Source organism: Pecten maximus, chromosome 13 (genome assembly GCF_902652985.1).
Source record: "Pecten maximus chromosome 13, xPecMax1.1, whole genome shotgun sequence".
Lineage (NCBI taxonomy): Eukaryota > Metazoa > Mollusca > Bivalvia > Pectinida > Pectinidae > Pecten > Pecten maximus.
In genome coordinates this window covers 30,859,226-30,931,314 of record NC_047027.1, presented here as the reverse complement: position 1 = coordinate 30,931,314, position 72,089 = coordinate 30,859,226, and the positions used below count along the sequence as shown (strand labels likewise).

General features: G+C 37.3%; 3 protein-coding genes across 4 annotated transcripts in view; 1 reads left to right on the top strand and 2 right to left on the bottom strand.

Annotated features, from left to right (window-relative positions):
- Positions 1–12,901: 12,901 nt before the first annotated feature.
- Positions 12,902–44,552, bottom strand: LOC117341046 (tetraspanin-8-like). 2 transcript variants are annotated; one of them, XM_033902863.1, is made up of 8 exons: positions 44,372–44,552; positions 31,075–31,232; positions 23,571–23,810; positions 20,552–20,626; positions 20,087–20,203; positions 16,460–16,582; positions 16,140–16,223; positions 12,902–15,423 (listed from the first exon to the last, which is right to left on the bottom strand). In XM_033902863.1, exons 2-8 carry the CDS (start codon positions 31,138–31,140, stop codon positions 15,361–15,363), a joined length of 768 nt encoding a protein of 255 aa, XP_033758754.1. In that variant the 5' UTR covers positions 31,141–31,232; positions 44,372–44,552; the 3' UTR covers positions 12,902–15,360. The 2 variants fall into 2 exon arrangements, with proteins under 2 accessions (XP_033758754.1, XP_033758753.1); XM_033902862.1 differs by lacking the exon at positions 44,372–44,552 and adding an exon at positions 34,370–34,488.
- A 15,382-nt stretch (positions 44,553–59,934) lies between these two features.
- On the top strand, positions 59,935–62,905 carry LOC117340660 (P30 adhesin-like). Its single transcript, XM_033902425.1, has 3 exons — positions 59,935–60,062; positions 60,278–60,334; positions 60,720–62,905. Exons 1-3 carry the CDS (start codon positions 59,935–59,937, stop codon positions 61,210–61,212), a joined length of 678 nt encoding a protein of 225 aa, XP_033758316.1. The 3' UTR covers positions 61,213–62,905.
- A 6,186-nt stretch (positions 62,906–69,091) lies between these two features.
- The window catches only part of LOC117341045, a 10,743-nt gene continuing 7,745 nt past the window's right edge, over positions 69,092–72,089 (bottom strand). Inside the window, exons 4-6 of the mRNA XM_033902861.1 lie at positions 70,830–70,991; positions 70,291–70,347; positions 69,092–70,047 (exon numbers count right to left, since the gene is read on the bottom strand). Of these exons, the coding sequence (XP_033758752.1) occupies positions 69,999–70,047; positions 70,291–70,347; positions 70,830–70,991 (268 nt within the window). The 3' untranslated portion in view covers positions 69,092–69,998. The remainder of the gene's footprint in view (positions 70,048–70,290; positions 70,348–70,829; positions 70,992–72,089) is intronic.

Genomic DNA, 72,089 nt, shown 5'->3' with positions numbered 1-72,089 from the left:
CTCTCACCGATATACAGACTTATTGTTATACCTCTACCACCCACTCTCACCGATATACAGACTTATTGTTATACCTCTACCACCCACTCTCACCGATATACAGACTTATTGTTATATATCTACCACCCACTCTCACCGATATACAGATTTATTGTCCTACCTCTACCACACACTCTCACCGATATACAGACTTATTGTTATACCTCTACCACCCACTCTCACCGATATACAGACTTATTGTTATACCACTACCGCCCACTCTCACCAATATACACTTATTGTTATACCCCTACCACCCACTCTCACCGATATACAGACTTATTGTTATACCTCTACCACCCACTCTGACCGATATACACACTTATTGTTATACCTCTACCACCCACTCTCACCTATATACAGACTTATTGTTATATATCTACCACCCACTCTCACCGATATACAGACTTATTGTTATACCTCTACCGCCCACTCTCACCGATATACAGACTTATTGTTATACCTCTACCACCCACTCTCACCGATATACAGACTTATTGTTATATCTCTACCACCCACTCTCACCGATATACAGACTTATTGCTATATATCTACCACCCACTCTCACCGATATACAGACTTATTGTTATATCTCTACCACACACTCTCACCGATATACAGACTTATTGTTATACCTCTACCACCCACTCTCACCGATATACAGACTTATTGTTATATCTCTACCACCCACTCTCACCGATATACAGACTTATTGTTATACCTCTACCACCCACTCTCACCGATATACAGACTTATTGTTATATATCTACCACCCACTCTCACCGATATACAGACTTATTGTTATACCTCTACCGCCCACTCTCACCGATATACAGACTTATTGTTATATCTCTACCACCCACTCTCACCGATATACAGACTTATTGTTATACCTCTACCACCCACTCTCACCGATATACAGACTTATTGTTATATCTCTACCACCCACTCTCACCGATATTTGTCCTCTTACGGCGGCATTACAGAATCTGTACTTCTTAAGTCCGATTCAGATCTTTATTTGCTTCAGTTGTTTATCTCATCACAATTACATAAGACATAATACAATATTTACATACACGAACACATTAACTTTTCATACAACAGTAAATCTAATTGAAATCATATCTAATCCCGTGGATTATTGTTGATACATAGTACATAATTATGATTTCAATCAGATTTCTCTAATTCACATGCACACCATATAAATTCATACCAACATAATGATGTCTTCTTGAGTCACAGAGATATCTCAATCGTGAGATTGACTTGATATTTACCATGACAATGTCCTATAGATAAAAAAACAGCACATCTGTCACGACCTCAAACAACAACAACAACAACAACAACAACAACAACAACAACAACAACAACAACAACAACAACAACAATTATTCTACTATTGTTAATATCAAAATAATGAATTCACTAAATTACTGAAAAGATATGTTAATTCTGACACGAACATTGTTTTTAATATAAAAACTGCATTTGTCTGTTGAATGGCGGTGCACCAGCGTACATCAATTTCATCGTAGGAACACTTTTACAGAGCTCACACAAATATATGTAAAACTTGAAGATTCTAGAATACATATCTTATCTCACGAATCACTATCATAAACGCGTTCCTTTATACGCTCGTAAATCTTTACTATTCTTAATATGACTGAACATCAGTTTATTGTAGGATTTGCACTATATCGTTTATATTAAGCCCTGCCTATCGGCAGATCCAACCTAATTAAAAACCTATATCTAAATCCCAAGCTCATTTTCTGCTGAAGTCGCGCGGTCCTAACCGCTGTTTACAGCAAATTTATAGCCAATATTGTCTGATTTCCCCCGGCGAGTCAATCTTTTGTTCGGCATGAAAATCTTTGTGTGTGATGTGTAACCATCATTGGAGATGAATTCAAGCCTCGTTTTACCTGCATCTCCATCATTTAACAATAAACCTAAGAAGACAACGGGCCTACCGTCACTTGATACCGACAAACACCTCTCCTGTTTCCGGAGACACAAAATGTTGCAAGGCGCGCGACGGAACTTCTCGATCAAACAAGAGTTTGTCTCTAATTAGCAGTGTGTAAGAGAACGTGTCGACAGCTGCGCTTATTCCATGTGATGCCGATTTAATATGCATTGTTAACTTACCGATCTCGGAATAGTTTTCAATTATGTTAAATTCTAATTATTTGAGCTGTTTGTATATAAACAATTTTGTTAAATATACAAATATGCTATTGATTTTTAAATTATTCTGATATGAAATTAAAGTCAATGCATTAAAAGAATATCAGTATACAAAAAAGTTTGATGTAGAGACAAATGGACCAATTCCAATTAGTAGCCTACAATTTCAATGGCGGCGTCTTCGAGGACGTCAGAGTTTAACATCTTACGGAAAATTGAGAATGTTGAAAAAACCACAGCAGACGCCTGTCACAAATTGGTGTAAAGTTGTGGTTGAGTATCGGAAGGAAAATATTTCACTTCGAATGTGAGTTTGACGGTGTCATCGTCTGAATGATCCCCGTCAATGGCCCGTCAATGGGATGTTTAGATATCAGTCTATTGTCTACGACTAGTTCAATACGTTATAGACTACAACACGTATAATGGGGTAGGATATCACACGACGTCATCAGTAATACACTAATGGTATAGAACCATAGGGCTGTCACACATCTCAACGTAAACACGTAATTAACACGCGAGATGATAAAATGGACCTGATGGAAGTACGGGCAGTTAAAATACATGTATATGTATTTTAATATACCTAGTTCAGTAATACAATTTATAAACAATCTAGATGCAAACTAAATTATAATTAAAAAGACAACACCACGCATATACATTATGAAGATGAAGACCAAATTAAAAAAAAAAAGTATCAAGATGCAGACAAAAAATGTACATGTCAATTGCCATGATGCAGGCAAAATTTCCCAAAGGTTATCAAGATGCAGACAAAATGAAATAAAATATATAAAAATGCAAACAAAATAATAATAATGATAAAAAAAAATATCAAGATGCCGACAAAATTTGATTTTATACTAAACTATCTAGATGAAGTAAAAATTAAAAAGAATCAAGATAAAAAAAAAATTAAGATCTTTTTTAATTACATGTATAAATTATCAGATACGATAACACCTATCAACGATCACTTTGTCATCGAAGATTAAACATTTCAATTACATATCAGTGCAGGTTAAACCACCCGACTGTGTCAGGTAATATCGTAAACTATCCAACTGTCACGGGTAATATCGTAAAACATCCGACTGTCACGGGTAATATCGTAAACTACCCGACTGTCACGGGTGATATCATAAAACATCCGACTGTCACGGTTAATATCGTAAACCATCCGACTGTCACGGGTAATATCGTAAACCATGCAACTGTCACGGGTAATATCGTAAACCACCCGACTGTCACGGGTAATATCGTAAACCATCCAACTGTCACGGGTAATATCGTAAACCATCCGACGGGTAATATCGTAAACCATCCGACTGTCACGGGTACTATCGTAAAACATCCGACTGTCACGGGTAATATCGTAAACCATCCGACTGTCACGGGTAATATCGTAAACCATCCAACTGTCACGGGTAATATCGTAAAACATCCGACTGTCACGGGTAATATCCTAAACCACCCGACTGTCATGGGTAATATCGTAAAACACCCGACTGTCACGGGTAATATCGTAAACCATCCGACTGTCACGGGTACTATCGTAAAACATCCGACTGTCACGGGTAATATCGTAAACCATCCGACTGTCACGGGTAATATCGTAAACCATCCAACTGTCACGGGTAATATCGTAAACCATCCAACTGTCACGAGTAATATCGTAAACCATCCGACTGTCACGGGTACTATCGTAAAACATCCGACTGTCACGGGTAATATCGTAAACCATCCGACTGTCACGGGTAATATCGTAAACCATCCAACTGTCACGGGTAATATCGTAAAACATCCGACTGTCACGGGTACTATCGTAAAACATCCGACTGTCACGGGTAATATCGTAAACCATCCAACTGTCACGGGTAATATCGTAAACTATCCGACTGTCACGGGTATTATCGTAAACCATCCGACTGTCACGGGTATTATCGTAAACCATCCGACTGTCACGGGTAATATCGTAAACCATCCGACTGTCACGGGTAATATCGTAAAACATCCGACAGTCACGGGTAATATCGTAAAACATCCGACTGTCACGGGTAATATCGTAAAACATCCGACTGTCACGGGTAATATCGTAAACCATCCGACTGTCACGGGTAATATCGTAAACCATCCAACTGTCACGGGTAATATCGTAAAACATCCGACTGTCACGGGTACTATCGTAAAACATCCGACTGTCACGGGTAATATCGTAAACCATCCAACTGTCACGGGTAATATCGTAAACTATCCGACTGTCACGGGTAATATCGTAAACCATCCGACTGTCACGGGTAATATTGTAAATCATCCGACTGTCACGGGTACTATCCAAGCAAGCAATCCCCCCCCCCCCCCCCCCCCCCCCAAAAAAAAAACCAACATGATATAATGAAATATTTTCACGGGAACAAAAAATTAACGTTAATACGCGGGGACCAATCTTAATGCACTTTTAATGCCATTTTGTAACTTAACCTATAATACTCTAGGACTAAGACCGTAATTAGATATTTCCAGTTTCAGGTCCTCGAAATTAAGTCCCTAAACAAGAGTTGTCAGAAGACAACATAGCTCGCCGATTGGGTTGAAATTAGGAATTTGTTATTTCAAAAGAAGGTCAAATGCCACGGTCAAGGTCAGCAGTCCTCAAATGTTGTTTATTTTTGTTTAACGTCCTATTAACAGCTAGCGTCATTTAAGGACGTGCCAGGTTTTAATGGTTGGAGGAAAGCTGTGGACACGGAGAAAAACCACCGGCCTACGGTCTGTACCAGGCAACTGCCCCACGTAGTACCAACATAAAGGAAATATAAACGCCCTATCTCAAACGGGTTTACGTTGTATTTTATATTTTAGGGGGAAACAACCCCAAAACACATGCTTGTTGAAATTTGGTATTTTACTACAGATTTGATTTTAATATTATTGGTATATTAATTTTGCTCTGTGTGTGTGTTTTCTTTTGTTTTTGTTTTGGATGAAACTGTAAACATATCTGAAACGCTTGAAATCAGGCTCATTAAAACACTTCTCTCTATCAAACGCTTGAAAATCCAAAAGGGTTTATTATCAACTTTAAGCTAAACTACAGAAACAAGCATATTCTCTCAGCGGAACACCCCCTCCCCACATAAAACAAATTTTACCTGTACCATGAATATAGAAGGAAATGGGCGGAGCCCATATTTGAAAATGTTCAGTATTTAGTTTTAAGTTTGAGCAGCAAAGGTTTTTTGCATGTTTTTACTGAATATCGATCAATGGTTCATTGTTTCATATGTATCCAAAAATTGATACTTATATTTATGATTATATGAGTTAATATACGGCTGAATAATGGAATTTGAAAAAATAGAATTAAGATGAAAACTTTAGTAGAAAATCTGAGTTGGAACATTTTCATTTAGATTTGAGAACTTCCATTTTCTAAATAAGAAAACTTTGACCTTAACTGCCACTAAGGTTACCTAGACATCTCTGTTTATATATACTGTATGTATAAAGTAACGAGGTTATTTAAAAAAAACATCACAATAGATGTAGATGATATATATTGTGTTTTTCCACTGTTAAATTTTATATTTGAAAAGAAAAGAAACAACTTCCTTTTGATCCACAATATCGTATTCATGATAATAGTGATATAGTAAATCAAAGTATTGAAGCATACAGTATATATTTTGTATACCGATATACATCCATACATTTATATAACAGGTTTTAAGTTCGCTATTACGGCTTTGCGCGGCCCTTCAGCTGACGAATAAAATGCAAAGTATAGCGAGGTTTATAAATCCACTCGTGCCCTTTGTAGAGCCTGTTGGTGTGGTCAGGGTAAAGTGACCACAGGCGAGCCAGAACACAGCTAGGCGTGACCTGACCACACCTTGGTCAGCATCTCTTCCAAGCATTGACATTTTCTCCTGGGGTAGCGAGCATTTCTCCAAGTATCCTTTCTGAACAACAGAGTCCAAAATAATATGTAGTTGGGTTTTCTGATCCTTGAATTTCTCATGTGTGGCTTATGCCCATTCCCCAGCCACATTTGTCTGTCTGAAGTAATACATGGGGTACAGAAACAATCTCTACGATCATTTTGGTGGGTGTATCTCCCTCTATTTCAGCATTAAAATTTTCTTCGTTGTCCCAATTTTCATCGCTACTTTGATTCCTTCTTGTGGGAGATTCAGTGACAATGGTTTCTTGGTGGAGATTCAGTGACAATGGTTTCTTGTTGGAGATTCAGTGACAATGGTTTCTTGTTGGAGATTCAGTGACAATGGTTTCTTGTTGGAGATTCAGTGACAATGGTTTCTTGTTGGAGATTCAGTGACAATGGTTTCTTGTTGGAGATTCAGTGACAATGGTTTCTTGTTTGAGATTCAGTGACAATGGTTTCTTGTTGGATATTCAGTGACAATGGTTTCTTGTTTGAGATTCAGTGACAATGGTTTCTTGTTTGAGATTCAGTGACAATGGTTTCTTGTTGGATATTCAGTGACAATGGTTTCTTGTTGGAGATTCAGTGACAATGACTTCTTGTTGGAGATTCAGTGACAATGGTTTCTTGTTGGAGATTCAGTGACAATGGTTTCTTGTTGGATATTCAGTGACAATGGTTTCTTGTTGGATATTCAGTGACAATGGTTTCTTGTTGGAGATTCAGTGACAATGGTTTCTTGTTGGAGATTCAGTGACAATGGTTTCTTGTTGGAGATTCAGTGACAATGGTTTCTTGTTGGAGATTCAGTGACAATGGTTTCTTGTTGGAGATTCAGTGACAATGGTTTCTTGTTGGAGATTCAGTGGCAATGGTTTCTTGTTGGAGATTCAGTGACAATGGTTTCTTGTTGGAGATTCAGTGACAATGACTTTTTGTGGGAGATTCAGTGACAATGATTTTTCGTTGGAGATTCAGTGACAATGACTTCACTTCTTGGTTATGATGCAGTCATACTTAAAATAAGATATATGTGAAAGAAGTTCCTAGAGCAATGCTAATATGGAAAATGACCTTGATACAATGTATATGCTTTGAAAGGTTCAACATTTCATGTGAGCTGTCCCATTTATTGAAAGGGAATGAACGCATTAACATGTGAATATCTTTCATATTAAAAACGATAAATTGTTGGAAGTCAGAAAAAGACATCGCAGACAATAATAATGCACTTATCAAAGAAATGATTAAAAATCCCGTAGCTGGTCCATTTATATACATAAACAGAGGACATGTACCATCCTGACCTCCCTTTGATTTAAAAATAGACCATTCTGTATTTTCTTCTTATTTACATGTACATGTACTAATTTGTTCAAAATATTTTATCACACTAAGCTCCTATCAGTTGAGATGTTTTGAAGACGCTATGGAAAACAAATTGAAACGTACTGAGAAATGACAAGAAAACGCAGGAATCTTTTTGATAATACAGCACTAGTTTACCATGACAAAAGAATTGTGAATTCAAACTCCGATTTTTTTCGTAGGACAAATTTTCATTCCTGTCTAATAATGCCAATGTGTCTTCCTGATAATATTGCATTTAACTGTTATTTAAATAAGTTTTTAGTATCCCCTTCCCCTAAAGCACACTTGTCAATATACTTTGAATTAATCATCACCTGATTTCAGAATTTTCACATTTTCAACTTTGTTATTCCAGACTGTAGTAACATACATTTCCATGATATGGGAAATTGAAATAATTTCAACAAAACATATTATTTTGTCATTTCTTCAAAGTGAAATTAATTTTGATATATTTGTTGAATTCCAGATGGGTTGTGGAATCTGTGAATGGTCGCATGAAGACGTGGAAGTATTTGGATCGAATACTACCCAACTCACAGATCGCCTACATTGGCGATATGGTGAGGATAGTGTGTGCCATTTGCAACAAGTACCGATCAGATCTTAGCACAGGCGATGCACAAAGTGATCAGCGGCTGTTGGGAGCAAAGACGTTGTTTCTGTCAAAACAGAAAAAAATATTCTCCAGAAAAAGATTGAAGAAGACGGGTTCGCATCTAAAAGAAGTATATGGGCCAAAATTGATTATAGTGCTTCCCTCAATTTCCCAGTGTTATCAGAAGAGGACTTGCGCAATATCACGCTTGGTGTGTACCAACTAAAACTGGCTAGAGGATACACAAAGGAGCAGCTGAATGACACAGGCGGGTATGAAGTGTTTGTATGTAAAGTGGAGAGAGTAACATTATTACTGCAAAAATACAGAATAGGCATGTTAGTTCGAAAGTCTACCAACTCTGGATTATGTTTGATGAATGTACAGTTCAAAGATGGTACTGCAAATGCCGCACCGGTGCTAGAACAGTAGGTTCTTGTGCACATGTTGCATCGGTGATCTGGTACTTGGGATTTGCGAGGCATTCAGACATTGAATTTCACTTAGGAAAAGATTGGTCCCGATTCCTACTTGATGCAGCTAGTCCAGAACCAATCAGTGTCGATGGGGGTGACGAGGAAAATTCTGAATAGTGATGAACAATAAAGAGAGTGCCATTTATCTTCAACATTTTCTTCTCTCCTGCGGAATCTGTTTGTGATGTTTCATTACTCGTATGTATACTTATAGTTATTTATTCATCTTTATCTGTTATATCCATGACATCACGTTTTAACGATTTGAATTGGTTGCTATTGTGTACGCTAGCCTAATGGTTTTTGAAAAGGTTAATATAACAGTATAGCACTAGATACTTTCAGATTTGATTCATTCATTAAATGTTTATATGCGATAGGTGAGTAAGCATTTATTACAATAACACCTCATATCTACCTAAGGAACGTTTCAGTCGGTAAAACTTAAACAATCTTTAGAAAATGATCTAGATAAGGACCTAAAAGAATGTACCGAGAAACCATGATAGTTTTGAAGAAAAAAATCAATGACTATTTTAAAATTGTTTACTGATCAGATGCAATGGTTACCATATTGTCACGTACATCGACGATATAAATACATACAGTCAAACCTCGATGATTCGAACTTCGTTGATTCGAATTTCTCGCTGTATCGAACTTTTTGCTTGGTCCCGAATTTCCTCACTATATAACGCTACTAACGAACCTATGTATGATTCGAATTTTTATAAATCGAAGTTTTCGATGTATCGAACTTTTTTCATGGCCCGTTAGCTATGATATTACAGGTAATTGACATCTCATGATTCGAACAAAAAGTTTACCTGTACTGACCACTGGACAGGTGTTTGTCGTGACCCCGCGGCAAGAGTTCACACCCTTCCCAAAAATGTCCTGACTGACAATAGGGATAACGATAGCGTGCGTTGTCACTCCCGATCATGGGGTTAATTAATAATCAGACTAAATTGATAGATAAATGGTATATTTTGAAGCCATGGCATTTAATCACTCCGGTAAACCATACCAGAAGTCGTCTCCGCCGCCATTGAAATCAGCGGTTGGTGAGTAAATTTTACGGAACAGTGAAACAAGCGGATCAATTTGAAACACAAACAATTAGCGATGTCTTCACTCATATTCAAAGTGTCACGTTTCAAACTTATACATAAATATCCATGTAAATCGGTTATTTGTCATTCAAGCATGCATTCTCCAAGTGATCGGCATTCCGTATTTTACATGCACATAACGTAAACACGTGTGCCTTTAGCAGAAAAAACGTTAACGTAAGTGTGCAATGTACTTTTGTTTTATCTATAAGCCGGGATATAAGTGCTTTGTAACATATACATAGTTTGTTTAATTAAAAAATGCTAATGTATAATTGATGAAAAGTATTTTTATTTTGTTGGGTTTTGGGTAAATTAACTAAACATTTCGATGTGAGCCTGACAGGCGACGGTCAACACGAAGACACCGAGGACATATAACTTTAACAGATATGGTCATTATCAAGAAAACATCGATCTATTGTCAACCATGAATAATTCGAAGTCCCGCTGTTTCGAAGTTTTTCTGTTAGTCCCTTGAACTTCGAAACATCGAAGTTTGACTGTATATAATGTTTGACGATCATTGAATTATACAAAACATGTATTTGGCTTGACGTTTGAGGTTCATGGGGGTAATGTTCTTACTTTAATAGTGTTTTAATGTTAATGAAATGTGTTTATGTAAAGACATATTGTAGAATATGTTTGATTGTTCATATAATATTAGCATATTTTCATGTTTTATTGCATGAAGTGAAACACCATGTTTCCTCTTTAGAATGTACCACATTTGCTTTACCGGGTATTACAACTATATATAATTTATTATATATGACACAATTATGTTCTATACGAGTTAATCTCTATTGTTCTTGTTCATCGCCTAATGTCTTTAATTTCAATACAGATTTTGATTAAAATTATCGTAATTATTTATGTTTGTGCAAGCACAAGATCGGATATCTCTGTAAGTTATTGAAAACCACCTGCTGTACCATTGTCGTAATATAAGTCCACTACTGTACATGTATTGTTATTTCTGATGTAACACAAAGGTATACGTTGCCTAGAGCTTTATGATTATACACACATACAAATGTATATTTATCAGTATATGACAATTAGATGTGCTATGTCCTAAAAGATAACATTTAATGTATTTTAATGAAGATTTTTCCACATCTTTGTCAAATATATACTCTTTTAATCCGGATATAAAGATAGCAATATGGCGTCCGTTTCTATGGTTACCATTACATCTTTTCATGAACTCGACTCATATAATCGCCAATTATAATTGTTAACTTGTATATATTCAAGAGTATAAAGAAAACTATCACCTACTGTTTTTGAATGAAATGAATAAATACTACTATGTAAAATACTTATTGTTGATTTTGAATGTTAGGTTTGTTTTAGGACCATTTTATCAGAAATCAGGATACAGAGCCTCGTTTTGAATGTCTGCCTCGCTCTCTGTTTTTGCATGAATTGAAAAAAATATGTCTTTTTGAATTACCCAGAACCTAATGTACAAAATACGGTGGATGGACCAAAATTGACCCTTATTGCCCCTGCTCCTTTGGCAATATTAGACTGGAATGAAAATGTTGACATGGAGTTTACCTAACTAACGAGACTTATTAATGGAAATGTTGACATGGAGTTTACCTAACTAATGAGACTTATTAATGAAAATGTTGACATGGAGTTTACCTAACAAGTGAGACTTATTAATGAAAATGTTGACATGGAGTTTACCTAACAAGTGAGACTTATTAATGAAAATGTCGACATGGAGTTTACCTCACGAGTGAGACTTATTAATGAAAATGTTGCCATGGAGTTTACCTAACTAACGAGACTTATTAATGAAAATGTTGCCATGGAGTTTACCTCACGAGTGAGACTTATTAATGGAAATGTTGACATGGAGTTTACCTAACTAACGAGACTTATTAATGGAAATGTTGACATGGAGTTTACCTAACTAACGAGACTTATTAATGAAAATGTTGACATGGAGTTTACCTAACAAGTGAGACTTATTAATGAGAATGTTGACATGAAGTTTACCTAACTAACGAAACTTATTAATGAAAATGTCGACATGGAGTTTACCTAACTAACGAGACTTATTAATGAGAATGTTGACATGGAGTTTACCTAACTAATGAGACTTATTAATGAAAATGTTAACACGGAGTTTACCTAGCTAATGAGACTTATTAATGAAAATGTTGACATGGAGTTTACCTAACTAATGAGACTTATTAATGAAAATGTTAACACGGAGTTTACCTAACTAATGAGACTTATTAATGAAAATGTTAACACGGAGTTTACCTAACTAACGAGACTTATTAATGAAAATGTTGACATGGAATTTACCTAACTAATGAGACTTATTAATGGAAATGTTGACACGGAGTTTACCTAACTAGTGAGAATTATTAATGAGAATGTTGACATGGAGTTTACCTAACTAGTGAGACTTATTAATGAGAATGTTGACATGAAGTTTACCTAACTAGTGAGACTTATTAATGAAAATCCATTACATTACAGACAGTGTTCCGGGGCAAAGGTCAGAAAACCAAAAACAAAAAAATAAATTGTGTTTAAAGAAAAACTTGAAGCAATCTGGGCCCAGTTGTTCAAAGGGTGATTAGCGTAATCACTTCATTAATGAAGAGTGCTAGAGTTTTATAAAATTTGGTTAAGTAAGTTCTACAAGAAATGATTTTATCAGGATTTTAAATTGTTGTTAAACTGTGATTAGCCTAATCACCTTTTGAAAAACTAGGCCCAGATGAGCAAAATGTATGGTCTGTAACATTATCTAATAGTTTTATCAAACAATTGCAGTATTTTTGCGTGATAAAAAATATCGTTTTCTATGACTGTATTTCTCTTTCAAAACTTAAAATTCTGAAAAAGCTAAACTATTTGATCCTATTTAGATCTAATACGATAGTTAAACATGCGCATTTCATATCACTCTTGTGGACACAACGATGCTAGTCATAAGAGCGTATGTTGTGATGTGTTTACTAACACAGCTGGATAGCTGGCATTGGTCAGTTTGATGATTGACCACTGAAGTCCAGCCCTCAGAGCCATCTCGAGCTACAAGCACTTTAAAACGAGTTATCTCCCCTGCAACGGTGGTTACGCTGCCATGCTGCAGATTCAACAAACACGATTTTTGTCACAATGATATTTTAATAAGACAATTTAGCATGTTTCTAATACAACAGCGCTTACACAAACAAAACAATGTCATATTCTGGATTTCGTAGAAAATCGAATGATTGTGTTTTTCCAAACAATACTGTGATTATCCTATAGGAAGCTTACTCGATAAAATGATCCGTACACGTTCAGCATCCGTCTCAACATATATGCTACCTTGTAAACATATACAGTAGGATTAGCATCTACTAATTCACACATTTTTTCAATAAAGAATCACAATTTAATCATACAGATAATTTGAACAGTTTTTTGAATTTGACACACTTAATATAAAATATTTATAAAAATATGTTGGAGTGTTGAACATGCAAGTGTAATAAACCCTGTAATGAATTCAACCTTACATCTTCCTTGTAACGATAAAATACTTTCTTCTACATATGATACATATAAACTTATTATTGTCTGTATAATAATGTCCATTTCCTATAAATGGAATATATATTCGACGATTCTCCCTTCCAAATGGAATCCCACTGGTTTTCAAACAGTAATTTCGGTTATTTCTTGAAAACAATAAGGCAACATGCAAATCCTTATTTGGTTATATGAAGGCATCTTGTGTTAAATAATACAGTTGTTGTCAGCATCTGAACCCTGATACATATATTATAATACATTCTATTATATCAACCTGATATTCCTAGAATTTTACAGAAAATATATCAAACAAATACGTAACTACATGTGTATGATATATATATAGACTGTACGGGCTTTCTGTTATATCACACAACTTTTTATATTTTACAAACCAGACCTGTCTGTAAAGGCCAGCTGTATATAACGGCCATATATAACTGTAGTGACCTCCATAGACAGGTTCGACTGTACATACATTGTGAGAATACAAGGTAGTCATCTAGCCTACAAATCATCATCTATGGTAACGGCATTAGGGTTTAAACATATCATCGTCACTTAACCTGGAGTTAAAATGTTAGTCATATATGTTTTAATACCCTACTACCCACGTGATACAGATACGGATGAATTCTATGATCCGGCACGTTATCAAAAGTTTTAATTTCGATTTCTGAATTGGTAAAATAGATGGCACATTCGAGACATTACCTTAAATCCCACTGGTAGTGTTAAGGAATGACACGAAATCGTACTTCTGTAAACAATGGTACCCCATTGTCTTACGTCAAAGGTTGTGCTAGATGACTCCCAAGAGTAAACATAAAAAAAATATAGATTGGAAATGCACAGTTAGTACAACGGTGATGATATATCAGTTTCTCAGGTGATAGGTACAGAGCAAACAACAAGTTAATTATGACGTTTATCGCACAATAAATCAGAGTCGAGATGAAACTTACCACGATAAATCAGAGTCGAGATGAAGCTTAACACGATAAATCAGAGTCGAGATGAAGCTTAAAACGGTAAATCAGAGTCGAGATGAAACTTAACACGATAAATCAGAGTCGAGATGAAGCTTAACACGATAAATCAGAGTCGAGATGAAGCTTAACACGATAAATCAGAGTCGAGATGAAGCTTAACACGATAAATCAGAGTCGAGATGAAACTTAACACGATAAATCAGAGTCGAGATGAAACTTTACACGATAAATCAGAGTCGAGATGAAACTTAACACGATAAATCAGAGTCGAGATGAAGCTTAACACGATAAATCTGAGTCGAGATGAAACTTAAAACGATAAATCAGAGTCGAGATGAAACTTAACACGATAAATCAGAGTCGAGATGAAGCTTAACACGATAAATCAGAGTCGAGATGAAACTTAACACGATAAATCAGAGTCGAGATGAAGCTTAACACGATAAATCAGAGTCGAGATGGAAACTTAACAAGATGACGGACGAACAGAACGTGTCTTGACGAACGAAATACACATATAAACGATGTACAAAGAATTGTTCATTAAAAGTCTGTCAACATGATTTCCAGAAACGATTTCAAGTTCCACAAATGACTGCAGTCGAACATCACTACCTCAAAGTCTGAGGTCATGAAAATCATGTCCCCTATATTCGAGGTACAGTGTACATTGACACGTAGAAAGAGTTTTCACAGAACTGAATTTTTTCTTCGCGTTAGTCAGCGTCTTCGAGTAATCGGATTTTGAGATAATGAAGTTTGACTGTAAAATACCCTACTTACCGTTTATATAATGAAGAGGACAAAATAGAAATAAATCTGGTAATGGCATTTCACACAATGATTGTGGAATTTTTGTTTCGGATTTGTATATGAATTAAAAAGAAACTTAATTTAGAACCTTAGTTGTTCTTGCCTTCCACTCCGATAGATAAAATATAAGATTGATTGCATGCTAGCAATGACATTTGTCACTCACTCCATATTAATGCTGGCCGTGGCATTCATATCTATATAAACTCTGGTTTGATATGTCTATGGCTGTCCATCATCTTTACACAGCACCTTCACGGCTGATGGCTGTGCACAAACAGAAGCTGAAGATGACACACAGCAGCTGAAAGTGATAAAAACATTAAATAACTCTGTGATGGGGAATATTTAACAATAAAATATTAAATAACTCTGAGACGGAGAATATTTAACAATAAAATATTAAATAACTCTGTGATGGGAATATCTTACAATAAAATATTAAATAACTCTGAGACGGAGAATATTTAACAATAAAATATTAAATACCTCTATGACGGGGAATTTATAACAAATAAAACATTAAATATCTCTGTGATGGGGAATATTTAACAATAAAATAATAAATAACTCTGTGATGGGGAATATTTAACAATGAAATATTAAATAATTCTGTGATGGGGATATTGAACAATAAAATATCAGAGAACTCCATGATGGGGAATATTCAATAAATAAAACATTAAAAAATCGAACTCCATGATGGGGAATATTCAATAAATAAAACATTAAAAAATCTCTGTGATAGGGAATATTTAACAATAAAACAATAACTCTGTGACGGGGAATATTTAACAATAAAACATTAACTCTGTGACGGGGAATATTCAAGGACCATCGTTGTAATTACTCTAAAATCAATTCTCTTGGCGTTATATTCCTGTTTTTGTTTCTTCTAACACGTTTCCTATTATCTTATGGATACTGTCTTGGAAATTTAATATCAGCAAAGTTATTGTCGGCGGAGGTTTGTTAAAACTTATACTTACAAAATTTACCCAGAAAACATTTTAGATTTACCTGGAATACGATGATGCATACGCCAACTGCAATGAAGATGGTTTGGTACTTGGAAAACAAGTCATCCAACTTGGTGAAGCAGCCCTACATCCAGAAAATAAACGACAAGGTCAGAGGATAGTCAGTACATTAGGTATAGCAATGGTATACATAGGAGACATAACACACGCGTCATTCTTGTAATGTTTCAAGTTCAGTACAGAATCTGGTGGCAAATAAATGAACCCTTTTGCTGAAGAACTAGGACAAAATCAACCTGGTGTATTTTCACATTTTCCTGTTGACGATACTGCACATTGTTAGATTGTCTTACAACTTACGTCGTTCGCATCGTTAGTCGGACAGACAGTCGATGTAGTTACAGTTGTGGGGCAACACTCAGGTGGTAAGTTGGTGGTAGATGATGAAATGTCTGTGTAGTTGTGGATCCCGCAACACTGAAACTGTTAGATTATTAAAACGTGTTAAAACATCACTGTACGGATTCACTGTGAGGCAACTCAATTAAAAGTTGGATTTGTCTCATTTCATCAGATCTACATCATTTAAAGTCATTTTACCTACAAAATTAATATATTTCATTTTTTTCAATAACCAACAACCGTATTCTATAGTTTTGTTTAAGGCTAGAAGTTTATGAGATGGACATCTGAGGACAATCTGACTTGTAAATTGACATAATCACAGAACTGATTAATTAACACGTTGTACATCATAATTGCATTACATTTCTAATTATATTTTGTAGTATGAACCTCTTAAAGGAGCTTTGTAATTAATGTAAACCAAATAGGTTTCTATCAAACGTGTATGTATTATGCAACACCGACTCTACATGCTGTGTAGACCACACTAATGTCAGTGTCACTGTGTAGACCACACTAATGTCAGTGTCACGGTGTAGACCACACTAATGTCAGTGTCACGGTGTAGACCACACTAATGTCAGTTTGACTGTGTAGACCACACTAATGTCAGTGTCACTGTGTAGACCACACTAATGTCAGTTTGACTGTGTAGACCACACTAATGTCAGTTTGTCTGTGTAGACCACACTAATGTCAGTGTCACTGTGTAGACCACACTAATGTCAGTGTCACTGTGTAGACCACACTAATGTCAGTTTGACTGTGTAGACCACACTAATGTCAGTTTGACTGTGTAGACCACACTAATGTCAGTGTCACGGTGTAGACCACACTAATGTCAGTTTGACTGTGTAGACCACACTAATGTCAGTTTGAATGTGTAGACCACACTAATGTCAGTTTGACTGTGTAGACCACACTAATGTCAGTTGGACTGTGTAGACCACACTAATGTCAGTTTGACTGTGTAGACCACACCTAATGTCAGTGTCCATGTGTAGACCACACTAATGTCAGTTGTCACGGTGTAGACCACACTAATGTCAGTGTCACGGTGTAGACCACACTAATGTCAGTGTACTGTGTAGACCACACTAATGTCAGTGTCACTGTGTAGACCACACTAATGTCAGTGTCACGGTGTAGACCACACTAATGTCAGTTTGACTGTGTAGACCACACTAATGTCAGTGTCACGGTGTAGACCACACTAATGTCAGTGTCACGGTGTAGACCACACTAATGTCAGTTTGACTGTGTAGACCACACTAATGTCAGTGTCACGGTGTAGACCACACTAATGTCAGTGTCACTGTGTAGACCACACTAATGTCAGTGTCACGGTGTAGACCACACTAATGTCAGTGTCACAGTGTAGACCACACTAATGTCAGTTTGACTGTGTAGACCACACTAATGTCAGTGTCACGGTGTAGACCACACTAATGTCAGTTTGACTGTGTAGACCACACTAATGTCAGTTTGACTGTGTAGACCACACTAATGTCAGTTTGACTGTGTAGACCACACTAATGTCAGTGTCACGGTGTAGACCACACTAATGTCAGTGTCACTGTGTAGACCACACTAATGTCAGTGTCACTGTGTAGACCACACTAATGTCAGTTTGACTGTGTAGACCACACTAATGTCAGTTTGACTGTGTAGACCACACTAATGTCAGTGTCACAGTGTAGACCACACTAATGTCAGTTTGACTGTGTAGACCACACTAATGTCAGTGTCACGGTGTAGACCACACTAATGTCAGTGTCACGGTGTAGACCACACTAATGTCAGTGTCACGGTGTAGACCACACTAATGTCAGTTTGACTGTGTAGACCACACTAATGTCAGTGTCACTGTGTAGACCACACTAATGTCAGTGTCACTGTGTAGACCACACTAATGTCAGTGTCACTGTGTAGACCACACTAATGTCAGTGTCACTGTGTAGACCAGACTAATGTCAGTGTCACTGTGTAGACCACACTAATGTCAGTGTCACAGTGTAGACCACACTAATGTCAGTGTCACGGTGTAGACCACGCTAATGTCAGTTTGACTGTGTAGACCACACTAATGTCCGTTTGACTGTGTAGACCACACTAATGTCAGTTTGACTGTGTAGACCACACTAATGTCAGTTTGACTGTGTAGACCACACTAATGTCAGTGTCACTGTGTAGACCACACTAATGTCAGTGTCACTGTGTAGACCACACTAATGTCAGTGTCACTGTGTAGACCACACTAATGTCAGTGTCACTGTGTAGACCACACTAATGTCAGTTTGACTGTGTAGACCACACTAATGTCAGTGTCACGGTGTAGACCACACTAATGTCAGTGTCACGGTGTAGACCACACTAATGTCAGTGTGACTGTGTAGACCACACTAATGTCAGTTTGACTGTGTAGACCACACTAATGTCAGTTTGACTGTGTAGACCACACTAATGTCAGTTTGACTGTGTAGACCACACTAATGTCAGTGTCACTGTGTAGACCACACTAATGTCAGTTTGACTGTGTAGACCACACTAATGTCAGTGTCACGGTGTAGACCACACTAATGTCAGTTTGTCTGTGTAGACCACACTAATGTCAGTGTCACTGTGTAGACCACACTAATGTCAGTGTCACGGTGTAGACCACACTAATGTCAGTGTCACTGTGTAGACCACACTAATGTCAGTGTCACGGTGTAGACCACACTAATGTCAGTGTCACGGTGTAGACCACACTAATGTCAGTGTCACTGTGTAGACCACACTAATGTCAGTTTGACTGTGTAGACCACACTAATGTCAGTTTGACTGTGTAAACCACACCAATGTCAGTGTCACGGTGTAGACCACACTAATGTAAGTGTCACGGTATAGACCACACTAATGTCAGTGTCACAGTGTAGACCACACTAATGTCAGTTTCACTGTGTAGACCACACTAATGTCAGTTTGACTGTGTAGACCACACTAATGTCAGTGTCATAGTGTAGACCACACTAATGTCAGTTTGTCTGTGTAGACCACACTAATGTCAGTTTGACTGTGTAAACCACACTAATGTCCGTTTGACTGTGTAGACCACACTAATGTCAGTGTCACGGTGTAGACCACACTAATGTCAGTTTGACTGCGTAGACCACACTAATGTCAGTTTGACTGTGTAGACCACACTAATGTCAGTGTCACGGTGTAGACCACACTAATGTCAGTGTCACGGTGTAGACTCCACTAATGTCAGTGTCACGGTGTAGACCATACTAATGTCAGTTTGACTGTGTAGACAAAACACTAATGTCAGTTTGACTGTGTAGACCACACTAATGTCAGTGTCACGGTGTAGACCACACTAATGTCAGTGTCACGGTGTAGACCACACTAATATCAGTTTGACTGTGTAGACCACACTAATGTCAGTTTGACTGTGTAGACCACACCAATGTCAGTGTCACGGTGTAGACCACACAAATGTCAGTGTCACGGTGTAGACCACACTAATGTCAGTGTCACGGTGTAGACCACACTGACGCCAGTTTTACTGTTTAGACCATCCTTCCCAACTTTACCCACCGTTTTGAACAACTGGTTGAAGCCTTCGGTAATCTTTTTTTTGTCTTCATCTGCGCTGGCGCGGTCATACTTGTCTGTCAGAAGTTTAGTAGCCTCCTTGGAGAAAGAGCTGTTTATCTGTAAACATAAATGTTTATTGGAGTATGAATGTTTGATAAATAGATCGAGGTTACTGTTCGGAACATTTTGCATCATATTTTATAATTCTTTAAGACTAAAGAAAATGGAGCCAAAAGTGGTCGTGATAGCAGACGATCTATCAACAGGTAATCTGATTGGTTAACAGCTCTGTAAACAATACTTTCTATAATTGTTGACCAATGAGACAGCTCGATCTAGATAAATAGCCTACTTTCGTTCCACATTCGATACATCGTCTGATCTTCAAGTGTTAGACCTTATTGATGTGGTGGGAGTAGGATACAAATTTACTAAACAGTTCACAGGTATAGAGGATTCTCTCACCTCGCCCTTGAAGGAGGCAAACAGTGCTATCCCGGCTATCTGTACGATCATCAACAGGATGACGACGATGGCGTACTACAAGTAACAAATATAGAGATGTAACATTGGTAACAACAATGGCGGACTACAAGTAACAAATATAGAAATGTAACATTGGTTACAACAATGGCGGACTACAAGTTACAAATATAGAGATTTAACATCGGTAACTACAATGGCGGACTACAAGTAACACATATAGAAATGTAACATTGGTAACAACAATGGCGGACTACAAGTAACAAATATAGAAATGTAACATTGGTAACAACAATGGCGGACTACAAGTAACAAATATAGAAATGTAACATTGGTTACAACAATGGCGGACTACAAGTAACAAATATAGAGATATAACATTGGTTACAACAATGGCGGACTACAAGTAACATATATAGAGATTTAACATTGGTAACTACAATGGCGGACTACAAGTTAAAAATATAGAGATTTAACATCGGTAACTACAATGGCGGACTACAAGTAACAAATATAGAGATTTAACATTGGTTACAACAATGGCGGACTACAAGTTACAAATATAGAGATGTAACATCGGTAACAACAATGGCGGACAACAAGTAACAAATATAGAGATTTAACATTGGTAACTACAATGGCGGACCACAAGTAACAAATATAGAGATTTAACATTGGTTACAACAATGGCGGACTACAAGTAACAAATATAGAGATTTAACATTGGTAACTACAATGGCGTACTACAAGTAACAAATATAGAGATTTAACATTGGTTACAACAATGGCGGACTACAAGTAACACATATAGAGATTTAACATTTGTATCAACAATGGCGGACTACAAGTAACAAATATAGAGATTTAACATTGGTAACAACAATGGCGGACTACAAGTAACAAATATAGAGATTTAACATTGGTAACAACAATGGCGGACTACAAGTAACAAATATAGAGATTTAACATTGGTAACTACAATGGCGGACTACAAGTAACACATATAGAGATGTAACATTGGTAACTACAATGGCGGACTACAAGTAACAAATATAGAGATGTAACATCGGTAACAACAATGGCGGACTACAAGTTACAAATATAGAGATGTAACATTGGTAACAACAATGGCGGACTACAAGTACAAATATAGAGATATAACATTGGTAACTACAATGGCGGACAACAAGTAACAAATATAGAGATATAACATTGGTAACTACAATGGCGGACAACAAGTAACAAATATATTAAACATTGGTAACAACAATGGCGGACTACAAGTAACAAATATAGAAATGTAACATTGGTAACAACAATGGCGGACTACAAGTAACAAATATAGAGATATAACATCGGTAACAACAATGGCGGACTACAAGTAACAAATATAGAGATTTAACATTGGTAACAACAATGGCGGACTACAAGTAGCAAATATAGAGATTTAACATTGGTAACAACAATGGCGGACTACAAGTAACAAATATAGAGATATAACATCGGTAACAACAATGGCGGACTACAAGTAACAAATATAGAAATGTAACATCGGTAACAACAATGGCGGACTACAAGTAACAAATATAGAGATTTAACATCGGTAACAACAATGGCGGACTACAAGTTACAAATATAGAGATGTAACATTGGTAACTACAATGGCGGACTACAAGTAACAAATATAGAGATGTAACATCGGTAACAACAATGGCGGACTACAAGTAACAAATATAGAGATGTAACATTGGTAACTACAATGGCGGACAACAAGTAACAAATATAGAGATTTAACATTTATTACAACAATGGCGGACTACAAGTAACAAATATAGAGATGTAACATCGGTAACTACAATGACGGACTACAAGTAACAAATATAGAGATTTATCGTTGGTAACAACAATGGCGGACTACAAGTAACAAATATAGATATTTAACATTGGTTACAACAATGGCGGACTACAAGTAACAAATATAGAGATGTAACATCGGTAACTACAATGGCGGACTACAAGTAGCAAATATAGAGATGTAACATTTGTTACAACAATGGCGGACTACAAGTAACAAATATAGAGATGTAACATTGGTAACAAGAATTGGCGGACTACAAGTTACAAATAGAGATGTAACATTGGTAACAACAATGGCGGACTACAAGTAACAAATATAGAGATGTAACATTGGTAACTACAATGGCGGACTACAAGTAACAAATATAGAGATTTAACATTGGTTACAACAATGGCGGACTACAAGTAACAAATATAGAGATGTAACATTGGTTACAACAATGGCGGACTACAAGAAACAAATATAGAGATGTAACATTGGTTACAACAATGGCGGACTACAAGTAACAAATATAGAGATATAACATTGGTAACAACAATGGCGGACTACAAGTTACAAATATAGAGATGTAACATTGGTTACAACAATGGCGGACTACAAGAAACAAATATAGAGATTTAACATTGGTAACTACAATGGCGGACTACAAGTAACACATATAGAGATGTAACATTGGTAACTACAATGGCGGACTACAAGTAACAACTATAGAGATATAACATCGGTAACAACAATGGCGGACTACAAGTAACAAATATAGAGATTTAACATCGGTAACAACAATGGCGGACTACAAGTAACACATATAGAGATGTAACATTGGTTACAACAATGGCGGACTACAAGAAACAAATATAGAAATGTAACATTGGTAACTACAATGGCGGACTACAAGTAACACATATAGAGATGTAACATTGGTTACAACAATGGCGGACTACAAGAAACAAATATAGAAATGTAACATTGGTAACTACAATGGCGGACTACAAGTAACATATATAGAGATGTAACATTGGTAACGACGATGGCGGACTACAAGAAACAAATATAGAGATGTAACATTGGTAACTACAATGGCGGACTACAAGTAACATATATAGAGATGTAACTTTGGAAGAAGCTACGGCGCTGTTTACTTACTATCACAAGCATCCATCGCCATTGACAACACGCTCCACAACATCCGAAAAACCCAATGGCGAAGATGATGAAGCCGACAGCAATGAAGATGTTCGACATCTGATCGAGCAGTGTGTAAACGTCCACTCCGCCAACGACGTCCAGATTAATTTCATCCAATGCATTTTTAATGTCATCCTGAAGGATATCTTCTCCGAATTTGAAGTAAAGTCCTGCTACTGCAATAGCTAAACCAAGCAACTGTAACAAAATATCAGTGTACATAGATTGTTTTGATAGATAGAGTGTACGAGTGTAGAATTACAATAAACGACAAAGTATTACTACTGTAATATATATGGAGAAAAAACCGAGGGTGATGTGTCGGGGTAAGTCGGACAGAAGAGGATCTATTTTGACTTAAAGAGTAAACAATTCTACCTGGCTCACAGACAACCCCCCCGCCCCCCCCCCCCCCCCCCCCAAAAAAAAAAAAACAACAACTAAAAAACATGTTGTTCATCGAATTAAAGGGAAACTTCGAATATCTTGATAGTTTCCATGATTTCAATGTCGTTTTTATGACACCATTAAGCCTATAGTGCTAAAGTAGGGGCATGTAGACACTTACTTTTAATACGTTTTACTGAAACTGTTTTACTCAATGATCTGATTATTGAAACCGATCAATTAATACAGACGTATTTCACACTACCACAGACTTTAGTTCTCGGTTTTTCCTTGCCGATAAGTCATACTCACAAACGGGTACCGCAGTGATAATCACCATGGTAACGGCTTATGTAAACAACTAACACAGAGATTACAACGCTGGGTAAGGCATGGCCGCGTATTGATTTTCTGGGCCGCGTCAACATATCGGAGTTGATATAGTAATTATCGACCTAAGTCGTGACAGGAACACATGTCGTGATGATGTAATAAACAGTGTATGTTTATCGTAAATCATCATGTTAGGTAAGGTTTACATTACCCACTTTGTAATATAAATTAACTTTTCCCGAAAAACTTACCCGATTTCAGAACACAGAAATTAAATATTTCTTACATAGAATCAAATAGGAACAACTATTGCGACAAAAAAGGAAGGAATGTAGACATGTACAGATGTATTACATATGTAGATAAGATCTTTGTTAGGCATTCGGGAAACTTATTCTCAACTCAACGGATACAAGACACATATTGATACAGTATGGGTATATGTTGGAGATAAATTATGGGCATTCATAAATTATGGGGTAAAGACAAATTATGGTTCAGAGATGAATTATTGGATACAGAAAAAAGTATTAGATATCGATAAATTATGGAGTATAGATAAATTATGTTTAAAAGATGAAGTGTAGGGTATATATATATAGTATGGGATATAGAAAAATCATGGTGTATAGATAAATTATGTGTTTTAGATAAAGTATGGAATACAAGGATATGGCACGTGTTTTAGATAAAGTATAAGTATAAATAAAGTATATGTTAAAGATAAATTATGGGCATAAATAAATCATGAAGTATAGATATATTAAGTTTAAGAGATAAAGTATTGGGTAGAGATAAAGTATTGGGTAGAGATAAAGTATTGGGTAGAAATAAAGTATTGGGTAGAAATAAAGTATTGGGTAGAAATAAAGTATTGGGTAGAGATAAAGTATTGGGTAGAGATAAAGTATTGAGTAGAGATAAAGTATTGAGTAGAGATAAAGTATTGAGTAGAGATCAAGTATAGGGTAGAGATAAAGTACTGGGTAGAGATAAAGTATGGGGTATAGATGAATTATCTGTTATACATTCAGTAGTAGAGTTCAACGCCCACGACTGTACACAGATCTGATCCAGTAACTTCGGGACTGTGCACGTAACACGTGTTAACAGTCTAGTCAAAATAAAAATAAAAAACATGTACCATCTCCCACACATACGAATGAGTACTGAAACTTAGAAAAAATTCATGGGGAATCTATAGGCCAGTTTGGCAACTTAAAACTGGCCGAGTTTTAAGTAAGATTGAACCACTCCCGACCTAGCTATCTGTACTCTGAGCAGGAAGTTTAAACGTGTTGTATTTCAAAATACAAAGGTGAAGTCATGGGTTATCTGTACGGCATTGTGTCCCAGTGTAATGTGTACTTGTGTACATTGTAAAGATGTGAGATCGCGTGATAGACACGCATAGCGTAAGTCACTCCACATATGCTGGCCATATTTGTTGTTTCAAATATGGAGTTTTCCTTTCTAAAGCCCCCTTATCCATATTGTGTGTCCTATTTTACTACGACGTACACTTCATCATGATTACCTAAGAAATAGCGAGTCCCATGTACCAGTGGAAAATGGCGATGTGAAAAACAGTACATTGGGTAGCTAAAGCTAATACGTGAGTGATAAAACAGTACAGAGGGTAGCTAAAGCGGAACGTGCGAGTGGTTTGATTAGGCTGACAGTGCTCTTAGGCAGATGTTTAGAATTCCTGACTAAAAACTATCATCCCGAATATTTTGTGGAAACAACAACAAACCAGCGTGTAATTATCAGAATCGTGCGACCTCATAATACACAGATTTGAATCATCTGTATAGCCACCTCAGTAAATATGTCTGTGTCTGGATCAACAAGTTATATAAAACGTAGACCCTCAACTAACCCCGGATCAACAAGTTATATAAAACGTAGGCCCTCATCCAACCCCGGATCAACAAGTTATATAAAACGTAGGCCCTCATCCAACCCCGGATCAACAAGTTATATAAAACGTAGACCCTCATCCAACCCCGGATCAACAAGTTATATAAAACGTAGACCCTCATCCAACCCCGGATCAACAAGTTATATAAAACGTAGACCCTCAACTAACCACACTTTTTTTTATGTATACCTGGTTATCACAGTAACTTCTCATTCTTTCTGGTTTTGAAAATGAAGCACCCTTTCTGCCTAATCAATGTCGACACGAACTTGTTAGGTGTATTGGTAAGAAAATAAAAATATGTACCAAAACCAGTGTATCCATTCTCTACGCTTCCGTTTGTTACAAAAAGGTTTTACAAAACAGTAAATCATTTATCCATACATTTGTTTAGAATATAATTGCAATTAAACGTGCCATTATCCTCTTAAAAAGAAACAAGATTGATTTTATCATATTCGGTTTTTTCTGAAATACAGTATTTTATCATTGTTTCTCATGTCGCCATAACATGCGGCATGGTCCGTTCCGAACTTCTCTTTAAATATGCAGCACTTGGCTGTACGCGTCTGTCCATTCCTCCAATGTGTTCCCTCGGAAGTCTAAGTGGTCTAAGAGACATGTACATTTCGAAAGAGAAGACAACCATCAGCGAATAACCATACAACGGCGGACAAGTCATTGATGTGGCAGAGGAATAAAATTGGTCCAAGGACCACCAACAAGGATGAAACTAGGCTCGGATTCCGGAGACGTACCAGCGTCAGTGCCCTTCATCGCTGAAACTTACTTTGAACAGGTCAGGATGATTGAGTATATGTTTTATATCTTAACTATATTTCCAACAATTTCGTGTCGACATCATTTAAGCAAAGGGGTTCTTGATTTCCAAAAACAAAATAGAAAGAGAAGTTATAGTTACAACCGGAGGTGAATGACAGCCAGGTATTTTCATGTATGTGATTCATTCTCGTCAATTGTTAAGCAAGCAGAAGATTTATTTTTCGATATAAGGTCGAATATGAAATTATTGCGATTTTGACAAAGACATGTTGGTTTCTTCCGAAATAATCGTGATATTTTTGTCTTGAACTATAAATGGGGTTTGGAAGGACAGGTACATTGTATAGGCACTTTCGGCAGAGCGCTGTCAGTCTTTTGATCGCAGGAAGTACAATGTAGGTACAATTTCGTAACATAAAGTAAGAAAAAAGTATAAAAGCATATTGAATGATAGGATATATACCCCAATGATGAAACTACCCACTGAATACTGTGAATCTCTAATGCTATGCCCCACTCTTTACATGCAAATGAGCGCGGAGAATATGTCATGCACTTATGCACAAACTGGTTTGTTTTGAAAAAAAACAACAGACGATCAACGCCAACAAAGTCTATCAGATGTACTGCTTGATGTCGTGAATTCAAAGAAAAGGTTGGGTTAAAAGCCATCATGAATTGGCTGTGAAACTTCTCGAAATTAGATAAACTCGGCGTGCGTAGAGTTGGTTCATGTTCTATTTTTAGATGTATCGTAAACATTTACCTATGAATTGTTGACGTAACTTAGCAGATTTGAAGGAAATTAAAAATAAACCCATTGGGGATTATGAAGTATGATATCTATCAACAAAACAGAGTGCCTGTAAGAGTATATCAGATAATGATTTTTAACGACATGGTAAACGACTATACGCTATAATTACAAATGTTTGTGATAGAGTTAGCAGTATCTATAATTAGACTTCAGCCCACGCTTGACCAATGTGCATAGTGACTACTAATATATGTTAGAGGATATCGTTGTGTTGAATTATCGACAGGCTGACAGACCCGCCCAGAACCTTGATCGGGAAACTATCACATTTGTCATATCCTATGGACATTGCATACATTGACAATGTAGATGCCTCTTGTGGCCTGTATAGTTTTTTGTGAGAACATTATGTTGAGTGGCGTAACAGCTTGCAATAACGACCATCACTTACTAATATATACTGTATATCGTACTATATTATCCTTCATGAAATATCACATGTAATGACTCATTTCGTCACAGAGGCTGTATGGCTTTATAATACACTTGTCCTGTTCAGTTGAATGAACTCCTATACAGGTAAGAGAGGCCTTAATCAATCCATGTCAAATTAGCATGTCCGGCACGTCTACATTTGTCACTAACTATACACTACTGATATGTTAGTGATATGTAAAGTATCTACACAGGAGTAAAAATGAAGCTTTCACGGCAAACATACGAATGTTCCTTGTAAATATGCTGACCCAAAGGCCAACTTTTTCTTTCATATGCAGACCAAATGCAAATATCATTAAAACACTCTAAGGGGTGATTAAGCTAAAACTGGGAATCTTCATTTGCACAATATTGAATCCCAACCACATAAGGATGATTCACGCTAAATATGTCTGATTTGTTTATTCTGTTTGATGTCCTCTTAGGAGCCAGGGCCATGTAAGGACTTGCATGCCAATTTTTGGAGGTGGAAGAAAGCCGAGTACCCATAGGTGGAGGGCAAGTAATAAAGTGTCGGACAACCTAACCACTGGACCACCATGGCCCCTCATGTAGAATCTGAGAGCTTGAAGCAATATGGCCAAATTAACCCTTTTGGCCCCTGGTCCATTTGGGGAGAGCAGCCCCTTTATATTTACAATTTTGAATCCCTATCCCCTTAGGGCGCTTCAACCTTAATATGGAGGTGACCACCTCTAAATTTTTCGTGAAAAGTGAATACTTCCAGTATATTTTGTTTATTGACAGAGTTCTTGAGATTGAAAATATTGTGTAGGAGTTGCGTGGAAAATAAAACGTTGGATCCTTGGTAATGTCTTTGCAGTCTAGCAGATATAGCAGGACATCTTGCGTGTGTTTTAGAGACATCCGACGATTTACGGAAGTAAGTAATTACTCATTATAAACATAATAACATATCCAGCTATTTGACAATTACTGTGAAACAGGTTTGTTTGACTCATTCATACATAGATACAAGGAATGATTACCTTGTATATCTGGGCAAAGGACTGATTACTAAGTCGTAATGGACGGTGAATATTTGTCTACTGGAGGACAATACCGTTTATGTAAGCATGTTACTGAACAATGACACTTTTTTTTATGTCAATGTGTATTGCGTACATCATTCGCCAGAGTTGGAATATTTTTTAATATCACCTTATTTGTTACAAGCATATTATATGATGCGAAGATAAGTATAATACATGCCAAGTGTCAACCGTTTACCAAAAACTCTTAAATACATGTATATATGAACATGTGCACCAGCCAACCTAGGTTACTCAAGGGTGGACAACTGCCCCCTAGGTTCCTGTAGTAATACAGAAACCCTAACCTGTGACTGACCTTCTGTACAACAGGCATGACTAAAGTAATTAGCCGGCTGACCTCATGCTGCCCCCTCTAATTCTCGGTTCCACCACGCCCATTAATTAGCCGCGACATGATGATCTACCCATATCATTATTAATGTACGCTACCAATTGTCAAACTGTAAATGTTTCCCATAGTTTGAAATTTCCCATATAGAATTGAAAGAAACTGTTTTGATATATTCATACTGCGAATCAAGTTTGGTAACAAACTTAAATTGGTACACCCAGGCGTCGTATATCCATCAAGTTTGGTAACAAACTTAAATTGGTACACCCAGGCGTCGTATATCCATCAAGTTTGGTAACAAACTTAAATTGGTACACCCAGGCGTCGTATATCCATTAAGTTTACCGAGGGGATTCCGATCTCCTGTGGTGCTATGGGGGATTCTGGTATTGCCCGGTATATCAGTCCCAGTACTATGTTTGTGTGTCTGATATACTGCGGCTATACTTGGCCATTCTAACGATTATGATTAGATTGAATATATCGAAATGATCCTTAATCGGTACTTTTTTTTTTCTGTGTCTTGCCATTGTCTATAAGATATAATTGTATATCATATATTCTTTAACACATATATATCGTTTTATGAATACACTGATCAATATTGCTCCTTGGATAAATGTTAAGTTAGCATGTTTTAGTATCAGACTTTTTTGTAACTGGAGTAAATATGCAGTACAGTTGGGTAAAACATAAAAAGTCTATAACATTATACTATTCTAGGTGATAGGAATATCGCCAGTATTATACATTCAGGGCCACTTGGAGTTCCCCAGAAAATAGGAATATCGCCAGTATTATACATTAAGGGCCACTTGAAGTTCCTAAAGAACCCCAGAAAATAGGAATATAGCCAGTACTATTAGAGCCACCATAGAACCTTAAATAATATGAATAAAGTCAGTATTATCCCATTGGAGCCCCTTGTACTCTACTAAAGTAATCTCGTATGCGAAAAATGGAGGGAAAAGAGAAAGAAGTGTCATTGCTTTCTTCCACTGCTTTATGAAAGTTAAAGTGAAAATGTGAATAACACCCTACCTGGAATTCAGATTTTTAAAGCTGAAAATAGGTTTATCCAATTATTATCGAAATCAGTTTGGAAATCTTTAAATGACAAATTTCATACAAAATAATCGCTCTGTCCGTGACAATACAACAACAGATTAAACATGGAGGGAGTCGTTGTTATAGAACTAAGGCATATACACAGGTCATGTTTACCTTACAAATCTGCAATCCCTATAGATCGATTGTCACTGTTGTAAATTGTAGTTTCAGCTGTGTATTTATAGAACTGAGATAAGTAATGAGTTGTGATGGGGATCGACATCTTTGTGATACAACAACTCCAAAACAGGATATTAAAAACAGTCGTTACTGTGTCTACTCACCAGAAATATTACATTCACGACTACTAACGCCACTTTGGCGAGGTTTGCGCCACATCCTGCCACCATGTTGAATTGAACTGAAGTGTCGTCTGCTTCTCGGGAAAATGAAAGCTGTCTTGTCGCTTAACCAGTATCCGGTTGTTACTATGACGTCACACCTGAAATAGACGGACACCTGTTAGTATTATCAATCAATGGTATACCTAGAACTGGTATATTGAAGGTAGACGTCACACAGTGAGTGTATCACTGTCCAGGAGACGAATATTGATTTGATTTAAAGCTGAAGTATCGATTTATCTACGCTCACTATCAATGATTATGTTAATGGAAACACTCTTTAGTATAATTGAGATGGAATATGCGGATAAATATTTGTTATTTTGTGGCTGCTGATTCACAACTGAAAGTATACAGGAAAATTATTTCAACATAATAATATACATTATTCTAGCATTTGTTAAGATAATATTCGACATAATTATATTCTTTTACAGATAGTTCGTTTTTACTTTCTGTTTTTAAATGACCCTTTGGTTTTACCTTCTGTTGTTAAATGATCCTATTGGTTTACAAACATTGCCTTTCAGACTGGTGTTCTGGGTATCTGGATACTTTAAAGTGTATTTTTAGTTTATTGTATTTAACAGCCAGAGTCATTTAAGGACGTGAAAGGTTTTGAAGGTTGAGGAAAGCCACCGGCCTACGGTCAGTACCTAGCCTCTACCCCACGTGCGTTTTTAAATCGCAACCAATACTTGGAGGATTAGTGATGAAGTGTCTTTTTTATCTTAAAAATAAATATCCAAGACCGTGGGCCCTGAGGGTCCTCCAAGACAGAGGACCCTGAGGTTCCTCACAGACAGAGGGCCCTGATGTTCCTCACAGACAGAGGGCCCTGAGGTTCCTCACAGACAGAGGGCTCTGAGGTTCCTCACAGTTCAAACCAAGATAAAATGCATAATAAGAAAGATATAACTAGTGTCGGAACACCTTAATCACTCGGCCACCGCGGCCCCCAAAGTTTGAAAAATGTTGGTGTTTACACCGACCAAGTCGTTCTGTTGGCAGGAAAAGTATTTCCACTCTATATTGGCCATACAATTAGATACAAAACAGATGTTTTATTAGCTTGTACAAAGTTTAGAGGTCATCTAAATAGCAGATCCGGTTATATTTTTACGACCCTGTAAATCATTCTGGTGCAAATTAAAACAAAAGTAACTTGGTCAATTGTATGTATCCTAACCACGGGCCTTGTTGTTGACACGTTATTTGTTACGTTGCTTGGTAATTGTGGCAAAACATGTGAAAAATGCAGAAAATAATTAGTTCATGTGCATATCACATATATATATTGTACAAAATAACCATACCATTATGCCCACAAATATCTAAAGCACGCAATAGGTGCATTGACTAGATTTAACTCTATTAATAGCATAAACAGTTATTCTGTTTTACCTTGAAATGCAAATGACAGTTGTAAACTCGGTTGATATATATTATTTCCTTAAAACAGCCTTATTGTTTCTGAGCTTTTCACAGTTCCCGATTAGAGTATTTTTGATGTTTGAAATGCCTCCGTAAAAGCCACATCTAATTGATATTAATCACAACCGCCCTTTGTTTTTCAAGGTCAACAGAAAATTAAAAATTATGATTTCATAAAATCCGTTCAAGGACATGTCCCTATTATGTGCTATTTACAGATCATCGCTATTCAGATGGCCCTCAACCATCGGAGTGCATCGCAGGGAAATAATAAGTATCACAATAAACTATGGGTGATAGAAACAAATGTAAAATTATAGTTTCCTGGTATAGGTGTAGTTGTAACGCGGTCACAAAATATAGAATGTCATGTTAACAGAGCACGGAGTCTGTTATTAAAATAGTTTTAACATATAACCCTCGAGTTAATCTTTAAATAACGTACACAACATATGTAGTCCTCTACTACAAACAATAAAAGTGCCTTGGGGTTATCATATACACACCACACTGAGATGATAATCGGAGCTGTTCAGACGAGTTGAAGTACTACACCGAGTCGTGACAATGCTGTTATTTGTTTACCTTTATTACGTAATTGTCGGTTGTTGATGCATAACTTTACATATCAACACGTTCTCTGGACAATTGTGTGTGTATATGCGCGCGCGCGTGTGGTGTGGTGAGTGCGTGTTGTTGGGTGGGTATATGAGGTAGGGAGTGTGTGTGGGAGTGTGTGTGTGATTTGTTTTGTAAAACAAAAGTGAAAATACATTGAATTGTGCAATCGAGGTGATCAAAATCTTTAGCGAGTATTTTAAAAATTCTCAAATCTTCACTTTTAAGTCATAAAAAATTGTCACTAAAAATGACGGCAACGCAGGAATTCAAACATATCTACGTATCATTAATGAGAAACAAAACGGCATTCATTTATGATTTATGATTCCCAACGGAACGATTTTTATTCGATTCAAAATGAAACATTTTACTGAACCAAAGTCGTCTGAATCAATGTCGTACTAATTCGCTTACTGAAACACCATTGTACCGATTCGTTACTGAATCAGAGTCGTACAAATTCACATACTCTTTCTTATTGGTAGTTAAATTAAGCGATACATTAAATATGAACGTGACAATTTGTAAACATGTCCTCGGTGTATATACGTCACGAGCATGTGTTTACATACACACCCTCTCGGATACAGGTAGCCGACAGGTTGACAAGTTTCTGTCCAAATGGTGAACAGGGATGGTGAAGTAGGAGAGAGACCGACCTATTTTTATTTTAAACATTTCATTTCTTAGAGGATTTAAAATAGTTTGATTGTTTTGTGAGATGAACTGCTCATTACATGAAAAAAACCTAAATAAATCTTATATTAACGCCAAATATGGTTAATTAACAAGTAACAGACACATCCAGCCTGCTGTAGTAGCCTCTAGAACCGTTTGTAAAGCTATATATACACACGAAGAGTTTCTGCCATCTAAAATGTCGCTACATTTGTTGAATTGTTATTGAGACTTTGTCTACGAGTCTACTCTGGGTTCCTGACTCTAGAGACGTAAGCATATATGTGCACCAGAATGATAAATTGTTGTTCTTCTAAGTTCACCCCTCAAAGGTAAGTTGACGGGTGTAGATGTGCCCTGGTTTGTATGCATACGGTATAGGGAGAAATATGCCATATAGTGTTTTTTTACCTGGCCAGTTTTGTATATTTGACTATAAAATAATTAACGATAGCATAACTAGATTATAATACCGTACATGGAGTGTAAACTGTATACTTACCTAGAGTCACACAGCGCAGCTATGATGTGCTTCTGTCTAGATCTGGCTAGTGTTTATCACACAACAATGTACACATACGAGATAGGGTGTACATTTCTATACGTCAGTGAAACAGACACCTGTCTTTATCACATATGTGTATAGCCCCGGGATTATAAGGTATGGTCAGCTTACTTTGTAATGCAGTATAACGATAATTTGTGAGGCAGACACGATATAATATTGCCTGCCTTGATGTAGAATTCAATTTAATTCATTTATCTATTGACTTTGAGGTTCCACAGCTCATCAGTACATACAACATACAATGCATTAAATTGGCGTCACTGCAATACAGAGTGCTATATCGATAGAGAATGGCAGATTTAGGTATCATGTCATGTTTTTCGTTAATTGTATGGCATAATAACACAGTTGCTTAATATTGCTAAATCTTTAAAGTTTGTTATACTAATTAATTACAAGCTAAGTTAGCATCATTTAATGACTATATTAATCAAGGATAACATCTTAATTAGTCTTCAGATAAAATCAAAATCCACAGAAGTAACACTATCTTCCCGGCGGCTTGTTTAAGGTTCATGTAAATAGTAAATCAAGTGATATTTATCCAGATTGAAAATAACTATTATGTTGCAAATAAACAGAAGTGGCTTGACCAATTGTTAGCATGTACCATGGCTATCCATGTGGCCTGACCAATTGTTAGTATGTACCATGGCTATCCATGTGGCCTGACCAATTGTTAGTATGTACCATGGCTATCCATGTGGCCTGACCAATTGTTAGTATGTACCATGGCTATCCATGTGGCCTGACCAATTGTTAGTATGTACCATGGCTATCCATGGGTCTTGATTTTGACATTTAATTTGTGAAGATACCTATTAATTTCGGCCAAACAGACATAAAAAGCATGTTTCAGGAGAACAAATAAAGTTCATATACATCAGACATACTGCACAAAATATCCATGTCGTTACGGTTACAGGTGTCTATAAAACGCTTGTTTGACCAGATTTTACTTTATCGAAGCATACACGTCGATTCTCTTTTGACCTTGAAATGAAAATGGCGGCTGTGAATTATATTGCACATTTTTGGCATATAGGAAGGCATTTCGATTACTAAACAGCCCATATTAGATACTATTAATCTGGGCACTGTAAGAGGAATGTTTCGAGACAAATTGTTGAATAGTGGAGTTTGGGTCTATTTTCAGGAATCTGAATAATTTACCTCAAACTCTGCTGTTGAACTACTTTCCTAAAGACGAACTACTTGCTATGATCAGAGTTCTTTACAGTGTCTGATAAGACCGTTTTTGAAGATTGAAATGCCTTCCTATATGCCAAAATGTGTTATATACATGTAATTTACATGTTTTCATTTTTGATTTTAAGCTGCTTGCTCTATATGAAGTATGGACGTAATTGATTCAATCAATTCTGACATTGATTCCAATACAGTATGTTCTTATTTTACCCATTCATATTCTTCAGTAAACATTACAACCCAACAAAAGTTACATGGTTATTTTTTCAATAAGTAGGAACCGAAACGTAGACCGCCAACCATGCTACCTTTACAAGAGCACTACATAAACAGCGTACCTATTTCTTCAGAAAGAGTACTCTCCTTTTACAAAGCTCAATGACACAAGAAAACATTTATTTGATAAATTACACTGTTCGATGTACATCACAGTTTGTCACGTGATTTACATCACAGCTTGTCATGTGATTTTCGTCGTCACAGTTTCTCCTTTTAAATAAAAGACGGTTTGTCATGTTATGTGCAACTGTAGGAAAATTAAACAAAACGAACATCTTGAAGACACAGTTGAAAAAAGAAAGGGAAAATACTTAATCAAATTGATTTAACCAACGCTAAATAGTATATTATACAATTAAACTCCCATTGTATGACGTCACAAATCTATGACGTCATATTGTATTGTCCTTGTTACTGTGTAAATATAAAGTCCTTACTTAACATTTGAAAATATTTCTGGAGGTGCAGTTTTGTTTATATTATCACAAGTATACAAAAGCAGGCAAAAGGTATGACGTCATGGGGAGTATTGAAATAAGAAAACAGAAAGAGTTTGGTTGTCATAAACACAAACACTAAACCGTATTACAGAGGTAAATGGTTTAATCAGCACCAAGTCATGGGACATGTTAAGGGAAATGTGAAATGTTCTTTCACAACAACTTTGTCCAAGCCAATCCGTATAATCTATACTCAAATACCTCTGTCATTTCCTATCGCTATATAAAACCCATTCTTTCTTAGCTTGTTAAGTTTTCAAAAAAACATGTGCTTTGTACAATCTTCTAGAAACTCTTGCAGCATGTCCCTGTTCTATTTCTCATTCTACAGTCATGTTGAACACGCCATAACTGATGATCTTCGCATTGCTCTAAACGATCAGCTACGGGAGCTTTTCATGAAAGGTCCGAGTTAAAGAGATACTCTTGCTATCAAATGGACTATGAATTGGAAGTTAATAAATCCCGCTGAAGAATATGAATGTTAAAATGAGAACATACTGCATTGTAATCACTGTCAGAGTGGACTGAATCCATTAAGTCAATTCTTTTTAAAAGAACAAGCATCTTAAAATCCAAAATGAAAACATATGTAGGTTTTCTGTTGTGTTTGCGGTAAGGCGTCTATGAATCTGTTCCTCGTCCCTAAACATAGATACTTCCCTCCCAACATAACTGTTCTTCTTTGATTAAGTGACCCTCCCTACACGTTACTCGTTCTTTCCTTTCAGACAGATAATGCCTAATAATTCCCGATAGTGAGAATGATGCTGATTCCCCTCGTTTATATATTATAAACATGTCTCATCGTTGACCTGAGTAGATCTTCATCTTAACCTTTATATAAAACTAAATTACATATATTTAGTATATATTTAATATTTCCTACTACTATTCTTAGTAAAATAAAGTCTGGGCTGCAGTCCTATTGGGATGTTTATTTATTCCACAAGTGGAATTAATGGTATATGGATTAAAACACTCCCCAGATCTTTTGTTAAATCTTGAAAATCCGCTCCTCAGAACGTTTCTACCATCAAAATGTTTGATTTTTCTACTCTTTACATAATTATTCTAAGTCAAAGAACGTCGTCGTTCTCCTGTAATGAGAGCATACTTAGTACAAATGCAAACAAAAATGAAATCGTGAAAATGATTGAACTTCTGATCGACAACATCTTTGTTAAGTTTGATGACCAGATCTTTGGAATTGGGTTTATTTGTTTAACGTCCTATTAACAGCCATGGTCATTTAAGGACGTGCCAGGATATGGAGGTAGATTAGAACCGGAGTACCTGGAGAAAAACTACCAGCCTACGGTCAGTTCCAGGATGACAGATCTTCTGACAGACTATTGGTATACCCTCTGTTGACTGACTTGTTTTAAACAGATTATGCTGAAGAGCATACCAGAATAGGTGAGACCTGACATAGTCCTGCCAGCACACCTATAGGTATACACACGGCGGCGATAATATCATTTCTCAGGGTTGAGACGAGGAACCTAGAAAACAGAGAGGAATGCCCATTCTAATTCACAGACTATGATAATGATCTGACAATATTGACACGGGCTGTGGTTATGATAAGACCAACACTGATATGAGTTATGGTAATGATATGTCGATCGGGTATACCATAACGAATTTGGAATCAAGTCCACTACAGAATCTTCAATATCAGCCGTTTACCTTGATCATCCAATTCAGCTGTTTGTTCTGGGTGACGATTTCCCAATAGTTAATTTCCCATTTCTAGGGAGCAACATTCCTGTATTCCCTATATACGGGGTTTACATACCTTAATTGATTCGATATTCAAGGGCTTGTTCCCATCATCACTATTTCTGTGACCGATGTCGGCTACTGCCGGAGGAAAGAGGGTAATGGAGGCCATGGTGGTAGTGTTATTAACTCAATTTGAAATATTCTACATTTCATTTTCTTATAAAGCCCGACGTGTTTGATACTTGTCGATATACCCAGTCGTTCCTTTGTCACCACCCTAAATATCGTATCAGATTGTGACTTGAATCGGATTTGGCCAAGATTTGAATAGCGGGTGTCGTCGATTTGATCTAGATTTGAATAGCGGGTGTGGTTGATTTGATCTAGATTTGTATGGCGGGTGTCGCCGTGACCTAGATTTGTATAGCGGGTGTTCTCGATTTGATCTAGATTTGAATAGCGGGTGTCGTCGATTTGATCTAGATTTGTATGGCGGGTGTCGCCGTGACATAGATTTGTATGGCGGGTGTCGCCGATAAAGCAGAAAACGCTTACTCTACCGAAACACCTGGTTCCTGGTCTTACTACCCGTGTACTTTTACTAGGAGTTGATCTATATAGATATTAAATATGTGTGGTTTTAATCAATTTTGAAATATGGTTTCGTTAATATGTCGGTATTCCTTGTTGTTTTCGTGATTGTACAATAAATGGTCATTAGAGCAATCAACAGGAGTACACGTGATACTCTCCGTTTAGCTATTAGAGAGCTTCTTATTGCCATGGTTACGTGGAAGCATGTTTGATGGATGTTGAGTGGCTAAGTTCATCCTCATCCAGACAATGTGCTCCACTAACAGAACACACAATACCACAGTCATAACAGATATCACATCAGTTTCCAGGACAGTCCTTGTATATCCTCGACATCATAATGTTATCTGATCACGTGATGTGGAAGACAATACCACGTGATTATACTATTGTATAACTCGAACTCCAAATCGATAGATCGAAGACAAGACCACGTGATTATACAAATGTGTAACTCGAACTCCAAATCGATAGATCGAAGACAAGACCACGTGATTATACAAATGTGTAACTCGAACTCCAAATCGATAGATCGAAGACAAGACCACGTGATTATACAAATGTATAACTCGAACTCCAAATCGATAGATCGAAGACAAGACCACGTGATTATACAAATGTATAACTCGAACTCCAAATCGATATATCGAAGACAAGACCACGTGATTATACAAATGTGTAACTCGAACTCCAAATCGATAGATCGAAGACAAGACCACGTGATTATACAAATGTATAACTCGAACTCCAAATCGATAGATCGAAGACAAGACCATGTGATTATACAAATGTGTAACTCGAACTCCAAATCGATAGATCGAAGACAAGACCACGTGATTATACAAATGTGTAACTCGAACTCCAAATCGATAGATCGAAGACAAGACCACGTGATTATACAAATGTATAACTCGAACTCCAAATCGATAGATCGACGACAAGACCACGTGATTATACCATTGTAACTCCAAATCGAAGTCTTTAGTGAGTCCTAGGGTTTCTTTTATATCATATGATTATAAATGTTTTAAAGAGGCTTGCCCGCAGAGAGATCAGAAAAATTGGCTAATAGAAAAAGATTTTTTTTACACATGACAGATTGTTGGAATTGTTGAGTTTTTCATTTTATTTTCCTTATAAAACGCTGAAAAGTGATATTAAAACCTCATTTTTAAATATTATTTATTTAATCGCAACCCGCAATAAGTCTAATTTGATTGACACATCAAAGAAACAAGCACGTGCACAGTGCCGCACAGTGATAACTTCAAAGGCAGCGGCGATTTACAAAGAAGATTTGCCGTTATATTCCATACATTTCCCTCTCAGGTTGAGTTTTAAAACGTCTTTTAAATACATATTCTGTAATTGTTTTCAAGAAACAAAGTCGGAAAGCCTCTAATTTTGTCACATAGAAACGTGTACTGAAGTTTATTTAGTGATCAGAGATGTGCCGTTTACCGGTCCGTCTGCGGGTAAGCCTCTTTAAATATTATAATAAAAATATTGTTTATAACATAATAATAATCCTCCGAAATAGATCTGATCATATTCTTGATTGAATACCAAACATGTCAGATGTTAAAGTATAGCTGTTCCAGTCATCTAGAGCTGTTGTTTAAGTTGTTTAAGACTTCAAGATAGAGAGTGGTAGTTAAAAGGCGGCCATTTAACTTTGTTTAACATTTCATTTGAAGGGGTATCAAATCACATTTTAAAACAACTCTGGCAGCTCGTTTTTTAGCAGGTTTTTTTCGATCCTTGTAATATGGTTCTGTGAGGTATTTACCTAGATATTGGAATATTAGTCATAAATGGACATGGACAAAGTAGCTGTAAATGATTCAGAAAATGTCGAATGCGTCTGATAAGGAAACTATATAATTGGGTATGGAAGACATTAGTTGTTAATACAAAGCTGTAATTATTGAGTGGCTATGTTATTTATATATTGTGTGAGATCACAATCGTGACGTTCGAGTAACCCGGTTCAGTGACAGGGTATTTCGAGTGATTCACTCTGAGATCAGGAAGTACTTGTGTAATCGGTAAAAAGCGGTGGCTCATATTTGTGTGGCGTCACGACTAACTCGATATAGCAGGAAGATCTTATGTCAGGTAAACAGCAAGTCAAACACAATCAGTTTGTCACGAATGTCCTCCTCGGAATACGGTGGCTCATCCATGCAGACGAATGTGTCTGAGTAACTCAGGGACAAGATACCCCAGGTTGACAAAAGCAGCCGCTGTACAAACCAAGATAGCAATCTGTGAACACAGATGTTACCCCGATAAGAACAGTATACGTAATTCAGTCACCTCGAGAAATATGATACCACATCAAATTCACATGACATAATCTTAAATTACTAATTTGTCAATTTGAATTTTTTTTTAAATGAAAACTTGTGAAAATCACGAAAAACCCAAAACAGAATATTTTGATCAACGAAGCAAAGATGTCGTCTGGCGTGTGGCAGACGAACCGTACAGATTCCGCCATTTCTGCGGATGTTATCGCTCTTTCCACGCGATTTTATGTTACATGCACGTGCCTTTATCTTACCCTAAAGAATCAAAATATATAGATAATGACAGCTGGGTGATTTGTCAAACAAATGATGTTTTTTTTTTCTAACATTACAATATAAGATAGCACTAAACACGGTGATGAACTATTTAATGCGCCAATATCGATTTTGCTAAAAGTCCAGTTTTGTTCAAGGTCAGCGAGGTTATGATGTCAAAACCATACTATATCAAGACAGTAAAACAAAGATTATCATTGTTTCGATAAGGAGTAGTTTTGTATTTGTGATATTATAATTCCTATCTATAGATTATTTTAGATCATTTGTTATAACTTATTGTTTCTATTTGAGAAGGTAAACACTTTATTTGTGTCGGTATTAAGATATCATTAACATCAACATCTCATATATTCATATATTCATATTCTATACTACCCTCTACCAGTAGCCTGTCTACTACAGAAATCATGTTTTTACTTTATTTGTATCAATACTGCCTTAACCGTCCGACGAGAGTTTGTTGGTGGACATACAGTCAGATCGAGTGTCTATACAGTTGAGATGTTTGACTACATCAGTTTGTTTGTTTGTTTGTTTTTGTTTAACGTCCAGGGTCATTTAAGGACGTGCCAGGTTTGGAGGTGGAGGAAAGCCGGAGTACCCGGAGAAAAACCACCGGTCTACAGTCAGTACCTGGCAACTGCCCCACGTAGGTTTCGAACTCGCAACCCAGAGGTGGAGGGCTAGTGTTAAAGTGTCGGGACACCTTAACCACTCGGCCACCGCGGCCTACATCAGATTTACATGTTAACTATTGACAGACTCCTGTGGGTATCCATACTGTTTGAGTACCCGGTATCTACGTAGGACGATTATGTTTAATTTCTGATAAGGTAGACACACCTGTAATACAGTCTATACATGTGTTATGTAACGGCCAGTCGATAACGAGGGAGGTGTGTGGGTAAAACGGTATGTGTACCGTGGTATAGAGGGAAGGGTGAACAGGATGAGGGAAGGGTGAACAGGATGAGGGAAGGGTGAACAGGATGAGGGAAGGGTGAACAGGATGAGGGAAGAGTGAACAGGATGAGGGAAGAGTGAACAAGATGAGGGAAGGGTGAACAGGATGAGGGAAGGGTGAACAGGATGAGGGAAGAGTGAACAGGATGAGGGAAGAGTGAACAAGATGAGGGAAGGGTGAACAGGATGAGGGAAGAGTGAACAGGATGAGGGAAGAGTGAACAAGATGAGGGAAGAGTGAACAGGATGAGGGAAGGGTGAACAGGATGAGTGAAGGGTGAACAGGATGAGGAAGGGTGAACAGGATGAGGGAAGGGTGAACAGGATGAGGGAAGGGTGAACAGGATGAGGGAAGGGTGAACAGGATGAGGGAAGGGTGAACAGGATGAGGGAAGGGTGAACAGGGTGAGGTATATGTGAGGTAATTCGGTGAGGAATGAGTACTTTGTATGGGGAATTCGTATGAGGAATATGTATGATGAATTGTAGTGAAGTATGAGTATGGGGATGGGCTGGAGGTAGTGACAATGTTTGAGGAATGTTAAAGGTATATCAGGTTACAAGGTTGGCTCCGTTTGTATGATGACGTTTGCCCTAGTCTGATCCACAAGTCGGCACATTATTGGACATTATATTTGCCATTCGACCGGTAACCCCTGTGCACTTCCTTAATGACCATCAGGAATAATTATTTTGATTGAAACATGTTTAACTTACGGTTGTTGTAAACTAAATGAAGTTTATACAATTGTAGTTTAGGACGAGTCTATACGGCAGTGTAAAGCTAGTTTATGGTTGAACCAACAATAACAGTAAAACTCTTTGGGAGTGTGTATGGCGTCTGTCATCTCCCAGTAACGGTTGTTCTTCTGCATATCGATATCATCTCTGTAGTAACTTTGATCTAAATGCTGTTTTAAATGACTAACTGATAATATTGCTGTAATGAGGACCTTTAAACGATGATTTTATTATAATAGTTTATCATGCTTTTTCTCTTAGGATGTCACGTTATAATATGTAAATGAACCGTTATCTTACATAAGATGGCCATTTTCAATTCTGCCTCGTGTTTGAGCTTTTTGTGGATCATGTGTCAATCATTACTCTGAAACAATGGATTTAGTAGGCGGTATGATAAGTATTTGGGTAATAGTAGGTGCAATCCTCATACATGTAGCTCTTATAGCTCAACCACAGCAAACCCAGGTCTACTTCATGGATTTCTCACATCTGAACTATTTTTTTTCTCACGTCCCGAAATGTATAGTACTTCTATGTGTCTGTTTCATACTAAGATGTACATAATTGTTCACCTTTTCCGTCAGTTTCTCAATAACCTACTTTCACTTTCGGTTGGATTTTGCGTAAAGCGTGATTTCGTTTTTCCGGAAGCTTGTAGACACGACACACTATAAACTTTCACGGAAAAACAAGGCATACATTGTAAGACACATACAGAAATGTATATAGTCTAACATATATAAGTAAACATTACACCGAGGCCAGTGTCCACTGACCCCCAATCTATTATCACGCCGACGGAGGCGGCGTACGGCGACACTGCGGAATGGAGGGCACAGGAACAAATATCTGACTTAACGCAAATATGTAAACAATGCTGTTTAAATGCTACCTAAGCCATTATACATTCCACACATTCTGTATTTGTGTCTCTTCTATCAAGTCTCATTTTGTAAGACTCGTTTGAAAAACATAGAGGAAATAGAAAAATATTTAAATAAATAATCAACAGTATTGTTGGTCATCAAACACATGGTATTACCAAAACTACGTGGCTGATAGCAACTTACGTAATGGAATAACAATGATACAAATCTGAAAATAAATATTGTTTTAGATAATGAAACCCTAGGATTTATACAACGAAACATCTGAACCATGGTTATCCTGCATCAGAGGTAATGTTAAAGGCCGAGTATCAAATGCATTATTGAAATAATTGACACCAACGATTTGGTGACATTTTCAAATATTTTGTTTAGATATCTTCTGAAAATAACATTAAAATATTAATTGATATAAAACATTATTATATTGAGGACACTTACCGACAGAGACGGCAGCTTTAGGGAAACAGTCGTGTCCCCTTGATATCCCTGTATGTACTGTCCGTCTGATTTCCCTGTATGTACACTAGAGGCGTGGTCTTATATTGTAAATCCAACACTCACACGAAATGATTCACAGTCTCGTGGTCTCGAGAACCAATTTCGAAATAAGCGACTCTGAATGAATAACAGTCCCACGTCCGATTATGGAAAGCCAGCGCATGCGTAGAATACCAATTGATAATTCTAGCCTCCTACCAACGAAGTCATGTCCTTTATCGTTAATGAATAATGATAAACAACCGGCCACACAGGTAAAACGAACAACTGACACGGATAAAGAATGGTTAGTTTAAAATTGATTGTCCTATCCAAAAATAATTTATAATATCTATTGTGAAATATCTCTGCAGTTTTGTTCTTGTAGATTATCTATATCACGATATATATCGTTATTTCAAACATTTGATTTCACATGAAAAATCCGCTCTTTCTATTAATTGTAAACATAGTTAATGCTATTTTATCTAAAATCAATACAAAGGGAGGTAATTGTGACGATGGTTTATAGAAGCTGAGCGACATCAGTCGCGGATTATCTGATAAACTAACGACAAGATGGGCGTTTCCTGTGGTTGGTTTGTGTGTCTATGTTTGAGATCCACGTAAATGTGCGATTTCTAAGCGTAAGACAGTATTTCCTGACGTTTGTAAGGAATTCAACTCGAAATTATGTAAACACATTGATTTTGAATGATGAAATAAAGTTTAGATGTTTTTATGATCTTTTGATATCGTGTTTTACGAACTGGTATTTCAGCTTTCTTACTGAATAACAAGGTGTGTACGTGTTTGGAATAGTTTCTGTTTACTTTGCATGATTACTGATTTGAGACGCAGATTTCAATGTGCTGATATACACATGTACGTGGTTTTCCTGTCATTGGTGGATTGGAATTCCGAAATTCGTCTTACTTCGTATTACCAAGGAAATTGCCTTGTTTACTATACGAGAAATAAAAAGATGTCATAAAACGTAATAATTGTGTAATTGTAAAAGGGAACGATTTTGTCGTCTGTGTAAAATTCATTCATTTACGTTAAGTACCGCCGCCATATTTCAGGTTGATTCAAGGGCAGCCCTCTCAAAATGAACTGCGTTCTGGGTCTGTAGTAGTTGTATTGCATTGACCCTCCTCATCGGTATATGGTTCCATTCTTCACCAACGTCAACACCAACTGAGTGACATTCATTGGGCGTTCGGCCCACGTCTTAATCCTCTATCCAACTCTGTCTAACAAATGTTCTGTCGGGGAGCGGTAGGATCAACCTGAAATTTGACGAGGGTTGTGAACGTACGTGGATGAAATTTTCACCGACGACAGAGTGGATCCCTGTCTTTCAATTACACATTTATACATTCTATAAGACCTTGCTATTGCCAGTAAACCGGTCAATTTCTAATAGCGTATCATTTTCCTTTGGGAAGAGTAGCTAATTAGACAACCCATTTAGTGATTTCACTTTCTGTGATGCAAATGGGACTAGTGTTATTGTATGATGATGATGATGGTGATGATGATATGATGATGATGATGATGATGTCGTCATCAAATACAGACTTCAAAACTACAACGATGGAGACCATTAAAAAAAAAAAAAAAAAAAAAAAGTATTTTTCTTCCACGTATGTTTGTAATACTTCAAATATTCAGTTTCCATACAGTATGATCCGGATACATCTAAGATGTAATGTTTTCGTTAAAATACAATTTACTGGATTCGGTTATCAATTGTTTCTAATTCAGGAAGCAGTATCAATATGGTATAAGCTTGTATTCTGTTTTCTATTTCTACTGATAGACGTAATTGTATTGTCATATAGTGTGTTAATGTATTTTATTAAAATGTTGTTTAAACTAGTATCAACATTAAACGTTTAAATTTGTAAAATACCATTATAATATCATTAATGAAATGAGTCACATTGCCTCTTTGAAGTTTTCGTTTTCACATCTGAATCCTGATATATTCTCCTGTTTTATTTGACTTTAAATCAATAAGTTTAATCAATGACGGATTTAATCAAGATAATGTTAACATTAACAAGGTAAACCTTTCCTATAGGTAGGTAGATAAGGCCTGGTTTATATAATTAATGATCGTGGTATAGCCCTCAGTTGCTTTGAAGAAACATTAACATGTGTTACGGACGCATTCTCTTCTTATCAGTAAGAAAAACGAGCACAAAATCTGGAAAATAAGTGAGAGAGGCAATATTTGAGCGCCGAGGCGATATGTTAGAGTAATTGAGGAAACATCCCTGGTCTTTCATAAAAGAAATGGTATTCTGATTGATAATGACGACTTTGATATTACTGATAATGACGACTTTGATATTACTGATAATGACGATTTTGATCATTCCTGATAATGACGACTTTGATATTACTGATAATGACGACTTTGATATTACTGATGATGACGACTTTGATATTACTGATAATGACGACTTTATTCTGACTGATAATGACGACTTTGATATTACTGATAATGACGTTGTTTTGATGAATTAGATGCTCCTATTTCGTTACAAGAAATAAATATTGTAATTCTGAAATTGAAATGTGGTAAATCACATGAACCTGATGGTTTGATAAGTGAGTGTTTAAAATCTGGCAAGGATGTATTTTTAGCAACTTTATCAACGATATCTAATAACATACTAGAATGTGGTTACTTCTTTCTGATTGATAGTCGGGCATGAAAAATGTATATTATATGACATTGAACTGTGTATGTGGTAGGGGATGTGTGATTACTGTGTGTGTGGTAGGGGATGTGTGATTACTGTGTGTGGTAGGGGATGTGTGATTACTGTGTGTGGTAGGGGATGTGTGATTACTGTGTGTGTGGTAGGGGATGTGTGATTACTGTGTGTGGTAGGGGATGTGTGATTACTGTGTGTGTGGTAGGGGATGTGTGATTACTGTGTGTGGTAGGGGATGTGTGATTACTGTGTGTGGTAGGGGATGTGTGATTACTGTGTGTGGTAGGGGATGTGTGATTACTGTGTGTGGCAGGGGATGTGTGACAACTGTGTGTGTGGTAAGGAATGTGTGATTACTGTGTGTGGTAGGGGATGTGTGACTACTGTGTGTGTGGTAGGGGATGTGTGATTACTGTGTGTGTGGTAGGGGATGTGTGATTACTGTGTGTGTGGTAGGGGATGTGTGATTACTGTGAGTGTGGTAAAGGATGTGTGATTACTGTTTGTGGTAGGGGATGTGTGATTACTGTGTGTGGTAGGGGATGTGTGATTACTGTGTGTGGTAGGGGAATTGTGATTACTGTGTGTGTGGTAGAGGATGTGTGATTACTGTGTGTGGTAGGGGATGTGTGATTATTGTGAGTGTGGTAGAGGATGTGTGATTACTGTGTGTGGTAGGGGATGTGTGATTACTGTGTGTGTGGTAGGGGATGTGTGATTACTGTGTGTGGTAGGGGATGTGTGATTACTGTGTGTGGTAGGGGATGTGTGATTACTGTGTGTGGTAGGTGATGTGTGATTACTGTGTGTGGTAGGGGATGTGTGATTACTGTGTGTGGTAGGGGATGTGTGATTACTGTGTGTGGTAGGGGATGTGTGATTACTGTGTGTGGTAGGGGATGTGTGATTACTGTGTGTTGGTAGGGGATGTGTGATTACTGTGTGTGTGGTAGGGGATGTGTGATTACTGTGTGTGTGGTAGGGGATGTGTGATTACAGTGTGTGTGGTAGGGGATGTGTGATTACTGTGTGTGTGGTAGGGGATGTGTGATTACTGTGTGTGTGGTAGGGGATGTGTGATTACTGTGTGTGGTAGGGGATGTGTGATTACTGTGTGTGGTAGGGGATGTGTGATTACTGTGTGTGGTAGGGGATGTGTGATTACTGTGTGTGGTAGGGGATGTGTGATTACTGTGTGTGGTAGGGGATGTGTGATTACTGTGTGTGGGGGATGTGTGATTACTGTGTGTGGTAGGGGATGTGTGATTACTATGTGTGGTAGGGGATGTGTGATTACTGTATGTGGTAGGGGATGTGTGATTACTGTGTGTGGTAGGGGATGTGTGATTACTGTGTGTGGTAGGGGATGTGTGATTACTGTGTGTGGTAGGGGATGTGTGATTACTGTGTGTGGTAGGGGATGTGTGATTACTGTGTGTGTGGTAGGGATGTGTAATTACTGTGTGTGTGGTAGGGGATGTGTGATTACTGTGTGTGGTAGGGGATGTGTGATTACTGTGTGTGGTAGGGGATGTGTGATTACTGTGTGTGGTAGGGGATGTGTGATTACTGTGTGTGTGGTAGGGGATGTGTGATTACTGTGTGTGGTAGGGGATGTGTGATTACTGTGTGTGGTAGGGGATGTTTGATTACTGTATGTGGTAGGGTATGTGTGATTACTGTGTGTGGTAGGGGATGTGTGATTACTGTGTGTGTGGTAGGGGACGTGTGGTTACTGTGTGTGGTAGGGGATGTGTGATTACTGTGTGTGGTAGGGGATGTGTGATTACTGTGTGTGTGGTAGGGGATGTGTGATTACTGTGTGTGGTAGGGGATGTGTGATTACTGTGTGTGGTAGGGGATGTGTGATTACTGTGTGTGTGGTAGGGGATGTGTGATTACTGTGTGTGGTAGGGGATGTGTGATTACTGTGTGTGGTAGGGGATGTGTGATTACTGTGTGTGGTAGGGGATGTGTGATTACTGTGTGTGGTAGGGGATGTGTGATTACTGTGTGTGGTAGGGGATGTGTGATTACTGTGTGTGGTAGGGGATGTGTGATTACTGTGTGTGGTAGGGGATGTGTGATTACTGTGTGTGGTAGGGGATGTGTGATTACTGTGTGTGGTAGGGGATGTGTGATTACTGTGTGTGGTAGGGGATGTGTGATTACTGTAGTGTGGTAGGGGATGTGTGATTACTGTGTGTGGTAGGGGATGTGTGATTACTGTGTGTGGTAGGGGATGTGTGATTACTGTGTGTGGTAGGGGATGTGTGATTACTGTGTGTGGTAGGGGATGTGTGATTACTGTGTGTGGTAGGGGATGTGTGATTACTGTGTGTGGTAGGGGATGTGTGATTACTGTGTGTGGTAGGGGATGTGTGATTACTGTGTGTGGTAGGGGATGTGTGATTACTGTGTGTGGTAGGGGATGTGTGATTACTGTGTGTGGTAGGGGATGTGTGATTACTGTGTGTGGTAGGGGATGTGTGATTACTGTGTGTGTGGTAGGGGATGTGTGATTACTGTGTGTGGTAGGGGATGTGTGATTACTGTGTGTGGTAGGGGATGTGTGATTACTGTGTGTGGTAGGGGATGTGTGATTACTGTGTGTGGTAGGGGATGTGTGATTACTGTGTGTGGTAGGGGATGTGTGATTACTGTGTGTGGTAGGGGATGTGTGATTACTGTGTGTGGTAGGGGATGTGTGATTACTGTGTGTGGTAGGGGATGTGTGATTACTGTGTGTGGTAGGGGATGTGTGATTACTGTGTGTGGTAGGGGATGTGTGATTACTGTGTGTGGTAGGGGATGTGTGATTACTGTGTTGTGGTAGGGGATGTGTGATTACTGTGTGTGGTAGGGGATGTGTGATTACTGTGTGTGTGGTAGGGGATGTGTGATTACTGTGTGTGGTAGGGGATGTGTGATTACTGTGTGTGTGGTAGGGGATGTGTGATTACTGTGTGTGTGGTAGGGGATGTGTGATTACTGTGTGTGTGGTAGGGATGTGTGATTACTGTGTGTGGTAGGGGATGTGTGATTACTGTGTGTGTGGTAGGGGATGTGTGATTACTGTGTGTGGTAGGGGATGTGTGATTACTGTGTGTGGTAGGGGATGTGTGATTACTGTGTGTGGTAGGGGATGTGTGATTACTGTGTGTGGTAGGGGATGTGTGATTACTGTGTGTGGTAGGGGATGTGTGATTACTGTGTGTGGTAGGGGATGTGTGATTACTGTGTGTGGTAGGGGATGTTGTGATTACCTGTGTGTGGTAGGGGATGTGTGATTACTGTGTATGGTAGGGGCATGTGTGATTACTGTGGTGGTATGGTCGGGGATGTGTGATTACTGTGTGTGGTAGGGGATGTGTGATTACTGTTGTGGTAGGGGATGTGTGATTACTGTGTTGTGGTAGGGGATGTTGATTACTGTGTGTGGTAGGGGATGTGTGTTACTGTGTGTGGTAGGGGATGTGTGATTACTTGTGTGTGGTAGGGGACTGTGTGATTACTGTGTGTGGTAGGGGATGTGTGATTACTGTGTGTGGTAGGGATGTGTGATTACTGTGTGTGGTAGGGGATGTGTGATTACTGTGTGTGGTAGGGGATGTGTGATTACTGTGTGTGGTAGGGATGTGTGATTACTGTGTGTGATAGGGGATGTGTGATTACTGTGTGTGTGGTAGGGGATGTGTGATTACTGTGTGTGGTAGGGGATGTGTGATTACTGTGTGTGGTAGGGGATGTGTGATTACTGTGTGTGGTAGGGGATGTGTGATTACTGTGTGTGGTAGGGGATGTGTGATTACTGTGTGTGGTAGGGGATGTGTGATTACTGTGTGTGGTAGGGGATGTGTGATTACTGTGTGTGGTAGGGGATGTGTGATTACTGTGTGTGGTAGGGGATGTGTGATTACTGTGTGTGGTAGGGGATGTGTGATTACTGTGTGTGGTAGGGGATGTGTGATTACTGTGTGTGGTAGGGGATGTGTGATTACTGTGTGTGGTAGGGGATGTGTGATTACTGTGTGTGGTAGGGGATGTGTGATTACTGTGTGTGGTAGGGGATGTGTGATTACTGTGTGTGGTAGGGGATGTGTGATTACTGTGTGTGGTAGGGGATGTGTGATTACTGTGTGTGGTAGGGGATGTGTGATTACTGTGTGTGGTAGGGGATGTGTGATTACTGTGTGTGGTAGGGGATGTGTGATTACTGTGTGTGGTAGGGGATGTGTGATTACTGTGTGTGGTAGGGGATGTGTGATTACTGTGTGTGGTAGGGGATGTGTGATTACTGTGTGTGGTAGGGGATGTGTGATTACTGTGTGTGGTAGGGGATGTGTGATTACTGTGTGTGGTAGGGGATGTGTGATTACTGTGTGTGGTAGGGGATGTGTGATTACTGTGTGTGGTAGGGGATGTGTGATTACTGTGTGTGGTAGGGGATGTGTGATTACTGTGTGTGGTAGGGGATGTGTGATTACTGTGTGTGGTAGGGGATGTGTGATTACTGTGTGTGGTAGGGGATGTGTGATTACTGTGTGTGGTAGGGGATGTGTGATTACTGTGTGTGGTAGGGGATGTGTGATTACTGTGTGTGGTAGGGGATGTGTGATTACTGTGTGTGGTAGGGGATGTGTGATTACTGTGTGTGGTAGGGGATGTGTGATTACTGTGTGTGGTAGGGGATGTGTGATTACTGTGTGTGGTAGGGGATGTGTGATTACTGTGTGTGGTAGGGGATGTGTGATTACTGTGTGTGGTAGGGGATGTGTGATTACTGTGTGTGGTAGGGGATGTGTGATTACTGTGTGTGGTAGGGGATGTGTGATTACTGTGTGTGGTAGGGGATGTGTGATTACTGTGTGTGGTAGGGGATGTGTGATTACTGTGTGTGGTAGGGGATGTGTGATTACTGTGTGTGGTAGGGGATGTGTGATTACTGTGTGTGGTAGGGGATGTGTGATACTGTGTGTGGTAGGGGATGTGTGATTACTGTGTGTGGTAGGGGATGTGTGATTACTGTGTGTGGTAGGGGATGTGTGATTACTGTGTGTGGTAGGGGATGTGTGATTACTGTGTGTGGTAGGGGATGTGTGATTACTGTGTGTGGTAGGGGATGTGTGATTACTGTGTGTGGTAGGGGATGTGTGATTACTGTGTGTGGTAGGGGATGTGTGATTACTGTGTGTGGTAGGGGATGTGTGATTACTATGTGTGGTAGGGGATGTGTGATTACTGTATGTGGTAGGGGATGTGTGACTACTGTGTGGTAGGGGATGTGTGATTACTGTGTGTGTGGTAGGGGATGTGTGATTACTGTGTGTGGTAGGGGATGTGTGATTACTGTGTGTGGTAGGGATGTGTGATTACTGTGTGTGGTAGGGGATGTGTGATTACTGTATGTGGTAGGGGATGTGTGATTACTATGTGTGGTAGGGGATGTGTGATTACTGTGTGTGGTAGGGGATGTGTGATTACTCTGTGTGGTAGGGGATGTTTGAGAACTGTGTGTGGTAGGGGATGTGTGATTACTGTGAGTGGTATTGGATGAGATGAGGTTTTACCGAGATTACATGTATTGAGATGACACTGAACTCGCACTAGATTGACCCCGCCAAACCTTAGACCGTAAATCCCATAAACAGAATAAAACCAACCAGCCCTATCTACAGTGTTAGATAAAAATTAAAACGAACAATCATTTTGAAGTATAGAAAATATAAAACACAGCAGTTTGATTGAAAATAGCTTTAGAAAAAAAGTGATATCATGAATTATTGCGAACGACAACTACGCCCCGACAATAAAGTATGACGTCGAGAAGAATAAGTCCCCTGTATTGTGACCCCGCCCCCCTTTGATCGCCCCTATATCACGTTTACAGCTATTTAAATCGGGATAACCATAATATGTTAATTACGATCACATCAAAGAATAAATTCTACATAGACTTAGTAAGTGTGGTAGGTTAACACGTGACGTGGCAGCCTTACATTGGTGGAGATGGATAGCCTCTGGACAACCTTCGCTCCTCAGTGGTGTGGTGTGGAGTATAGTGGGCGTGGTGATCCATCTTACATGGGTCAAATCTTCACCTGGAGAAATCAGGTACAAAACCAATCCGATACTTTATACAAATTATACAGAATCAAACAAAACTTTATAGTGATCAATCGAGCGTAACGGAGCAAAGTTTATGTAGTTGGTGTATTGTATAGGTTTACAGTGACCTTGACCTGGTAGATATATGTATTTAATAGGTATATTGACACTAATTAAAGGAATTTTACCCACACTATTTACGGAAGACAAATTATGCTTTTGTGTCAGTTCAGTGGTAAATATATTTATTTTCTTATATGTTGAATATTAAGGTCCATTACATAAGTACAGTATACATACTTGATAAAGTAACTATTGGAATCACAGTTTCACTGAAAATGACTCACATTGAACGAGCCGCAAAAATGTCAAAGAGGAAATGGCGAAAATCCTAATTGTTTTGTTTTTAAATTTCCTTTTTTTTGGTGCAGCCAATCCATCTAAAACGTGTGCGTTTACGGATATTTGTTTACGTCTGTTATTCTGATGTTCAGCCACAAATCCATCAATCGAATGCGCTCCGTGATGTCATCATATCATCAACCAATCAAAATCGACGTAACAAAGATTGCCACAGCTACTATAAAAAGGCCAATTCGTTTGAGAAGAGTATCAGTTTCGAATGAGTTCAGACTAATTTTGGAATCTTTTTCGACCTCATTTCTCAGGAACCAAGATGCACTTTTTCCTAACCGTTTTTCTCGGGGTTGTGTTACTTGGTAAGTAGTTGTTTTATTCATTTTTCAGACATATTCCTGAATTTTTTAAAAGGAATATAAAATGTTGTTTCTTGAATCGGTCAAACGTTTCAGATCGACACAATCTATTTTGTGACCTTTTTAATGAAATCTCCATTTCTTTTCCGAACTATTAAGTGACAAATGATTTTATTAAGGTAGTCAATGCAAAAACAAGTAGGACATTTGACAAAAAGATATGACCAAAAAGGTGCCTAATTCATTTGAAAAAGATGGTTTAGATATTGAAATTAAAAAAATAGTCCTTTGTTTTGACTTGCTGTATTGAACCGATCCTGCTTAAGAAATAAATACGTATTTTGTTTAAGATAGCAATGGACCTTCCGGTGAAGATGTGTCCTGTTTCTTTTGTCTCCAATCGCATTGTTATCTAAATCAATGGAATTACATCACATGACTCTTACAAGGTCTGACTTTGTGTGACCTGGATGTGTTCTCGATACGCTAGCTTAAACTGTTATTGTAGAGTTTGTGACGTGTTCAAACACCTCATACAAATCATTACTTAAATGTTGAACTTCGCCATCACATTTAATCTTAATATTTACGCTTTAAAACAACAAAAATAATTGTACCGGTTTACCTACATATATGGCAGTTATTTCATTCAGAAACAACGTCGGGTTCCGTTTAAACTAACGCTTGAGCTCAAGACAAATTTGCTTTCCAATTACGTACGTGTAAGGGTTCATTGTGGTTTCTCCAGTTACTAAAACATAATTCTTATTGTATTTTATTGTATTTCCAGTACTTCTTATATATATTATGTGATTGTATTAGTATTTTTTTGTGTTTTGATAAAGGGGCGGATTGCCTCGAAAATTTAACAAGCCTCATTGTCCGCACTGTTTGAATTACTTGATTGCCCCATATAATCATTACAAGTAATTCGTATCCTCCATACATTTATGTGAGGATCCAGTGTTATCTGGATTATACTGTTTATATTACTTCTTTGACCCATACAGATCTTAATAGATATGTATATATATTCATATTAATTACGGAAACACCCGATGAGGTTCGGATGGATCTAACCGTAATAATTACGGAAATGTCCGATCAGATTAGGATTGTCCTAATCGTAATTATTACGGAAATAACCGTATAGGTTCGGATTTTAATCGTAATTACGGAAACACCCGATCAGATTCGGATTTATTTAATCGTAACTAACAATTACGGGAATACCCGATCAGATTCGGATTGATTCAATCGTAATAATCACGGAGATACCCGATCATTTTCGAATTGAATTGGTCGTATTTGTAAAAAGACTCAAACCGGTTCTGATGAATTTGATCGTATATCAGAACGATCAAATTCCGAGAAACCTGTATTTTAGGAAATGTTTGGATATTTACGGGGAGGTTATTATTTGTCGTCGTGTTACATCTCAAATTAATTATATTTACATGTGGTTCTAAGTATAATATCAGGTGAGAGATATTCTAAACATCGGCATGGACGGAAAATTGTTATTTATCTCAACAGACAAAACCATAAGTTGTAAAAAAGATGCCTTTTATTTTGATTTCAGACCTACCATTCACATTAACGCAGACTCCGCCTCCGTCCGAAAAACCTACCACATCTCCCTCAGCCAACGCGTGTCCAGTACTGAAAACGAATCGTCTGGGACGTAACCTGATTGTCAATCTCGTGCAAGCTAATCCAGTGTCAATTGTAAGTTTAGTTTTAAACTCTTTATATATTAATTGAACTTATTTAATCAGGTTATAAACAAAATCATCAACTAGCTTATACAATGTACAGACAAAATCATCAACTAGCTTATACAATGTAGAGAAAAAATAATCAACTAGCTTATACAATGTAGAGACAAAATCATCAACTAGCCTTATACAATGTAGAGACAAAATCATCAACTAGCCTATACAATGTAGAGACAAAATCATCAACTAGCTGATACAATGTAGAGACAAAATCATCAACTAGCTGATACAATGTAGAGACAAAATCATCAACTAGCCTATACAATGTAGAGACAAAATCATCAACTAGCCTTATACAATGTAGAGACAAAATCATCAACTAGCTGATACAATGTAGAGAAAAATCATCAACTAGCTGATACAATGTAGAGACAAAATCATCAACTAGCCTTATACAATGTAGAGACAAAATCATCAACTAGCTGATACAATGTAGAGACAAAATCATCAACTAGCTGATACAATGTAGAGACAAAATCATCAACTAGCCTATACAATGTAGAGACAAAATCATCAACTAGCCTTATACAATGTAGAGACAAAATCATCAACTAGCTGATACAATGTAGAGACAAAATCATCAACTAGCTGATACAATGTACAGACAAAATCATCAACTAGCTGATACAATGTAGAGACAAAATCATCAACTAGCCTATACAATGTAGAGACAAAATCATCAACTAGCTGATACAATGTAGAGACAAAATCATCAACTAGCTGATACAATGTAGAGACAAAATCATCAACTAGCCTTATACAATGTAGAGACAAAATCATCAACTAGCTGATACAATGTAGAGACAAAATCATCAACTAGCCTATACAATGTAGAGACAAAATCATCAACTAGCTTATACAATGTAGAGACAAAATCATCAACTAGCCTTATACAATGTAGAGACAAAATCATCAACTAGCTGATACAATGTAGAGAAAAATCATCAACTAGCCTATACAATGTAGAGACAAAATCATCAACTAGCTGATACAATGTAGAGACAAAATCATCAACTAGCCTATACAATGTAGAGACAAAATCATCAACTAGCTGATACAATGTAGAGACAAAATCATCAACTAGCTGATACAATGTAGAGACAAAATCATCAACTAGCTGATACAATGTAGAGACAAAATCATCAACTAGCTGATACAATGTAGAGACAAAATCATCAACTAGCCTATACAATGTAGAGACAAAATCATCAACTAGCCTTATACAATGTAGAGACAAAATCATCAACTAGCCTATACAATGTAGAGACAAAATCATCAACTAGCTGATACAATGTAGAGACAAAATCATCAACTAGCTGATACAATGTAGAGACAAAATCATCAACTAGCCTATACAATGTACAGACAAAATCATCAACTAGCCTATACAATGTACAGCCAAAATCATCAACTAGCTGATACAATGTAGAGACAAAATCATCAACTAGCCTATACAATGTACAGCCAAAATCATCAACTAGCTGATACAATGTAGAGACAAAATCATCAACTAGCTGATACAATGCAGAGACAAAATCATCAACTAGCCTATACAATGTAGAGACAAAATCATCAACTAGCTGATACAATGTAGAGACAAAATCATCAACTAGCTGATACAATGTAGAGACAAAATCATCAACTAGCTGATACAATGTACAGACAAAATCATCAACTAGCCTATACAATGTAGAGACAAAATCATCAACTAGCTGATACAATGTAGAGACAAAATCATCAACTAGCTGATACAATGTAGAGACAAAATCATCAACTAGCCTTATACAATGTAGAGACAAAATCATCAACTAGCTGATACAATGTAGAGACAAAATCATCAACTAGCTGATACAATGTAGAGACAAAATCATCAACTAGCTGATACAATGTAGAGATCAAAGAAATGGTAAATAGATCACAATTCTAACGAAAATGGGAGGTGAGATAGCAAAACTAATTCTATCGTTTATTTCTATTTTCAGGGTTGTTTCTATCAGACCACAAAATGTGATAATCGGCGGGGCAGTCAGGTTAGTATCTAATTGGGTAGTACGTTCGTTCACACCTGTAGATGTATATATAATTGGTTCACACTTGTAGATGTATATGTAGTTGGTACACACTTGTAGATGTATATGTAGTTGGTTCACACTTGTAGATGTATATGTAGTTGGTTCACACTTATAGATGTATATGTAGTTGGTTCACACTTGTAGATGTATATGTAGTTGGTTCACACTTGTAGATGTATATGTAGTTGGTTCACACCTGTAGATGTATATATAGTTGGTTCACACTGGTAGATGTATATATAGTTGGTTCAGACTTGTAGATGTATATGTAGTTGGTTCACACTTGTAGATGTATATGTAGTTGGTTCACACTTGTAGATGTATATGTAGTTGGTTCACACTTGTAGATGTATATATAATTGGTTCACACTTGTAGATGTATTATGTAGTTGGTTCACACTTGTAGATGTATATATAATTGGTTCACACTGGTAGATGTATATGTAGTTGGTTCACACTTGTAGATGTATATATAATTGGTTCACACTTGTAGATGTATTATGTAGTTGGTTCACACTTGTAGATGTATATATAATTGGTTCACACTGGTAGATGTATATGTAGTTGGTTCACACTTGTAGATGTATATGTAGTTGGTTCACACTTGTAGATGTATATGTAGTTGGTTCACACTTGTAGATGTATTATGTAGTTGGTTCACACCTGTAGATGTATATATAATTGGTTCACACTGGTAGATGTATATGTAGTTGGTTCACACTGGTAGATGTATATATAGTTGGTTCAGACTTGTAGATGTATATGTAGTTGGTTCACACTTGTAGATGTATATATAATTGGTTCACACTTGTAGATGGATATATAGTTGGTTCACACTGGTATATGTATAGGTAGTTGGTTTACACCTGTAGATGTATATATAGTTGGTTCACACTTGTAGATGTATATATAGTTGGTTCACACCTGTAGATGTATATATAGTTGGTTCACACTGGTAGATGTATATATAGTTGGTTCACACTGGTAAATGTATATGTAGTTGGTTCACACTTGTAGATGTATATGTAGTTGGTTCACACTTGTAGATGTATATATAGTTGGTTCACACCTGTAGATGTATATGTAGTTGGTTCACACCTGTAGATGTATATATAGTTGGTTCACACTTGTAGATGGATATATAATTTGTTCACACTTGTAGATGTATTATGTAGTTGGTTCACACTGGTAGATGTATATATAATTTGTTCACACTTGTAGATGTATATGTAGTTGGTTCACACTGGTAGATGTATATGTAGTTGGTTCACACTTGTAGATGTTTATGTAGTTGGTTCACACTGGTAGATGTATATGTAGTTGGTTCACACTGGTAGATGTATATGTAATTGGTTCACACTGGTAGATGTATATGTAGTTGGTTCACACTGGTAGATGTATATGTAATTGGTTCACACTGGTAGATGTATATGTAGTTGGTTCACACTGGTAGATGTATATGTAGTTGGTTCACACTGGTAGATGTATATGTAGTTGGTTCTCACTTGTAGATGTATATGTAGTTGGTTCTCACTTGTAGATGTATATGTAGTTGGTTCTCACTTGTAGATGTATATGTAGTTGGTTCACACCTGTAGATGTATATGTAGTTGGTTCACACTTGTAGATGGATATATAATTTGTTCACACTTGTAGATGTATTATGTAGTTGGTTCACACTGGTAGATGTATATATAATTTGTTCACACTTGTAGATGTATATGTAGTTGGTTCACACTTGTAGATGTATATATAGTTGGTTCACACTGGTAGATGTATATATAGTTGGTTCACACTGGTAGATGTATATATAGTTGGTTCACACTTGTAGATGTATATGTAGTTGGTACACACTTGTAGATGTATATGTAGTTGGTTTACACCTGTAGATGTATATATAGTTGGTTCACACCTGTAGATGTATATATAGTTGGTTCACACCTGTAGATGTATATATAGTTGTTTCACACTTGTAGATGTATATGTAGTTGTTTCACACTGGTAGATGTATACGTAGTTAGTTTACACTTGTAGATGTGTCGTTTTCCTTCCTAGTGTTTATGAATATAACTTACTATATTACTCAGGATCACTTTTCCGTATCTTTTCCACAGACCGATGAATTTTTTGAGCGGTTCCTTCAGACGTGCAGGGATTAATTTTCCAGTACCGAACTGTTCTCCCTACGGCATCCGCCTACAGGGCGACACTCTCATCATAGAGACCAGACCGCGGGAATGTTTCGTGTAAGTGGAGTACCTCCTATCTCTGTATTGTTTCTTTACTACTGGTTAAATGCTTCTCATTCAACCTATCAAATCAACTAATTACAATTAATTATGAATTAAATTCCTGTGTAAATCATGGAAATCTTCCATCCACTGGTTATCCCATGCTTTAGATTCCTCAGTAAATCATCCACATACCACTTTTATTTGACTGTCAAAACCTACCATTACAGCGCTGTTACCCTCAAAGAGGTTCTGACACCGGAGTGGGACGCCACGACTGGACTCAGGTCAGTGTCACGGACTATAAGATGTCGAAAGAATCCGACTGACGTATACAAAAGAGAAATATCTTAATTGATGAACTGATTCAGGAACTGTAACTCAAATTGATAAACAACAAGATTGTGCATGAATATAAGAGATCAAATTAACGAAAATTTGAGAGGGTTCGCATGCATATCAGGCAGCGTGTTTTGGAGATAGTGATTCCAGAGGAGGGCATAAGTTGTAATTTTACAACGTCCAGTGTTAATTATTAGTAAGGTAATGGGGTCGGATTATACTTAACATGGCGGCCAGTTTGCTAATTTTTTTTTTTTTTTTTTTTTTTTGTAAAAATCTTAACCTTTTGTTTTAAGAGTTAAGATTTAATAAAGCGTTTCTTATTTACAGATTCACAAATAAACAGTCATACGAAGTAAACACAGCCGGTCCATTCCCATCCAGTATAAACTTCCCAATGGTTCCGCGTCCTGGAATGCCATTACCTGGAATGGTCCCCTCAGGCCGACCCGGTGTTCAACTGCCTGGAATGGCCCAATCAGGCCGGCCCGGTGTCCCACAACCTGGAATGGCCCCCTCGGGCCGACCCGGTGTCCCATTACCTGGAATGGTCCCCTCAGGCCGGCCCGGTGTCCCACAACCTGGAATGCCTTCCTCCAACCAACCCGCTGTCCCACGACCCGGAACGCGTTTTGTACCAGGTTTCCCATCCAACCAACAGCTAGGTCTCAGAATGTTCATGCCATTGACCCTGTCCAATAATCAACAAACTGGTTCTTCATCATCTCAGACTTCAGGCTCTACAACACGTACTGGAGGCTCCCCGCCGCCAGTACCCGCCCCATTGACAAGCGGAACAGCTTCAGCAGCTAAACAACAGTGATCTACAATAGCATGGGACAAAAACAATAGTGGATTGAAAAAGACATTTTCAGTACGAAATTATATATGGAAAACCCCGATCGTTATAACTGAGTGACCTGTCAATTTCTGTACGTAATAGGTTCGATAGGAACATTCATCGGAAACATGACTTTCTTTGTCTAGAGTACAAAGCAATCATCAACGTTGAATTGAATGAGTGATGCGAGTTTGGAGACGGACTAATTTATGTTTTTCTTGTGCAACGAACTTATTTATGTTAGAGGAACATGTAAATATTTTCACAAAGAGAAGTATTTTATTCACATATTTGTGTCAGATAGGTACTCGTACATCAAGTGATTTGTCACAGACTAACAGTTATGCTATTGTGGTCATGATTAAGGCGACATGTGTTGCGGTAGACAGCAGATATATCAGGTTGATAAATTGTTATATATATTTAGTCAGACAATCAGAGTGGAAAAAAATTTCTTAGATTTAATGAAAGAGTTCATCCTAGTTTGTTCACGTTTGTGTCTGAAGTCTGTATTATTAGATTATTACATCTATTATACTGGGAATAAAACATCATACTGTTATCAGGTCACCATTGGGGTGATTTCTGCCGTAAAGGAATATCTAAGTACTTTCAAGACTATATTACAGTAGTCTAGTACCCGAGGGTGTACAGGGCGGTACAGTAGTCTAGTATCCGAGGGTGTACAGGGTGGTACAGTAGTCTAGTACCCGAGGGTGTACAGGGTGGTACAGTTGTCTAGTACCCGAGGGTGTACAGGGTGGTACAGTTGTCTAGTACCCGAGGGTGTACAGGGCGGTACAGTAGTCTAGTACCCGAGGGTGTACAGGACGGTACAGTAGTCTAGTACCCGAGGGTGTAAAGGGCGGTACAGTAGTCTAGTACCCGAGGGTGTACAGGGCGGTACAGTAGTCTAGTACCCGAGGGTGTACAGGGTGGTACAGTAGTCTAGTACCCGAGGGTGTACAGGGCGGTACAGTAGTCTAGTACCCGAGGGTGTACAGGGCGGTACAGTAGTCTAGTATCCGAGGGTGTACAGGGCGGTACAGTAGTCTAGTACCCGAGGGTGTACAGGGCGGTACAGTAGTCTAGTACCCGAGGGTGTACAGGGCGGTACAGTAGTCTAGTACCCGAGGGTGTACAGGGCGGTACAGTAGTCTAGTACCCGAGGGTGTACAGGGCGGTACAGTAGTCTAGTACCCGAGGGTGTACAGGGCTGGTACAGTAGTCTAGTACCCGAGGGTGTACAGGGCGGTACAGTAGTCTAGTACCCGAGGGTGTACAGGGCGGTGTAGTAGTCTAGTACCCGAGGGTGTACAGGGCGGTACATTAGTAAACGGCCACATCTAATGTCTTTGATAACACTTTCTATAGCATTTTATTTTCTGAAAGCATCTGATGTATGCACGATAATAATATGATTGCTTACATTAATTCAAATTATTTACCATCCCAAAGATATTTGTATTATTCTCAGGACAACACGATTCTACGTCTCCGGACGTGTTTAGCAAATACAGTGTAATGTAGTTTCTCCCGGTGAAATCAGTGATGTTAAGTTAACCATAGCAATACAAACCTTTGAATTATTGAATAAGATTACTTACTCCATTTTGTATACCGAATATCTAATTGTAAACAGAGACAAATCTTGAAAATAAACTGAATAAAAGAGGATGCTTGTTTTGTTGTATATAGTTCTGAGTTCGGGGACGCGGTGGCCGAGTAATTAAGGTGTCCCAATCCTTGGAACCCTGTTGACATGTTAAGTAAAAATGATTTTATTTGGGGGAAAATGAAGGTATCCCAACTTTTTATCACTAGCCCTCCACCTCTGGGTCGCGAGTTCGAAACCCACGTGGGGCAGTTGCCTGATACTGACCGTAGGCCGATGGTTTTTCTCCGGGTACTCCGGCTTTCCTCCACCTCCAAAACCTGGTACGTCCTTAAATGATCATGGGTTTTAATTGGACGTTAAACAAAATAAACCAAAGTATAGTTCTGGTTTTGGTTCCCGATATATAATAACAATATTTTTATGTAAAATGAAATCAAAGAACTGAAGTTTACATACTGCAAACCTACATACATGTATGTTAAAAATATCTAAAAGCATTACGCTAAATCATGAATGTGTTAATTGCACTCTATATGCTGTTTCTATGTAAAATACTTTTTGCGCGCCAATTCATGAATGCGTTAAGCTTTTAAAATTCAGAAAAGCGCTAAAATTTGAGTGCGCCAAATAAAGTACGTTTTTTTAAAGAATTTCACTAAAAGAAAATAGTTTCACACTTTCATCTGACAACTATAATATATATTTACGTACTGAACTGTCTGGGATTTATAAAAAGCCTTTTCTCTGCTGATTTAAATATCCAAATTGAAATGGATGTTTGTTTTTATCGTATGTCGTGTTATCTGTCAATATAAAACATACTTTTGACCTATATAACCCACTGTCTGCGCCACATACAGATGTATGTTATTATCATAATGGAGTGATTCTCCTGACCTGTATACATTTATCTGATGGATGCCTTTTCATGTCACCGTTTGATGCCCCATTGTTTTAGGATTTATGTTTATTGTTTTGTGAGATCCGAGTTCGTCTTAGTATTGTTGTGATTAAGGTAACGAGTAGTTTCTCTCTTAAAGAGGCTTGCCCGCAGAGAGATCAGAAAAATTGGCTAATAGAAAAAGATTTTTTACACATGACAGATTGTTGGAATTGTTGAGTTTTTCATTTTATTTTCCTTATAAAACGCTGAAAAGTGATATAAAACCTCATTTTTTTAAATATTATTTATTTAATCGCAACCCGCAATAAGTCCCCGCTATAAAGTGGAGTCTAATTTGATTGACACATCAAAGAAACAAGCACGTGCACAGTGCCGCACAATGATAACTTCAAAGGCAGCGGCGATTTACAAAGAAGATTTGCCGTTATATTCCATACATTTTCCTCGCAGGTTGAGTTTTAAAACGTCTTTTAAATACATATTGTGTAATTGTTTTCAAGAAATAAAGTAAGAAAGCCTCTAATTTTGTCACATAGAAACGTGTACTGAAGTTTAGTTAGTGATCGGAGATGTGCCGTTTACCGGTCCGTCTGCGAGTAAGCCTCTTTAAATGTTATGTGTCCTGATTATCAACATTTTAGTAGAGGAATATTTTTTCTTAAATTAAAAAATAAATAAATGTGGATAGGACAAGTAAACTGTAGTATTGCTACATACACAACCTCATTTTAAATCTCCAAGGCTCTCGGGTAATATTTATTACAGTATATAGCATGTTTCTTTATAGTTTCACTCTATCATTTTAACCAGGATAGGAATACAAAATGGCATCAAATATTGTCGGGTAGTTAAAGCCGCATACTCCCAAATAACCTAAGATATAAAATAAATATACTATAATTGTTAATATTTCAAATGTCATGTCACCTTGTATAAAAATTGTTAAAAAATCATGATAATTGGGAAAGGGCTTCATATAAGTTTGAAAACTTGTGCCCAATCCTCTTGTATATATTGATACAAATAAAATACATGTATGTTTAAATCAATAACCTAAGATTCTAGGTATACACAGGTATATATGGCAATCCCAGATGCTCATTCACGCTCTCCTAACATTAAAATGACCGTTGGACTGGACGCTTGACCGGGGGAATCCTTGTGACATCAGTGTTCATATATAAAAATAACTCGCCGCATTTCTTTTTATCGCGAAATTTGTCTCGGAGCCGAGAACGAGGCTACAACAACTTTCACTACACATAAATTACAAACATGACCGTTGTTTACACATCGCGTATGCGTAAACTTGCCTATTAATGCTTTCATTTGAACATATTGGAACAATATTCTCGTAACAGCTTATTGATATAAGCAAATATACCACTAAATACTTATTTTAGAATAAATCAATATCATTACAACTAAACATGGATGAAAATCAGATCGGCATAGTTGACAATGTACGAGGAAAGCGGAAAAAGCTATCCTACAATCTATAGACGTCCGGCAAAATTGGAATTCGAGTCTATTCCCTTTTCTTCTCAACCAACGAATTCTTCTCCTAAGAGAATCCTGAGGTTTTGCGGATTCCCTTCCCGTTGACGTTTCTTTTTGGTGGAATCTGTCTGCGTTTTGGCAGGCACACGCTTTCGGTGTTCCGCCATTGTCATTGTTGACTGGTACGAGTCTCATTGATTATGTGCTTGTCGAATGCGAGAATTTTTCTGTTGCGAAATTTAGTTCTGGTATCTTTTCAACAATGTCAGACCATTACCCTCTGTCTTTTAATTTGAAAACCACTGTTTGTAAGGAGGAAGATGTACCTGGAAACCAGTCATTGTTAGATGCACATGTGAATGTGTTGAGTGGATAGGCAATAATGTTGATATAATTAGACAAAGTCTTGTTAATGATAATAGTAAAAATCTTTTGTCAAATATACTTAATTCTCCTTTACATAATAAGGTTGATGTTAATTAATGTGTTGTCGTTTTTTTTTTTTTTTTTTTGAAAGAAATAACTTTACCTTTGTGTGACGGGCATTGTTTTAGTTCTTTTAAAAACGATACAGGTAGCTCTAAAAGAAAAAATAAGAAGGAAGACAAGCCTTGGTTTACCTTATAATGTAAGCAAAAGTATAATGTATGCAAAAATGCCTTGTATGCTTTCAATATTAGCAAATCTAGAGTAAATCAAAGTAACGTGATAGAAAAAAAAGAAAGAATATAAGAAAATGGAGTTAAAGCTGAGGAGAGAATATATACGTCATGAAGGGGAGATGTATTTAAGAAAGCAAAACCCAAAACATTTTACAAGTACTTACGCAAGCAAAAAGCAAAAGTGTCAGACAAAATTTCTTTAGATGATTTTTTTTAATCATTTCAAAGACTTAAGCTGTCATGAAAGTACAGATAACGATAGGTCTACGTCTGATATGAATGGAACAGAATGTATATTTGATGAATTGGATGCGATTATTACTGAAGAAGAAGTTAGTCTTGCTATCAGTAAATTAAAAAGAAATACGAGCTGCGGAGAAGACAAAATACTCAATGAACTATTAATAGACTGTAGAGATATAATTTTACAATATTTAACCAATCTGTTTAACTCCATTTTAGAATCTGGTTGTTTTCCGGAAGTTTGGTCCACAGGGTTATAACACCAATATATAAGAAAGGGAACATTGACGACACGAATAACTACATCACTTTGGTGAGTTGTATTTAAAAACTGTTTACTTCTATACTAAATACAAGATTAGTAAATTGGGATGTAGAAATAGTGTAATAACAGACGCCCAATTAGGCTTTAGGTCCGGTTACACAACAGCAGATGCAATGTTTGTGCTCCAGTCTTTGATAAATAGATATTAAAGAGGCTTGCCCGCAGAAAGTTCAGAAAAATTGGCTAATAGAAAAAGATTTTTTACACATGACAGATTGTTGGAATTGTTGAGTTTTTCATTTTATTTTCCTTATAAAACGCTGAAAAGCGATATAAAACCTCATTTTTTAAATATTATTTATTTAATCGCAACCCGCAATAAGTCTCCGCTATAAAGTGGAGTCTAATTTGATTGACACATCAAAGAAACAAGCACGTGCACAGTGCCGCACAGTGATAACTTCAAAGGCAGCGGCGATTTACAAAGAAGATTTGCCGTTATATTCCATACATTTTCCTCTCAGGTTGAGTTTTAAAACGTCTTTTAAATACATATTCTGTAATTGTTTTCAAGAAATAAAGTCGGAAAGCCTCTAATTTTGTCACATAGAAACGTGTACTGAAGTTTATTTAGTGATCGGAGATGTGCCGTTTACCGGTCCGTCTGCGAGTAAGCCTCTTTAAGGCAAAAAGGAGGGAATACTTTATTGTTGTTTTGTAGATTATAAAAAGGCATTTGATTTTATTGATAGAACTAATCTATGGTGTGTGTGGTAAAATGTTAAACTATTCCGGCGCTGTATAGCTGTGATAAATCATGTGTTCAACATAACGGGTCTTACTCTGAATACTTCACTAACAGGGTCGGTCTCTTTCAAGGGGAAATTTTATCACCAATTTTGTATTCCATGTACAGTGTATGTTAATGATTGTGAAATGTATATTTTAAAAGAAGGGTGTCCATCGTTAGAAATAAATATGATAAATATATTTCTTTTGATGTATGCTGTTTGTTTGTTTTTGTTTAACGTCCTATTAACAGCCAGGGTCATTGATGTATGAAGGCGACATGGACTTGTCTGAGGAATCGCCACATAAATTATAAAGAATGTTAGATGAATTAAAGAAATTTAATACCGAATATAAACTAACGTTAAATACGGAAAAGACAAAATAATTGTTTTTAGAAATGGCGGTGGTATTAGAAACAATGAGATATGGTATCATGATGATATAAAACTAGAAATTGTAAATCACTTTAACTATCTTGGTATGCTATTTATCTTCAATGGTAAATTTAATGTAACCCCAAAACATGTGGCGGATCAAGGGGAAAAGGCACATTACTCTCTTAAAAGCAAGTTAAAAAATCAAATTTAATATCCAAACACAGATTGCAGCTATTGATACATTTGTTAATAGCATTTTAAGTTACAGTGCTGAAATATGAGGTTTTTACAAATCTTTAGATATAGAAAAGGTAAATTTTTTTTTTTTTTGCAAACGATAACTGGGTGTAAACAAAACAATCTAATTAAAATCTAGATGGTCATTCTCACTACGTTACATGAACATCTAACAACATCCCATAAGGGGTCACGTTCTGATGACCTCGGAGATGTGTGTATTTCACTTTTAGGGCGAATTGGCATTTTGTAAATGTCATCGAAGCAAAACATTTCGTCTCAGCATGCACCTGAAGCAAACCATTTCGGCACAGCACATAGCTAATATGCTTTATTGGACGAAATGACTTGAAACAAATTGACAGATTATACAAGCTATGCACATACTAATTCGGACATATAAAATTCACTTCCAAGATTCTGGAAGTAGTCATTTGATTGGCTAATCCAAAAGGTCACACTGACGTGACCCCATATGGGATGTTGTTAGATGTTCATGTAACGTAGTGAGAATGACCATCTAGATTTTAATTAGATTGTAAACAAAAGAACCTGTAATAATCTGGTTTGTTGTTACGGCGACTATCACTTTGGTCAGGCAGGAAGCTCAAAATTCTCAAATATTAGTTGAAATTGAAGTCGACAAATAATTGTATTTTAAAAATATGTTAAGAAGAAAGGATAGCATCTAATGACAGCAGAGTATTGAATATTCAAGCTGAACTGAACAAATTAGGATAAAATCATTTACGGGATTGTACCCAGAAAATAGCATTTAATGTGATTAAACAAAGATTTTATGTTTATCAACAGGAGCTTCTATCTAATATTAGTGATATTTCTAAAGGTAAACTATATCAACATGTTATTGATAATTCTCTTTACAGTTCTACCTGTGTAAGCCTATAGATGACCAGTATAAAAACAAATACTGTAAAAGTGGAAATATTCGCGGTGTGGACATTTTCGCTTATTTCGCTATCAGTAAATCTCCGCGAAAATTTCCACACGCGAATATATTAACACATAAAAATACTAAATATAAAAGATACAAGTTAGCGCAAAAATATCTTGACGGCGCGAAAATATCCACACCGCGAACACTTTGGAAGCTGGCTTAGCGAAAATTTCCACACGCGAAAATATCCACTTTTACAGTAGCTAGATTTAGATTAAGTTCTCACAATCTAAATATAGAACAAGGAAGATACAGAAATCAGCAGAGAGAGGAAAGAACATGTACATTATGTCAGGATAATGATATTGAGGATGAATACCATTTTATTATCAATGTATTTTTTATAACAATATTCGAAATACATACATTAAGCCAAATTATTATAGAAGACCAAGTGTTTTTAAGTCGATACAATTATTAAGTGTTCAAAATGCTTCTGAATTGAGTAAGCTAGGAAAATTCCTTTATTAAGCGACAAAACAACGTAATAACACTATTTAATTGTTTAATTTACTATATGTCAGTCTATTTAAAACGTACATGAACTATTGTGTACTGCCATAATGACTGTTATGTTCATTTTTATAATATATGGTAATACTAAAGTATACGTATATATATACAATGTACTTTTGTAATTGTGAATTGTGTCATAATATATTACATTGTATTGTTTTGTAATGTCTCTCGGATGGGTTGAAAAAACACAAGGAAATAAAGAATCTGAGTCTGAGTTCGTGACACCACTGATATTGAGGTGGAGTCGGTTTTGAGCTTTCATCCGGGTCACAAACTTGACAATTCATCGTACAGTCGTAATATATAATATTTTCCAGTAGGTTTTTATTTGTTTTAATGTACATGCATACTTATTCCTTTCTGATAGGATTGTTTTCCCTTTTCTTTTCTATAAGTCGAATGTTTTAAACATACCGCTTATATATTAATCAAAGTTTATTTCTATATCAACCTTAAATCCATATTAATTAAAAATAGGAAAACGGGACATTACTTCAAAAAGGAAAATACAATTAGTCTTAAAAATTTCGAGACAAAAGCTCTACGCTAAACGTCACCTATACGTAATTTCTAAATCTTCTTTACTGTAAAAAAAATGCAGCATATTTCAAAAACGAAAAGGACGATCGCAGTTGTCTCCCTTTGATTCACATACAGTTTGTACAGTAGGAAAATGTCGGTGATCCAAAGTTATCAGAAAAGATTATCCTCTAGGTAATAGAACACTGGTAAGTAATCAACCCTGGAAAAAAATAATACAGGTTTTATAATTTATTTTAAACACTGATTTAATAATGACTTTTAAAGGATTATATCAACGAAAAATAAACAATCATTGTTGTAAACTCTGTCTTATTACGAATACATCTGTTACGGCAAGAACTGGCTCTGATGGATTTTTGGTAAGATAGTTTGCTGTCAGTTACATTTTTTTTATGGAAGTAAGATATGAATGCGAGGTAGTATAACCCTTAGGTTTACTTACATGTCGCGCCTTCTCGAACTTTGCGTGTCAACGTCGATTCTCTTTACACCAACCGCCCTAAAATAGACAACCAGTCAGAGAGAGTTATCATGGTTAATCAATACACAAATGTAATAATACATACACAATTTGAGGCTTACCCAGGTCGTGTTTAATGGTGATACAGCGCACTAGCTTATTAGCAGAATCAGTATACACATGTATATAAACTGATGTACGACGTAAATGCATAGATCATTTATATAGGTAATATCACTTAGCGTTGTGTGGAGACGCCTATATATGTATTTGTTGTTTTTTTCTTCATATTTCCTTCGCGAGGAATTAATTTCGTTACGTAACCTAAATATATTGGATATGTACATGATTTATATTAAGAAATGTAAAAGACGGCAGAACAGAGCTTCACGCACGTGTGTTATTTTGTCCTATCAAAGCTTAATCAAGACAAATCGTATTAAAATGTGACAACGAAACACCAAACAAAAACTAAACAAATGAACATTATGGTACAGGGTATCCATGGAGACGGTACTCACAGCTGACAGACATTTTTTATGGTGTCGATAATTGTCAGGAGACCAATGTTCCTGATTCTGTAGTTGGGACACGCTGAAGGGTCTACCGTCGTGGTTACGTTGTCACCACCAGGAATGGCTGTCTCTGTAGGCACCAGTTCAACATCAGTAACATGAAGATTTCTAAAACATAGAAAGATATATCAATATTTCGAGGACGTAAACTGGAGTTATCTCCCTTCCCTCGGTAGCTGTGATTCGCATCAGAACTTCCCTATAGTAGCGGGAAAAAGAAACGGAAGTTCAGTTGTTTTATATAACGTTTATATATGTGGTCTAACTTCAATTAAATTACACACCGAGCTTCATCAAAGCACTTCGAAAATGTTCTTCAGTCAAAATTCAGCCGACCTGTGAGCCTGCTCGACGTTGCATTCTTTCAGCAGATTTTTCAAGAGAGCGTGCATCCGGGGTACTCTTCACCGTATGTGCTAGTAAAGCATTACAAATCGAACATTGAAACAATACAGATCAGTTACACGGCATTTCTTTTCGAAGCAATTGTACAGCGAAATATGGCGATTGGGTGAAGTCGATATGAGTATGGCCATTGGTCTAATAATGCAGGAGCATTCGAAACATCATATAGCGCAGTAATATGGTGTACATGAGACAACAATCTCCCATTTAGCTGACCGTTAAAATAGTGGCATGTGTCTCCCACACCTCCGTAGCTGATTTCCGACGACGACTGTGACGGCAAGTTGTCGGCACTTATGGTCCCAATCTAATTAAAATCTAGATGGTCATGTTCACTACGTTACATGAACATCTAACAACATCCCATAAGGGGTCACGTTCTGATGACCTTTGAGATGTGCGTATTTCACTTTCAGGGCGAATTGTCCACTTGCCGATGTCATCGAGGCAAACCATTTCGTTACAGTATGCGTCTGAAGCAAACCATTTCGGTACAGCCTGTACTATATATTTTGTGGGACGAAATGACTTGAAACAAATTGACAGATTATGCAAGTTATTATGAACTTTTAGTCATGCTAATTCGGACATATAAAAATCACTTCCAAGATTCTGGAAGTAGTCATTTGATTGGCTAATCCAAAAGGTCACCCTGACGTGACCCCTTATGGGATGTTGTTAGATGTTCATGTAACGTAGTGAGAATGACCATCTAGATTTTAATTAGATTGTTATGGTCCAAGAGCGGTTAGGAATCGGTTGCGGGAGTTTCATTTAAGGCCACGACGTCCCTAAATTGGT

What these genes read in the sequence shown, in the direction of transcription:
- LOC117341046 (XM_033902863.1), bottom strand. Translation starts at nt 31,140, where the DNA reads ATGGTGGCAGGATGTGGCGCAAACCTCGCCAAAGTGGCGTTAGTAGTC. An exon ending in TCAACCAGTTGTTCAAAACG is followed by an intron (nt 16,583 to 20,086) that starts GTGGGTAAAGTT and finishes ATAATCTAACAG; the next exon opens with TTTCAGTGTTGCGGGATCCA. An exon ending in CGACTAACGATGCGAACGAC is followed by an intron (nt 16,224 to 16,459) that starts GTAAGTTGTAAG and finishes TTCTGGATGTAG; the next exon opens with GGCTGCTTCACCAAGTTGGA.
- LOC117340660 (XM_033902425.1), top strand. Translation starts at nt 59,935, where the DNA reads ATGAATTTTTTGAGCGGTTCCTTCAGACGTGCAGGGATTAATTTTCCA. An exon ending in AGACCGCGGGAATGTTTCGT is followed by an intron (nt 60,063 to 60,277) that starts GTAAGTGGAGTA and finishes CTACCATTACAG; the next exon opens with CGCTGTTACCCTCAAAGAGG. An exon ending in GACGCCACGACTGGACTCAG is followed by an intron (nt 60,335 to 60,719) that starts GTCAGTGTCACG and finishes TCTTATTTACAG; the next exon opens with ATTCACAAATAAACAGTCAT.